This window comes from Gossypium hirsutum, chromosome D12 (genome assembly GCF_007990345.1).
Source record: "Gossypium hirsutum isolate 1008001.06 chromosome D12, Gossypium_hirsutum_v2.1, whole genome shotgun sequence".
Classification (NCBI taxonomy): domain Eukaryota; kingdom Viridiplantae; phylum Streptophyta; class Magnoliopsida; order Malvales; family Malvaceae; genus Gossypium; species Gossypium hirsutum.
In genome coordinates, this window is record NC_053448.1 from 10,384,380 (window position 1) to 10,456,468 (window position 72,089).

At 32.5% G+C, this 72,089-nt stretch overlaps 1 protein-coding gene, 1 long non-coding RNA gene and 1 pseudogene across 9 annotated transcripts; 1 reads left to right on the plus strand and 2 right to left on the minus strand.

Moving 5' to 3' along the window:
• Window positions 1-22,328: 22,328 nt before the first annotated feature.
• LOC107945786 (uncharacterized) lies at window positions 22,329-24,762 on the minus strand. 7 transcript variants are annotated; one of them, XR_005922362.1, is made up of 5 exons: window positions 24,474-24,754; window positions 23,953-24,316; window positions 23,805-23,873; window positions 23,633-23,713; window positions 23,171-23,549 (listed from the first exon to the last, which is right to left on the minus strand). It is a non-coding gene; the product is annotated as an uncharacterized lncRNA (long non-coding RNA). The 7 variants fall into 7 exon arrangements; XR_005922363.1 differs by adding an exon at window positions 22,329-23,075 and having other exon boundaries at window positions 23,185-23,549; window positions 23,805-24,736; XR_005922361.1 differs by having other exon boundaries at window positions 23,633-23,873; window positions 24,421-24,762.
• A 952-nt stretch (window positions 24,763-25,714) lies between these two features.
• LOC107945787 (protein GDAP2 homolog) lies at window positions 25,715-26,708 on the minus strand (annotated as a pseudogene).
• Window positions 26,709-45,741: 19,033 nt separating this feature from the next.
• LOC107945788 (senescence-associated protein DIN1) lies at window positions 45,742-47,263 on the plus strand. Of its 2 annotated transcripts, none has more exons than XM_016879916.2 (6): window positions 45,742-46,158; window positions 46,259-46,369; window positions 46,467-46,540; window positions 46,639-46,709; window positions 46,798-46,851; window positions 46,943-47,263. In XM_016879916.2, the coding sequence occupies exons 1-6, from the start codon at window positions 45,782-45,784 to the stop codon at window positions 47,012-47,014; spliced, it is 759 nt and encodes a 252-aa protein (XP_016735405.2). In that variant the 5' UTR covers window positions 45,742-45,781; the 3' UTR covers window positions 47,015-47,263. The 2 variants fall into 2 exon arrangements, with proteins under 2 accessions (XP_016735405.2, XP_040964368.1); XM_041108434.1 differs by having other exon boundaries at window positions 45,834-46,158; window positions 46,254-46,369.
• The last annotated feature ends 24,826 nt before the right edge of the window (window positions 47,264-72,089 follow it).

Genomic DNA, 72,089 nt, shown 5'->3' on the forward strand with positions numbered 1-72,089 from the left:
GTGAAGATTATCTCAAACGAGGAAAAGAAAAGATAGTGGAGTGAAGTGCAAAATTACGATATTTTGCACCGAGGTAAGTAAACACGTGACTTGATGTATTATTTTGACATTAATTGATATATGTTGAGATTTATTTGGAATTAAAATAAATGTTTGGCCATATCCTAAAAATGTTGTTAAATCGGGAAAGGTGGTAAAGGGTTGCAATATATGATTTATGGGTTGAACACTCGGAATAAGCCGAAGTATGTTGTACATAAAGGGGTTGCTGTGTGCTGATTCCCCGATTCATTGGTGGTGCTATGTGCGATATCCACCGTATCTTTGAAATGTGAAAGGGGGTTGCTATGTGCTGATTCCCCCGAGGGGTTGCTAAGTGCTGATTCCCCAGTTCATTGGTGGTGCTAAGTGCGATATCCACCGTATCTCTGAAATAAAAAGGGGGTTGCTATGTGCTGATTCCCCCAAGGGGTTGCTAAGTGCTGATTCCTCGATTAAGTGGTGGTGCTAAGTGCGAGATCCACTAATAACGGTTAACATTCCGAGTGCTCAACGAAAAAGTGTGGAAGGTGAATATTGCCATATGGTGGAAATTTTTATGGGGCAAATATTGAGTTGGATACTAAATCGATCCATGTATGAGATGGGAGAAAATATCAAAAACGAAAAAAAAGAACGATTTAGTTATAAACTGTGTTGAACAACAGCAGATGGGTAACTTTGAAAAATCACCATAAATGGTGGAAAATGAATGGGAAGCTGAATAATATATGAAATTGAAGCTGAATGTGTCTATTTTCATATGAAATAAATAGAATAAGCAAAAGAGTTGTATTTTTGGAGATATCTGAATTTTACTGAAACAGGGCTGGATTGATTTCGGGATCCCCTGTTCTAACTTTGGAAAATCACCAAAAATTGTACAAAAATAATTATGGTGTGAAATTTATATTCCTGGATTCCTTATTGACTCTATTTTTAATAGAAACAAGCGAAACCATTTTTAAAATTTTTTACAGAGAGTTAAGTGAATTTTTTTGAGGAAGGGTCAGAACCGTTGGGCAGTGAAACAGGGGAAGTTTTAATGAATAAAATGTACTAATTGGCTGGGTAAAAAATTCTGAAATTTTTATGGTGAAATGGTATATGAGTCTAGTTTCAGGGAAAATTTACGAAACTCAATTTGGAGCCCTGTAGCTCCAGATAAAAATAAATTAGCGACTATGACGCAGAAAAACAGTTTGCTGGAAATTGCCTAAACAATGAAGTTATTCATGAATAAGTTTATATTTTGGTGTAGTTATGTGAGTAATTACTTATTTATCATGTGTTTACTTACTAAGCTATATGCTTACTCGATTTTATTTTTTCCCTTGATTATAGTGACTTCCGACAACTCTGAAATTTGGAACGAAGTCAGACAATCATCCACACTATCCTTCACACTTGGGGTATTTTGCTACTATCGTTCTGGAAAATTATGGCATGTATAGACGACCTATGAAATATGGAATCATCATGTAAATATATGTTATGGTTTGATTTAAAATGTGGTGTTCATTAATAGTTAAATTGTGAGTATTATTATAAATGAGTTTGGTTGATATATATATATTGGATTGTGATTTAAATTTGCAGGAGGTTTAAGCAAAATTAAGCAGAAATGCTGTCGAAATTTTTTTTAAAAAAACTTAGTAATACCTCATACTCTGTTCCGAGCCGGAATACGAGTAAGGGGTGTTACATTCAAACTCTTACAAAAATGAGGTAAATTAAAACAAAAGGCAAAGAGCAAGGTTGAAGATACAAAGATGACTGAATAAAGATGGAATGGTTGAAATTTTTTTTTAAAGTGGCTGGATAAAGATTGCAGGATTTTTTATATTGTTACAACTATATAATTAGTTTAAATTTAATGTCTAGTTTAAATTTGATTTTTAAATTTTAAATTATTTAGTGATAATATTTAGAATTATTTAGTGATAATATTTATAAAAAATCTAACTAAATTTTAGCACTAAAGGTATGTATAAATACCTAGTGGCTACAGTCAATTAAACACACACTTTTACATTTGACATTTAATAAATTCTTTTTTTTTTGTCCATTCGTGCGTGATACTCTATTTTGCCATTTCAACTCTTTTTCTTTTACTTTCAACTTTTTGATTATTTGCCTACCAAGCCCTTCTCCTTCCCCTTCCCACTTTCCACAATTCCATTTAAATCATTTATTTTCAAGCGTGATACTGTTATGATTAACTAAACCATTTTAGCCTTAGCCCAGTTATCGCTTCGACAAAGTAATCGTGTGATATGAACCCACACTAAATACTTTGTAATTCGGTATGTCGAAACCATCTTTTTGAAAAATAAAAAAATTTTGGGTTGTCGACTTAAAAAATTGAAAATTGAGAGTCGCCACCAATATTTTATTAAGGTGTGATTGGGTCACCAAAAAACGACTTTAGTCTACAAATTTTAGAAAATCGGGTCCGTGAGTCAGTTACGTATAAGGAAGGATTAGCACCCTCATTACGCCCAAAAAATTGGTACCTAGTTAATTAATTAGTGTCTTAAGGTCGAGAATTTGGAAAAATGTAATCCTTAGCAAAACTTAAAAGGCTACGTATTAAGACCCTTATTATTTCAGAGAAAGAAGATACCACACCCAATGCGTTAGGGCACAGCATTCTAATTTTCCCCAAAATGAATTGGGCCAAAATACTTGTACAATAAAACTTTAAAAGAACATCCACTCATCCAAGATTTAAGAAATCACACCCAATACGTTAGGGCACGATTCCTCTAGAATCTCAAACTCGGAATATTTCCTTTACTTTAAAAGAACATCCACTTATCCAAGATTTAAGAAATCACATCCAATACGTTAGGGCACAATTCCTTTAAAATCCCAAACTCGGAATATTTCCTTTATTATTTTTTAAAAAAATCTTCATTTCGAGAAATCAATGCGTCACATCCAATACGTTAGGACACAATGTGTTGAATTCCCAATAATGAGTTTTTATTTTTTTGATTGAAGAGAAATGCTCGATTGTCGGATTTAACGAAGAAAATCGGAACCCAATACGTTAGGGCTCAATTCCCTTGAAAATCCTAAATACGAACATTATCTCAATTTAAAAAAAATTCTATCTTTAAATTTGAGTAAAAAATGATGTAATGTGATTTTATACATACAAATGCTATAATAATAACAATAATAAATACATCATCGACATAAAAATAATATAAGCAAATGAATAAAACGAAATAAAAAAAGGGTAATCCATGACATGCAAAATATTAAATGTAAACACAATTATACAATGGATGGGATAGCAAACAAATAAATCAGGATCAAAAGATGTACACATGGAAATTATGAAGATTAAAAATATACATATAATTTACAAATAAAATTTTAGGTTATAGAATTTATATATAAATACAACACATAATATACTTATGAAAATAAGGAAAAAAATAAGTATATTTTAAAAAGGAAAAAAGGTGAGTATTTAATCACTTAAAAACGTAAATATATACATATATATATATGAATATATTCATTTAAAAAAAAGGAAAATATTCGTTTTTTAAAAAATATATATGTGTACATATAAAAGGAATATATATAAATAAAAAAAATTAGAATAAAAATAATAATTACACTATTAATTAATAAAATAAATAAAAAGAACATAAAAAACTAAATTGAATTGCAATTAAAAAATCTGGGGTAAATCCATAAATAAATAAAAGTAAAAGGACTAATTTGAACGCGCGAGTTACATAGAGGGGCTGGAAGGGAAATTTTCCCTTCTCCTCTAAAACGGCGCCGTTCAAAATGATTAAATTGGAATTTAAAATAAATAAAAGGGTAAATTAAAAAAATAAAAAAAAACTTAATTACAAAAACATTAAAAGGCGGAGGGCTAAATAAAAATAGAATAAAATTAGCAGTGATATCACCTTCTCCTTTTTTTTAAAATCGTAAATAAGTAAAAAATAATCGAATGAAAAAAATAGTAAGCCACCTTTAAAAAACTGCCAATCGTTCTCTTTTTTATTATTATTTCTCCTCCTTCCCTTTTCTTTTTTTTAACTGCCAATCATTCTCTTTTTTTTTATTTCTCCTCCCTCATTTTTCTCTTTTTTTTATTGTGAAAATAGGGTCTTTTTATTGATTTCTAAAATCCGATCCTGTTACAGTGTTCTAATGGCCTTTTTATAGCCATAATAATAAAAGAAATAAAGGAACAAATCTCCTTCCGATTTGATTTGCCAATCTTTGATTCCCTTTCCATTTTTGTGTTTGCAGGTGAAGATCGGGCAGAGATTTGGAGCTTGCGGCGCTTGAGGATTTCCCTAGAATCCCTAGGGTTTCTGACTAACGTTTTGGGCCACACATAATTGGGCCACCGTGCCTTGGGCCCCTGCTGTATTTTGGATTTGGGCCATATAGGCCAATGTAATTTGAGCCCTTTTAGGCCCGGGCAAAATCTGTTATTACAGCTGCCCCTCTTTGCTTGTTGTCGGATACCGAGAACAGAGTAAAGAACAAAAATAATTTTGCCCGGTTGTACTAGACTTTGGTATTCCTTCCTACTGCATCTTCAGAGGGACTGGAACTAGTGCTTCAATCTACTTCTCTGCAACTTCAGGGAAATAAGACTTGTAGCTTCAGCTTGATCTACCAGTCTGCTCCACTGCAACTTCAGGGAGATAAGATCTGAGGTTTTAATCCGCTCCACTGCAACTTCAGGGAGATAGGATCTGAGGTTTTAATCCGCTCCACTGCGACTTCAGGGAGAAAGGATTGTCGGCTTTAATCTGCTTCACTGCAACTTCAGGAAGATAAGATTTGCCATCTTCAGTCTGCCTCACTGCAACTTCAGGAGGATAAGACTTGCTTTGCTTAGTCTGCTCCACTGCAACTTTAGGGAGATAGAATTGTCGGCTTTAATCTGCTCCACTGTAACTTCAGGGAGATAAGATTTGCCATCTTCAGTCTGTCTCACTGCAACTTCAGGAGGATAAGACTTGCTTTGCTTAGTCTGCTCCACTGCAACTTCAGGGAGATAAGACTAGATGCGATCTACTTTCTGCAACTTCAGGGAGATAAGATCTGACGTTTTAATCCACTCCACTGTAACTTCAGGGAGATAGGATTGTCAGCTTTAATCTGCTCCACTGTAACTTCAGGGAGATAAGATTTGCCATCTTCAGCCTGCCTCACTGCAACTTCAGGAGGATAAGACTCGCTTTGCTGAGTCTGCTTCACTGCAACTTCAAGAAGATAAGACTAGATGCGATCTGCTCTCTGCAACTTCAGAGAAATAAGATCTGAGGTTTTAATCCGCTCCACTGCAACTTCAAGGAGATAGGACTCAATTTAATATCTTCACTGATCTGCTCTCTGGGGAACATGACCTGTATAGTGAACCTAATTATGCCTAATGATTAGGATGGCATAAAAATGCATCAAATGCTCCTAACTAGACATGTGTGAATGACATTTGAATGAATGCAGAATGTCATTTTTCAAGAATTATCATTTTTATTAAGGTTTTGTCGCTGATGTCTTTTGCTTGGTTGTTATTTCCAAAAAACGCTTAGTCAAATTGGCCCCCGTTGTGCACCCCAAAGCTCTACTCTCTAGGACGCAGAATTCGTACTGTATTCTTTCTCCTGTGGCTTTAAGAGTAGGAAAATTTTGACTCTTCTCAGTCTTCTCCTATTGTAATTCAAGGATTTGTTCACACCACTCTCAGGGTGTCCTACCAAATATTCATGCCCAAATAAGGAACTTCCTTTCTATAGGGGATTTCTTGCGACCTGGTTCGATATTTAGACAACCAAATATGAAAAAGCAGTCTTAATTTGGACTTCTCCTTCTTAGGCTCTTTAATATTTGAACTTGGGGTGTTCTTAAACAATAGCTCTGTTTCAGATTACTAAATTATTTAGAAATTCCCAAAGCAATATACAAAACTTCTTTTTGTGAAAGATTTTTAGTCCATCAATCATTATTCTAATGCAACATACTTGCACAAGAATAAAAAATAATGAGTAAGAGATGAATTAATTCAAGAATTTATTGATAGTAAGTGTCCTGAAAAGAAAAAGTATTCGGGAACAGGAAAGAAATGAAGTTTTTTACAAGAACCAACAAACTTGGTAGAAATATTATGAAGACTAGGTGCTTTGGATATCGCTGCTTGAACTTCTCCATACAAGCCAAGAACGATTCTGAATTTAACATGTGTTTAGGGGATCTACAGTATTTCGTTAATGCCCCCAAGACATCGTACATCTCTTTATTGTTGACTTTAGCAAGGTCACCTTATGCCCCAATCTGACAATGTTTGAGCCGCCCTTTTCGGGTTTTCAACTTAAACCTCCTTTGGTCTCAAGGCGCCCTTTTCAGGTTTTTACCTTGGCCTCTCCCTTTTTTTTTTTGAAATCAGAGCGCCCTTTACGGGTTTTCACTTTGATTTCTCCCTTTCTTCAAGTGAAATATTTCTTAACGGAGTCTGAATTTACAGGATTCGGAAGATTTTTGCCATCCATTTCACTCAAAATCAAAGCACCTCCAGAAAATGCCTTCTTCACAACATAAGGTCCTTCCCAGTTTGGCATCCATTTCCCTCTGAAATCCTTTTGTAAAGGGAGAATCTTTTTCAGAACCAAATCCCCTTCATGAAATTCTCTGGGACGAACCTTCTTATTGTAAGCTCGCATCATTTTCTTTTGGCGCATTTGACCATGATGGATAACTTTGAATATTCCTCTTCAATTAGATCTTAAAACTCAAAGTGAAAGAATCTTGCCTTCAATAGGCAAAACCACGATAGGCCCAAGAGAAAGTCATTGCACCGGTAGAGTTCTCTTTTTTTTTACCATCTTTTCTTTAGGCAATATAGCATTAATCGTGAATAGACTGTAAACTTTTGATATTGTGCTGTTGTTCAAATTTAGTACATTGTCAGATATGATCATTTTGGCGTTCTATATGATTCTTCAAGAATTGACATACGAAGCAGCTTTCATACATTTAGTAAAGTAATTGACGATCACAGAGATGAATTGATGACCGTTAGACTCTTTTGGAGAGATCGACCAAATGACCTCCATGCCCCACATAAGAAGAAGTCATGTACCTTGATAATTCTTTGTAGGGTGAGATCCATTTTCTGACTTATTCTACCATCCTTAACAGGTCTAGAAATAGGCTACGATCTATGACATCTTCAAAGTTATGAGATCCCTCTAAACACATGTCTCGCTCAGAAGGAGATTCTGAGTCAGTAGCAGCGTCACTCATGTCATTGATATCTGAGGACCCATAGTAATTGCAAAATAATATACAAAAGACTGTGTGAATTTACGAATGATTATTTATACAATATAATTATGAACGAAAGAATGATGTGAAAGAAAATCCAAAAGAATAAAAGAATAATTACTCGCAAAGAATGAAAAAATATTGGCTCAAATGCAAAGATGTATGTTATTAGAATAATGATGTTCAGACATGAGCCTATTTCACAAAGGAATTCCTATCGTTTTTAGGCTAAAAGCAATAAGAATGTTCTGAACATTACTCTAAACAAGCTCTAAAGACTACAGAGATTTCTTCCGCAATCCAATTACTTAGAACACTTCCAAATTTTATAAGAGCAGACATCTAACAAGGTCCCTTTTCAATTGTGTCTCCGTATGTGAACACTTCTCAACACCTCTTCATATATTGCATTCATACCATTATCAATCATGATTGGGTAGCTAATTTCCTGCATTAGATGAGTCATCCAACTTGACAATACCCACGTTGATGAATTTTTCAACTAGCTTTTTGAAGGCAATGCAATTCTCTATTGAGTGCCCCGTAATTCCCGCATGATAATCGCATGTGCACCTGTGTCGTACCATTTGGGATATGAGGGCTGTGGAGGTTTCACATGTAAAGGAGCAACAACATGCGTATTGAATAAGCTTTAATACAACTCCTTGTACGACATTGAAATTGGTGTGAACTAGAGCTTTTCAGTACCTGGCTTCACATATGATTCTTGCTTTAAAGGAACTTGATGGCTGGTGGTTTCTGTCTTTAACCGCCCCACAGCGATTGGTCTTGAGTGGCCCTTGTTATATCTGCCTTCATTTTTCCCCTTATTCCCTTTCTTCCTTGAAGCTTTTATAGTATCTGGGTGCTTTACCTTCACCTGTTTTATTTCTGATGAATTGTCAAGAGCAACAGGATTGGATTTTGAGTTTGTCAGGCGATATACTGGTGTCGATGTACCAGTCAGATATTGTCAGGATCTAATAGTAAAGAGTGCCTCTTGTGGACATGCGTCTAGTTGGGCCTGGACACTTATCAAGGTAAAATCTGGAGAATATATAGGGTCCTCATTATCATCCCCAAAGTAAGCCTTTGGGCTTTTCCCTTTACCCAATAACTGGGTTAGCTGGCTCATATTTATTTGGAATTCTAGCATCTGATTCCTCATTTCTTGTTGAAATTCAGTCAATTGCTCTTGCATCGGTATTTGCATTTGCTCTATTCTCTCCAATCTTTGGTCCATGCCTCCTGACTTTACTCGGGTACTATAACGGTGTTTGGTTGATTGGTTGGTTTCTAGATTAACTGAGGAATGATGTAAATCAATTAGAATCTTTTAATGTTTTTAAATGCATATGAAGTAATGCAATGCATGAATGCAAAAAGACATCAATTTTGATTCAATTCCATATAAGAAAACCTTACTAGAAAGCAAATTTCTTTACATAAAGCGAATTACAAGTAAGACTTTGCCTTAGTACCTAGAACTCTGATCTTCCTAAGTAACAAAACTAATTCTTGCCCCCGATCCGATTCTAATTCATACTTCATACTCAGCATGTCAGCCTATACTGCTAAAATCTGTACGTAATCAGCTACTTCTCGAATCTAGACCACAGCTTCCTTCATAAGATGATCTCTGCTCCTAACTTGACTCTGAAAGTGGTGGAGCTGTTCATTATTACTACTTTCGTTTGCGTTCAAGTGCTTGATCTGGATCTCACAATTTTGCAGCACCGTTTCTAGCTCTTCCAAGGAATGCACTTGCTGTCCCTTTTTTGCTTAAATCGTGCAGCGACCCACTACTCACTCATCCCTGTTATACCTATCAGCTTCTTTGAAAAGGTTGGCACATTTACCGTTCTCGAGTAAACTCTATCCACTTGAAACTTTGAACATCGGAGTAAAGCCACATATTTTTCTATCGTAGGTACCAAATCGACATTCCCAAACGTGAAGCAACTGTAAGTAGGATTCCAAAACTGGGTGAGGGCTCGAAACAAATGTTTGTCTACCTTCACATCAAGCAAATAAGGCAAGTCCCTATAATTGTCGTAAAATAACTGCCTAGCCTCATTATTCCATTGATTCCAAATTTCTTTTAACTCCTGCAAATTGTTTTGAGTTATACTGATGCGAGTAAAATCTCATAATTCTGATACATACCCATCGGCCAGGCTATCACCTTTTCTTGCTGCGTTGTTTCAGACCAAGTTCGGACAGCCGCATTGTCCTCCACTTTATCAAGAAACCCTTTTTCCATGTCAAGCTTTCTATGTAGCAACCGAATTTGAACTGACGTCTTTTATAATGAAATGAAATGTCATGTCATGCAAACAAAATAAAAAACAAAAGGTCAGTGTCATATAATAATATAAAATATAATCAAGAAACAGTAAAACACCTAATCGGACGTCTACTAGGGTTCAGTATAGTTCTACCTAGGGTGGATTCCTAAGGTTCATTATATGAAGTTTGGCTTCTAGGGTAAAGGTACCCGAACCAGCAGATTCCTCCATCCTCACCCATTATAGGCTCATATGGATCGAGTTCGGTTCAGGGGAATACATTTCCCTATGGCTGCACGGAGATGAAAATCTCACGAAGACATAGGTACGGATGTATCCCGGAAACAATCCACTACCCTACACGGAGGTGAAAACCTCACGAAGGCATAGTTTCTCACTCCCACTTAAGAGGGTAAAATTGTTCAACTCATGCATAATGCAAACAATGTTTAAACAAGAAAATAATGAATGCAAAAGGATGTTATGAGTTTTTTTTAAAAATATTTTCCCGACCATAAGACAAAAGTTAATTAACTTTGTGGCTCTACTCTCTTTTTTTTTTTAAAAAATCCCCAGCGGAGTCGCCAAGCTGTCGAAACCATCTTTTTGAAAAATAAAAAATTTTGGGTTGTCGACTTAAAAAAGTGAAAATTGGGAGTCGCCACCAATCTTTTATTAAGGTGAAAAACGACTTTAGTCTACAAATTTTAGAAAATCGGGTCCGTGAGTCAGTTACGTATAAGGAAGGATTAGCACCCTCATTACGCCCAAAAAATTGGTACCTAGTTAATTAATTAGTGTCTTAAGGTCGAGAATTTGGAAAAACGTAATCCTTAGCAAAACTTAAAAAGCTACGTATTAAGACCCTTATTATTTCAGAGAAAGAAGATACCACACCCAATGCGTTAGGGCACAACATTCTAATTTTCCCCAAAATGAATTGGGCCAAAATACTTGTACAATAAAACTTTAAAAGAACATCCACTCATCCAAGATTTAAGAAATCACACCCAATACGTTAGGGCACGATTCCTCTAGAATCCCAAACTCAGAATATTTCCTTTACTTTAAAAGAACATCCACTTATCCAAGATTTAAGAAATCACACCCAATACGTTAGGGCACAATTCCTTTAAAATCCCAAACTCGGAATATTTCCTTTATTATTTTTTAAAAAAATCTTCATTTCGAGAAATCAATGCGTCACATCCAATACGTTAGGACACAACGTGTTGAATTCCCAATAATGAGTTTTTATTTTTTTTGATTGAAGAGAAATGCTCGATTGTCGGATTTAACGAAGAAAATCGGAACCCAATACGTTAGGGCTCAATTCCCTTGAAAATCCTAAATACGAACATTATCTCAATTTTTAAAAAAAATTTCTATCTTTAAATTTGAGTAAAAAATGATGTAACATGATTTTATACATACAAATGCTATAATAATAATAACAATAATAAATACATCATCGACATAAAAATAATATAAACAAATGAATAAAACGAAATAAAAAAAAAAAGGGTAATCCATGACATGCAAAATATTAAATGTAAACACAATTATACAATGGATGGGATAGCAAACAAATAAATAAGGATCAAAAGATGTACACATGGAAATTATGAAGATTAAAAAATACATATAATTTACAAATAAAATTTTAGGTTATAGAATTTATATATAAATACAGCACATAATATACTTATGAAAATAAGGAAAAAAATAAGTATATTTTAAAAAAGGAAAAAAAGGTGAGTATTTAATCACTTAAAAACGTAAATATATACATATATATATGAAAATATTCATTTAAAAAAAAAGAAAAATATTCGTTTTTAAAAAATATATATATGTGTACATATAAAAGGAATATATAAATAAAAAAAATTAGAATAAAAATAATAATTACACTATTAATTAAAAAAATAAATAAAAAGAACATAAAAAACTAAATTAAATTGCAATTAAAAAATCTGGGGTAAATCCACAAATAAATAAAAGTAAAAGGACTAATTTGAACGCGCGAGTTACATAAAGGGGCTGGAAGGGAAATTTTCCCTTCTCCTCTAAAACGGCGCCGTTCAAAAGGATTAAATTGAAATTTAAAATAAATAAAAGGGTAAATTAAAAAAATAAAAAAACTTAATTACAAAAACATTAAAAGGTGGAGGGGCTAAATAAAAATAGAATAAAATTCGCAGTGGTATCACCTTCTCCTTTTTTTTTAAATCGTAAATAAGTAAAAAATAATCGAACGAAAAAAATAGTAAGCCACCTTTAAAAAACTGCCAATCGTTCTCTTTTTTTTTTATTATTTCTCCTCCCTCCCTTTTCTTTTTTTTTTAAACTGCCAGTCGTTCTCTTTTTTTTTTTATTTCTCCTCCCTCCCTTTTCTCTTTTTTTTTATTGTGAAAATAGGGCCTTTTTATTGATTTCTAAAATTCGATCCTGTTTACAGTGTTCTAATGGCCTTTTTATAGCCATAATAATAAAAGAAATAAAGGAACAAATCCCCTTCCGATTTGATTTGCCAATCTTTGATTCCCTTTCCATTTTTGTGTTTGCAGGTGAAGATCGGGCAGTGATTTGGAGCTTGCGGCGCTTGAGGATTTCCCTAGAATCCCTAGGGTTTCTGACTAACGTTTTGGGCACTTTGGGCCACACATAATTGGGCCACCGTGCCTTGGGCCCCTGCTGTATTTTGGTTTTTGGCCATATAGGCCAATGTAATTTGAGCCCTTTTAGGCCCGGGCAAAATATGTTATTACACGGTATTCGCTATCTCTACAGTTTATGGGATAGTACAAATTTGTCCTTTAAAGTTGATTCGATTTCAATTCAAAAAACGTGTGTTGGGTTGAAATCGTTTGACGTACCGTTCGGAAGTTGAGATAATATATAAATGTTGAGGGTAATATTTTAAAAGATGTCGTGTTAGTTATGATAAAAAAAAGATAAAATTGAATAGTTAAGTAATCATTTTAATTATAGATTTTCATAATTAAGTACTAAAATAAATTTACTAATAATTGAATGACTATTTTATTACTTTTCATAATTAGGTAGTAAAAAAAAATAATCCATGAGTGAATACTGGTGTAGAATGTATTTAATTTGAGATTTTCGCATATTTATAAGCATGAGAAATTATCCATCAAATTAATTATTTTTTGTTTACCTATATAATAATAATAATAATAATAAGCATGGCGCGTACGCAATTAGAAGAAAACGAAAATTCAGGTCCAAACTTACCCAAAAGCGAGAATATATTAGAAAATATCAATGAGAAATTAAAATAGAAAAAAGTGAGGGTAATTTTATCCTAAAATTTAGATTCCACTTTGGAATTTCAAGAAAGAGGCCAATATGAAATTATAATACAAGATGATTGTAATATAATATTATATTCGACGAACCAAACGTACATTTAGTGTTATAATCTTTTTAAAACGACACTTAATTGGTGATGATATGTGCTTCTAATTTGAGTGCAAAAATATAAAAAATCAATTTCCTTTTTTATTTGTTCTTCTCATGATTTTAAGGTGAATGATTCAAAATTTAAGTGCAAAAGCATATCATACAAACTTTTGATTTCAGGCATTATTTATTTTAAATGTGTAAGAATAAATGCTTTGTTTATTTAAAAGATATTTTATTATATATTAGGAATAGTGTTTTTTTAATCGGGACCTGCACGCAGTGGGAAAATAACTATAAGAAAAAAAAAACTTATTTATATATAACATATTAATATAAGATGTGGGGTCATTATTAATAAACAATATTTTCTTCACATTTATATAATTTGATTTATTTTAGGAAGTGGTTAAATTTAAATGGTAATAATACATTTTAAAAAAATTATTTTATTTTATTTAGATAAAAGTAAGAGACAACATATCTCACACTTACATTATAAATAAGTGTTAATTTTCTAATTATTTTCATGAGCTTTCAAGAAATTCATGAGAAATTATTTGAAATTTAAAATTATTTATATACAATAGAGAAATAATAATCTTAAAAAAAGAGAGATATTGATTTAAAAATAATATAAAACAGTGTTGGTGTGAATAATAAACAAAATATTGTTTATAATAATCTTTATTCTTATTATTATTAACCCTCATCTCACATTGTTTTTTTAATAATAAAAAAATATTGTAATTAATATTATATTCCATTTAATAATTTGAAAAAAAAACTAAAGTTAGATTAAAATAAGTTTTTTTTGTAAAAGCATTGTATTTTTATATTATATTACTTAATTTATTATATTTAGATATTAAAATAAAATATCTAAATAATTTTTAATTTATTTTTTCTTCAAAAATATTTTAAATTGAAATTGAATACCAAAATTTAAACAAAAATAATTTTTTTTACCAAAATTCAATCAAATAAAAGTAAAATTCTAAAATTTAATTTAGAGTCAAAGTAAATGACAAATATCGATTAGTATGATGTTGGCCTGATTTGGTGTATGCAATCAGCTGCAGTTAAGGTTTTAATGCTTGGGTGATTAAAATGAAACTACCTTAAAAGTTTGATGACAGAATTATAAGGATTTTTTGTGACCAAAATGAAAATACCCTAAAAGTTGAGTGACCAACTGCTAAACTAAACTTTATTTAATAAATATTTTAATATAACAAAGATAATATTTTTGAATAAAACTTCATGAATTTCAAGAGGCAAATCATTTCAAAATATTTCTAAAAGACAAAATTTTAAAACTACTCTTCAAACACCTAGAAAATATTTTCAACAAGTTCAAATTGAGTAACAAATTTTTCAAACATTTTTTAACAAGTGAAAACTGCTCCCTGAACCAAAGTATCGATACTTATACTAAGTATCAATACCAATTTGAGTTTTGAAATTTAGAAAAATCGAGCAAAAATTAAAAGTATCGATACTCTAAACAAAGTATCAATACCTTGCAAAAATTATCGATACCCCTGCCTGATATTGATATTGATACGAGCTTCGATGTTTTGGAAAATTGAACAAAAATAAAAACTATCAATACCTTTAACAAAGTATCGATACCTTTCGAAATTTATCGATACCCTGCCTGGTATCGATATCGCTTTAAGGTTCAATGTTTTGGAAAATCAAAGAAAATTGCCCAAGTATCAATACCCTTCCTTTGGTGTTGATACCTTATAGCAAGTATCGATATTTCCTCTATTGTATCGATACTATAGATGTAACACCTCTAACCTGTATTCATCGCCAGAACAGGGTTACAGAACATTACCGGAGTTTACAGATCAAATAAACAAACATTTCATATTATATACATTCATGTCAAAAACCAATTGAAATTAAACATATTGTCCCTTATACGAGCCCTCGAGGCCCAAAATATGCATTAGAAACAAGTCGGGACTAGATCAGGTACTCAAAGAATTTTTCTGAAAATATTGAAAATTTTCAAAGCTGCAAGGGTCACACAACCATGTGGCCAGACCATGTGATTCACACGGCCAAGAGACACACCCGTGTCTTAGGCAGTGTGGACATTCAAAATAGAGACACACGACCGTGTCACAGCCCGTGTTTGTGCCCGTATAACTCTCTGACTTGGGTCACACGGCTAAGTCACACACCCGTGTGCTAGGCCGTGTAAGCATACTGCCTTGCATCCTTAAGAAGTTACAGGGGACACACGACCGTGTCACTTGGCCGTGTGTCACACACGACTGCGACACGCGCCCGTGTCTTTACCCGAGTGTACGAAAATAGACCATTTTTCAAGCCACATTTTTCACTCAATTTGGTACCAACCTAAACTCAACAATTTGCATATAACCAAGTCATAACAAGACATTCAAAACAAGCTAAAATCAAGTCTTAAACATGTATTATCACCACATACAACCAATATGCCTTTAAGCACCTCAAGTGACAACTTAAAAACATGTCAACTAAGTATCCAAACTTACCTAAATAATCAAATACATATATGCATAATCCCAAATGGTACCAAATATACCATTCTAACAAACATCAATATGATAAGACCACATATATATATATATCAAAATATACCAAACACAAGCCATTTAAGTGTCTAATCTCAACAAAGCACTTATATGCCAATATTGGCCAAATTAACCTATACATGTCATTATAACTAAATTTAAATATCCGAAAGTACTAAAAGAGTCGATGGATAGTGTGATATAGCTCCAACAAGCTTCCAAACCGAACGAGCTTCTGAATTACTATAAAACATGAAAAATAACACAGAGTAAGCATTTAAGCTTAGTAAGTTCATATAATAAAGAAATTAACTTATCATTTAATCACATTTAAGGTAAACATACTATCCAAACCAATTAGGCCAAAAGTCTAAACACATATCCTCAACATGTTAGCCATGTAAAACACATATAATAGCCAATAAACATGGATGAACATAACCACTACGCAAGTTTCATATACATGTATCATCCATTTCATATTTCAATATATCATGCAATATCATTTCCATGTATTTCATGTATTTACCTGTAATAGTTTGTATGGAACTTATATTGTCTCATAACAGAACATTGCCCGTTAAATCATTTAAAATATCGTTGAATACACAGGTAGTACACATAGGGTGTACTTAACTGTAATTTGTCAATTCATGTACATATATGCTCATATGAGCTATGAATCGGTATGTTCTCACGAGCTATGAATCAGTAAGCTCATACGAGCTAAGAATCAATAAGCTCTCACGAGCTACAAATTGGTAAGCTCATATGAGCTGTGGTGTGTCCGCAACACATGTAGGACCTCAACCAAATCGGTAACCCTAATAACATGTCATTTGTATCCTACGAATTCCTAAGGTTCAAACGCGACTCGGTAATTATCGGATATGCGATCGGTATTTATACATGAAAATTATACAAATCACATACATATAATTCAATTTACAATATATAAATATATAATTTAATTACATGAACTTACCTCGATAAGTGTACATAAAAACAGAGACAACTAATTCGATATTTTCTCTTTGCCTCGATCTAACTCTGTACGAGGTCTGACAGGATTTATACGAATGAATTTGACTCATTTGAATATAATTCTCATTCAATTTAATTCAACATGAAATTTTGGAAAAATTACCATTTTGCCCTATATTTTTAATTCCTTTGTAATTTAGTCTCTAGGCTAAAAAATGAATTTAATGCAATTTAATCCTTATTTAAGCCTAGCCAATTTTTATACATATTAATAGCATCACATATATTTCACAAAATTCACAAATTTTACCATAAATTTATCACCTTTTTCAATTTAGCCACTAATTGATGATTTTATAAAAAATTCTCTTTACAAAAGTTATTTATCTAATAACAACCATTCATTTTCTATCCATCAAACTTTAAAACTCAAGTATGTTCATCAACAGCAAAACCCTAATACTTTAACAGTTTTGCAAATTAATCCTCAGGCTAGCTAGATTAAGCTACAACAATCTTGGAAACATAAAAATCATCAAAAACGGAACAAAAATAAATACCTAATTGAGCAAAATAAGCTTACCTAAATTTTAAGCTTCCATGGCTAGGTTTTCTTTTCTTTTCTTTTCTTTTTTCTTTTTAATTTTGATAGAAGATGATGATAATAGTTTATTTTATTTTATTTATCATAAATTTAATCACTAATTTTCAAAATTAACTTTAATAATCCATTCAATTTTCAATGATGACTACTTATGCTTATCCACTAACAAATTTAATGACTAATTACTATACAAGGACCTCCAATTTAAAATTCTATAGCTATTTAATACCTTTAGCTATTAGAACTCAACTTTTGCACTTTACACAATTTAGTCCCTTTTGTCAAATTAAGTATGTAAACGGTAAAATTTCTTAACGAAAATTTTATACGATATTTATATCATACTGTAGACCATAAAATAATAATAAAATAAATTTTTTGACTTCAGATTTGTGGTCCCGAAACCAATATTCTAATTTCATTGAAAACGAGCTGTTACAATAGGCTTTAACGACCACTGAATTTAGGCATTAAATGGCCAAAGTATCAATACCATTTTAAAAGTATCGATACTTGTTGCAACTGACATTACTGTACTAGTTCTTACATCTTCTGCAGCTCTATTCTATTTCCTACCAATCCGATCGGTTGAAAATAAATTAAGAGATATAAATAACAACTTTCAAAGCTTCTACAATAACAAGAGAGATTACAAGAGATCATAAGTTATTAAGAAAGATCAACAATTCTTTTATCAACCTTTTGTGCTTCAATTTTTCATATTTTTCTTACAAACACTTATGAGTAACTCTTTGTATTTGTATTAGCTCAAGTGTTTTTATTGTGTGAGTGCTTAATTAGCAAACATCCTAATCTTGTAAGGATTGTTTCTTTATTTGCTCATTTGTTTACTCTTTTGAGAGGGTTTAAGTCTTAAGATTTGGGTAGAAATCATGAGGGAATTGTAAGGTTAAACCTTGTCCTCAAAAGTTGATCAAATTAGTGAATTTGGAAAAATACTTTGTTGTAGAAAGTTAAGGTAGTGGAGTAGGCAGTTGGGCTGAACCACTCTAAATTCTTGTGTTCATTGTCTTATCTTTTCATTCTTGCTTCCACAAATTTTTAAAAGGCCAATTCACCTCCCCTCTTGCCTTTTTCGATTGATTGTTTGAGCTAATAGCAACTGAGCAGTTTACCAAAATAAAAATAATTAAAGACTTAATTATAAAATTTAAAAATTATAAATAACCTTAACGTGAAAATATTAAAAAATAATCTTATTATGTATCATTAAAAAATAGATAAAAAAGACGACCTAAACAATGATTTATAAAAAAAATAGGGTGGTATAAACTTAATACGGATAGGGGAGTTGACATGCGATCTGGAAGTGCAATGGCAGGTGGGATAGTAAGATGTCACCAAGGCGACTGGGTATTTGGGTATGGCTGCAACATAGGCGTTAACTCGATCCTAGAGGCAAAACTTTGCGCAATTGTTGATGGGCTAGAAACGATTTGGGAGAAGGGGGTGTGTTAGCTGCTAATTGAGTGTGATAGTAAGACAACAGTAGACCTAATACTTGGAGCCAAAGTGGTGGGCTCGCCAAGATTGGCATTGGAGGTTTGCAACTGGATGACGAGGGATTGGCAAGTAGAGATTCAACATGTACCACAAACAGTGAATATGTTTGCTAATGCTAATACCTATACACAAGGCGGTAAGGTGTTGCCAAACAAGTTTTTATTTTTTCCCATAATTGCCTTTGGTGGTGCAAGATGCAATGTTGAGAGATAAGTGTTGAGTAACTAGTCTATTGTTATCAGTTGAGCATTATAGTTCAAATTCCTTTTGTAACTAAAAAAAAGTTATATCCTCAATACAAAAAAAAAACGTGGGCTGATTAAAAAATACAAAAAAAAGAGAAACTAATTATGACATTAGAATTTTTTAACTTTCATCGTATAAATACCATTATTATAGATTATGATTAATTGCAAATCTTAATTAACACTTTAAAATTATGATTAATGATATATTAAATAATCAAAGTTATCACTCGCTAAAATTATAACTAACTACCTAAGTTAACTTTCCTTATTCGCTACAAAACTTTACTATAATCTAAAAAATAGTTGTAGTTCTACTCTTGTTTAGGGATGGTAAAAAAATTCGAATATGACAAATTTTGATCCAATAACGGATTAGATTTTTTTTAAAAACTTGGGTTTAAGAAGGGTTATATCGGGTGAAATTAGAAAGATAGGTGGGTCGGGTTTGAGGTAAATCCGTCCCACCTACCCTAAAATATTTATAAAAATGCCCCCAATATGATACATATATTAAGTGTTTGCTTTCTATAAATAAATATATAAATAAAAAATAAATCTATTAAGTTTTAAGTCTATACCATATAAGTTAAGAGTTTGTTCTAGGTAGCATGATTTTGTCTACTAGGTGGCAAGGGTTTGTTTTGTTTGGGTTTATTTTTTTGAAATAGAGGTTGGGAGGTGGCAGGCAAGTTTGCGAATAGTTCCTTTGCAGGTTTATGCGATCTGATAGTACAAATTCAATGGAAAACGATCTAGCGGGGTTGAAGATTGACGATGGAGAGGAAGAGACTTGACAACTTCCTAGTGAATCTGAATCTTAGAAATCGACTTATTAATCATGTCTTGTGCTATATTTTTTAACGGCCAGCGTGGTTCAATTCTCTGTAATACTGAACACAATGGCAAATTTATGACATCTATTGGGGTGGGATACAAATTTCAAATCTAAGGGAAAAAAAAGTATTTGTTCAAGTTCTTCCATGAAGTTGTTGTGGAACGAGTATTGAGCGGCACTCTATGGACTTTTAACAATCATCTCTTAATGCTTCATCGGTTAAGAGAGGGGAGGATCCAAAATAAGTTCCTTTGGTGTTTCTGGATTTTAGGTTCAGGTGCATGATCTCCCATCAGATTTTTTTTAAGAATGTGGCAAAGTAGTTTGGAGACTTTATTGGGAAATTTTTGGAGTATGATGCTAAACAATTAAGCTGGGGTGTTAGAAAATATCTGCAAATTCGGGTTCAGTTGGATGTGCCAAAACATTTAAAGAGAAGGAAGAAGCTTATGATTTCTCAATCCAATTTTGTATATGCAATGTTCTGTTATGAAAGACTGATGCTGTTCTGCTTTTTGTATGGATGCTTGGGTCATGGGGACAATTTCTATCAAATTAGAATCAATCATGGTATGAAGAAGCTAGAGTTTGGATTGGATATGTTATTGAGGGCACAATTGAGGAGGGCAACCACTATAACGAGTGTTTGACTACGGGATGATGATAGTGGAGAATTTTTGGTGCAAAAATCAAAATACGAGAAAAAATTTTAGCGAGGTGATAAAGATAGACTCATGGTAGAAGATAAACCCTATCTTGGGTTTTAATATGGAAGGGATGTCAAGTTAGGATGACACGAATGGAATAGGTTCTTCAAGTGGGTTAGGCCAAGTTGGTTAGACCTTTCCTTTCCCGCGTTTATCGATCGAGTGATTCATTTCTTGATTTAAATATAATAGTTTAATTCAATTAACCAATTTAAACATATTAAAATACTTAAATTCATGCAATTAACCTTTTAATGACATTTTACACATTTACCCTAAACTTTCACCTTTTATTTAATTTTATCCCTAAAACTAAAATTTTCACAATTATCACAAATTAACCCCAAAACCCTTGTGCCGAATTCTATAAAGTACTTAAACAGACCATTTTTGCCACTTTACCACAAGAATTTCATGTCATTGTACAAATTTAACAACTTAGTCCCTAAATTTTAAAATTAACTAAAATAACTTTACAAAATAGTTTTGTTTAACTATCAAGCTTAATAATCTATCATCAAAGTTCAAGAACATCACAAATTCATGCATGACATAATTATAAATATTTAATAGTTTTACGAATTAATCCTCGAGTTCGCTAGATTAAGCTACAACGATTTCAAAAACATAAAAATCACTAAAAACGAACTCAAAATACATACCATGCAAGAGACTTAAAGCTTGGCCAAATGCTTATCTACTCAACAATGGAGTTTTGGTTATCCCCCAAAGACAAAAGAGAAAGATGGTGACTTTGTTCATCTTTGTTTAAATTATTTATTAACTTAATTACCATTTTAACCTTTTAATTTTAACTAAAATTTCATAAATCAGCACCTTTAAACCGTCGACTATAATAGAAAAGGTATATTTACCTTTTAAATCCCTTAATTCATGGTTCCATAGCCATTCAATACAATTAAACTAATAGCGATTGACTTTTGTAACTTTTAAAATTTAATCCGTTTTACTTAATGAACTATCTAAACGTTAAATTTTTCTAACCAAATTTTAATACAACACTATAATAACCCTATAAATATTAAATAAATAAATGTTACTAACTCACTAGTCGGAATAGTGGTTCCAAAACCACTATTTTTAACACTACTGAAAAACGAGCTGTTACACTTATACTGAAAATGACACATCCAACAAACCTCAAGAATTTTTGCCCAATTAGTTTGTGCATGATTCTATACAAAGTAATATCAATGGCTGCTGCAAATCGCCTCCAAAAAGTTTTAAAGGTATGTACCGATGAAGCCCAAAGTGATTTCGTCCCGAGAAGATTTATTACTGATAATGACCTTTTTGCCTATGAACTCATACATACTTTTAAGCAGAGAAGGATGGGAGAGAAAGGAAGCTTGACATTAAAGCTTGATATGAGCAATGCGTATGATAAGGTGGAACGAGTTTTCCTAGAGCAGATGATGCTAAAAATAGGTTTTGCTAGCTCATGTGTAGACTTTATAATGTATTGTATTAGCTCAGTCTTTTACTCAATATGCCTAAACAGAGAGATAGGGGAGAGGTTCAAACCAAAATGGGGATTACATCAAGGGGACCCGTTGAACCCTTATTTGTTTTTAATATGTAGCGTTTTTAATATGTAGCGAAGGTCTTTCCTCTCTTATAAGATTAGCTATTTAGGAAGGATTAATAAAGGGGACGAGGGTAAGTTGCAGAAGGCCCCTTATTTCTCATTTATTGTTTACTGACGTTTGTATTTTGTTTGGTGATGTGACAAAAAGAGGGTTGTATTTTGTTTGGTGATGCTACAAAAAGAGGGGCACATACTTTAAAGAATATATTGCGGGAGTATGAAATTTGTTTGGGGCAATGCATTAATTTTGAAAAATCATTTGCTTATTTTAGCTCAAATGTATCATAGCAAAGGAGGGAATTGATGTTTTTTTATCCTCAATGTCAGAATTTCTAGGGACCCAGAAAGATATCTGGGTTTACCTAATATGGTGGGCAAGAACAAGCGAAAGGCTTTGCAAATTCTAAAGGATCGACTGATGAGTAGGATTAATGGGTGGAATATAATTCATTTTTCACAAGGGGGAAGGAAGTCTTTATAAAATGAGTACTACAAACGATCCTGGCGTATTCAATGACGTGTTTCCTATTGTCGAATTCGCTGTCTTGAATTAGAGGGTATCATTGGAAAATTTTGGTGTTAAAAGAGCCATGGAAAGTAGGGTATCGATTGGTGCGAGTGGAGGAGATTGTGTAATTTGAAAGAGGATGGAGGATTAGGATTTAGATGCCTATCAAAATTTAATTTAGTGTTATTAGCAATGTAAGGTTGGTGTCTGATCTGTTATCCAAATTCTTTATTGGCACGATTGTTAAAAGCCAAATATTACAGAGTCAGATTTTTTAAATGCAAGATTGAGCAATTTACCTTCATATACCTGGAAGAGTGTGTGGACGGTGAAAGGGCTACTAAAGAAGGGATTATGCTGGCGAATCAGATCAGGAAATTAAGTCTTGGTTTTGGAAGATATGTGGGTGCCAAGAGCTATGGATTTCAAAATCCAAACACGAGCAAATGGTCAACATATATGTTATGTATCGTATTTAATTGATCAAACTACAAATTATTGGAGGGAAGGATAAATAAAAATTACCTTTAATGAAGAAGAGGCTGACAGGATCTTATGCATTCCTTTACCATGTCCACCACAGGAGGACAGGTTGGTATGGCGAGGTGAGGCTTCTGGGGAATACTCGATAAGGAGTGGGTACAAAATACTAATACAAGAAATACACCCGACTACTCTCAACAATGAACAACATGCTTACAACCCCTTTTATAAAAGACTTTGGCTCTTGGATCTGCCTTCTAAAATAAAAATTATGAATTGGAGGATTTTTATCAGTTATTTGCCTACTCAATACAATCTATACCAAAGGAGATAGGTGGGATCTGTGAACTGTCCCAAATGTACAGGCAAAGCAGAAAATGTTGAGCATGCTTTTCGAGATTGTTTAGCTGTAAAAGAAATTTGGGGAAAGTTAGGTATAGAATGGCCACAGGAACTAAACAAGGGTCAGTTTAAAGATTGGATGCTATACCTCTATTACAGCGTCTCAATACAAAAATGTCGAGTAATATCCTGTTCATTTTGGGCCATGTGGATAGCTAGGAACAAATACCTACATGAGGGGATACTACAAAATGGATCTGACATAGCATGTTTCATCACGAGTTAAATACAGGAATTGGAGGAACTTAACAAGAGGTTACCTGGTTGAAGAGTGGAGGGAGAGCGTTGGAGATCGCCGAAGGAGTCGTATGTGAAAATCAACTTTGATGCTGCTTTTCACAAACAAAGCAAAAGTTCATGTTCGAGGATAGTGGTCAGGGATTCAAGTGGGAGGGTTCTGAATTTTACCATGCGCCTGAATGAGCACATACCAACTGGTTTTGTTGCAGAGGCAATTGTGTGTGTCCAGGCCGTTCAGTTAGGGCCGGATTTTGGAATCATAAAGGCTGAAATTGAAGGCAATGTGTTGTCAGTAATAAAGGTGAGAATAGGGAATACAGATCAATCTGAAATTAGTGCCTATGTATTAAGCGTTAGAATGCTAAGCTCTAATTATGAAGCATGCTTGTTTAGAAACACATCGAGATAGGCAAATAAAGTGGTGCATGCATTAGCAGTGGAGGAGTTAAAAGGAACAGGGGGTACTTATCTACAAAATGGATTTCCTCGGTCGACTGCTATGGAGGTAGAGGATGATCGCCGAAGAGCATCTCTGAGAGAGTAAGTGGCGTAATAAGGATTGCATGGTGGATAGAACAAAAGAATCGATCAAGTTTGAAAAGGGTTACTGTCAGTTAGGGGTTTATTGAGTGAAACCTCAGTCAAAATGGTCTCTTGATGAACAAAGTGGATGGGTTCAGTGGGGGTACCTCGGAATCAAGCTGGTTGAAGAAGACATCGGCTTTTGTGAGGAGTTTTGGACTCTTGAGAGAGGTGCATCCGGTTTCTAGCATGAGTATCGACGAACGGACAATCAGTCGGTGAACGGGAACTGCTGGGTACTGGATGTTTCAAGAGGAGTTTCGATCGTGGAAAGGCTGGCTTCTGATTAGGGACGTTTGTTTGGTTCTTTCTTTTTGTTTTAAGAAACCGATTGGGTTCCTTCAGGGTTTGCTTTAATTTCTTGTTTTTTATTTTTATTTTTTATTCTTTTGAAATAAATGCAAGCCAATTGTCTTTTTCAAAAAAAAAATTATACTAAAAAAATTAATTTTATTTCTTCAAAATAAAAAATATAACACTTAAATTAATTTCAAGGTGAGATTGGGTCTTCTATAAAATTTTGAGTTCGAGTTCAGGACGAATTTTTTTCTTAAGAGTTAAGGTCGGAGCGAGATCAAAACAGATTAAGTTGGGGTCGAATTGGGCAAAAATTTGCCCCGCCCCACCCTATTGCCATCTCTACTTTTGTTTTTCATTTTTGAACATAAATACAAACTTTTTATATTGAGGGCCGATGGTTATTAGGGAAAGGGGTTCTTAGCCCCCAAATCATTGTACTCTACTTTTAAAAAAAATTTACTTTAAGCCCCTCAAAATTTTTAAAAGTTCTAATTTAAATCTTTTAAAATATTAAAACTTTTAATTAAAATCTTCAAAAATTTATGTAAAACCTCCAAAGTTTTTTGAAAGTTTTAATTAGATTAACCAAAATTTTTGGAAAATCTCATTAAATTATATATATAACAAAATGGTTTTTCAGTGCTCTAACACTATTATGTAGTTCCTGTTTGTTTAGTAAATTAGTGAAGGAAAATACAGCAGTAATTGACCCTCTATATTCTAATTGCTCAATTCTGAGTAGGAAGCTTCCTGACCCCCTCCATTCCCTTAGGGACTTGAAAAGAAAAAGAAAGGAACAGAGATAGGAAGCTTCCCTGCCCCTGCCCCTGCCCCTGACCCTATCCATATCCCTCCTCCTTTACTATCTGTTATGCCTCTAATTCCAAATTTCCATTTCAACCTAAACAGGATGCTTTCTATTCCATCATCTTTATGGTCCTCTTTTTTCCTATATGAATATATATATATTCACAGTTTCTTCTCAATTTAACATTGTTAGATTAATGGTATTCAAATACATGTGAAAATGCAGGGGAAGATTATTATATTAACTGTAAATTAAACTATGATTAAATTTAAAACAGACTTTCGACATTGCCTGCCTCCACAATACTAGTATATATTTACAAATCAATCTCAACCTTACAGGAAAATAAGAGAAATAGTAGCAGCAGTAGTAGTACAGGTCTATAAGATGATATATTACGTTATTAACTCTAAGATGCACCTCATAGAGTAGCTAGAGACAGATGGAGAAAGGGAAACCCTAGGGTGATCACTCTCCAATCCGTAGTCCATCATCGGACGGTACTCCAAATCTTCATCATGATCATGCACAAACTCTGGGATCTCAACCTCCTTCCTCTTCACGTGCTCCCATAGATAGTCCACCTGCTCACATATCACAGTTTCCCGTACAACCTACCACACCCACGCCCACCCCAACGTCTCTATTAACGCTAAATCAATATATGCTTAAGAGAATACGAATGAAAAGGTTTGGTTTGGTTGTTTACCCTCCGCTGAAGAGAAAGCGGCCAAAGGTGGCGAGGAAGAGACGGGCCTGGAGGCCAGGGTGCAGGAAGTATACGGCTTGGAGATTATCCCTAATGTTGATAGGGATGGCCTCGTAGATCCACCGTAGCCCTGAGATTCCAGGGAAGTTGTCGCTCCTTTGAACCCCGGTGTGCACGTACAACACCGAAAACCTCCTCTTTCCTAGCCTTGGAAATATATGCTCTTCCAAATAATTCTTCACAACCTCAACGATCAATAACCGAGCTGATCAACCCAAATCTTCTTTAAACAGAATAATAATAGCAAATCAAGAAAAAGAAAAAGGGAGATGGAGGCGTGGGGATCACTAATTATTAGGGAAGAATTTTCCGATAATACGAAGAATCTTGTGACCTTGCTTATCTTTGCCGCGGATCTTGAAAATGTCGAGTTTGTGCAGGAGGAGTTCTTGATCAGCCTCGGAAATCTGGGATGACATGATTGTTGGGATTTTTGTGATAATTTTAAAGAAAGTAGCCGAGAAAAAGTATTGAGGAATATGGAATTCAGTAGACTCATTTTTTCTTTTGATATATGTATTTTTATTTTTCAAGTTTTATTTCATTAATTAGAAATTATAATTTAATTTATTAATTTTTAATATTTATAAGTTAAATTATTTTATTAACTATTAAAAGATAATATTTGAATTTTTTATTAAATTAGGTTTTCAAATCATCGAATTTATATATTAAGGGGTGAAATTTAATTTAAAAAAAAATCAAAGTTGTTAGTAAAATTTAATAAAATTCAAAGCTTAACAGTAAAATTCAACTCATAAGAGTTGAATGCAAAATTTACCCATATTTTAAAAAGGGTAAACTACACCCATGGTCATTTTTGTTTACCTTAGGTTACGTTTTAGTCACTTATGTTTGAAATGTTACGTTTTAGTCATTTACGTTATCATGTTGTAACATTTTAGTCACTGAGCCATTAATCGTCGTTAATGGTGTAACGGTAAGCTGACGTGGCACGTTAAATCATCATTTCAATCAAAATTTTAGGTTAAATTATACAATTGATCCCCATATTTTTTTCATTTTAAGTAATTTATTTTTTTTATTTTATGTTCTTTAAACTTTCCTCTTTTTTCCATTCTCTTTTGTTTCTCCCTCTGTTTTCATATCTTTCCCATTTCTTTTAACATATTAGAAAGTCGAATTGGCAGTGAAAAAAGAAGTAGGAAATCGACTATCATCATTTGCCTATAACCAAAACCCTATAACCAAAACCCATAAACCCATACCATGCTTCTTTCTTCACTACCAATTCGACTTCCTGGTATGTTAAAATAAATAAAGAAGGTAGGAAAACAGAGGGAGAAGCAGAAGAGAATGGAAAATAAAGAAAATAAATAATGAAAGTTAAAATAACATAAAAGAATTAAATTGCTCAAAACGAAAAATTATGGGAACCAATTGTATAATTTAACCTAAAATTTTTGTTTGAAATGATAATTTAACATGCCACGTCAGCTTACCATTACACCATTAACGACAATTAACAGCTCAGTGACTAAAATGTTACAACACAATAACGTAAGTGACTAAAACGTAACATTTCAAACATAAGTGACTGAAATGTAACCTAAGGTAAACAAAAGTGACCATGGGTGTAGTTTACCCTTTTAAAAATATAATGGCAAATATCAATAAAAATTTCAATTTTTACATATAGTGTGATGGTGAATTTGCACTTTAATCCTAAAATATTTAAATAAGTTTATTTGTAAATAAATTTGATATTTGATGAATATGAATAAATCATATTTAAATCATAATTCTTGAATTAATGAAAATAATAAGTACTTGAAATTTTATCACACATACATGCATGTGAAACCATGTATTTAGAATGCATGAGTGTATTTATAGATAACATACAATAAATAATGAATTGTAAGATGTGAGACTAATAATAATATGTATGCAATATGTACAAAATTAAAATAAAAAAATTTTAAATTGTGACACTAACTCAAAGGACGACATTATCAATAAGATTATGACATACCCTCGATATGGGTGAAAATAATTAAATAATATATATTAAGAATTCACATAAGAACTTAAATGTTGTAGTTTAGAAGAGCGTATGTTGGTATTTTGGGTTCAAATTCCATTATAAACATTAATATTTTTTTTAGATTTTATCTGAAAAGATAAAAATACTCTTAAATTAATATTTATTGCTTTGTTAAAATAAGGGCATTTTGACAATTTAATGACTGAATTGGGATGTGGTTATGGGTGGCGCCAACTCAGTCAATATCTATATATATAGTAAGTACAAATATAAAATTGATGTAGGTAATAATGTATACATAATAAAATTAAAATGTATAAAGAAAATTCAAGTAAAGCTTTGGTCAAATGCCACTATAAGCATATATATTCTTATTTTTTAAATAAAAAGATTAAAGTGTCTAATTGACTTGTGACACCAACTTAATTACGAATTTAAACAATAGTATAGATATTTGTATGCAATGTAAATTAAAATTTTTATAAGGAGTATAAAAAATATATATTTGAAATTCAAAATTGTTAAGTAGATATTAAAATACAACTTACAGAAGTCGTCCTTTAAAATTTTTTATTTAATCTCTATATTTTATGAGAATTTGAATGTAGATATCACAATCGTCCCCTGATTGGTTGAGTTGGGGAAATTGAAAAAGCCAAAAGAGTTGGATGGTAGGATATTTACTTCACTTCCACTTTCGACATTCGTTTTCATCATCCCCTTTATATATTTTTTCATATACCAATATAAAATCTAAAGGATTTGCTTTCTTATTTTGGTCAGAAAAGGTGGATTACATTCCTAAATCTAGAAAAGCTTCAAACAAAGTCGAAACTGGAGTTAGCTTTAATGCACCATGGCAAAGGATTTGGATATATCAATGTTTTTAACTCCGTCAAGCTCAATCCCACCGATTTAATTAAAAAATTATTAAAATGATTCAAATAAAAAAATTTGATTTAATCGTCAGTTCAACTATCGATTCAATTAATTTTTCAATCACTTTAATTAATTTGTATCAATTTCCAGTCTAACTAGTTCAAAATCACTTTTCGAACCTATTCTCTAATTTGTTCTCAGTTCAACCCGATTCAAGCCTATAGCAAATCTTTGATATATATATATTTTTAACTATTATATACATTCTAATATTAATAGTGGGGTGATTTTATCATTCTAATATATTAAATTTATTTAATAATTTATAAAAATAGAATGATCTACTTACACTGCTTTAAAATTAGAGTGGTTTCAGATTATTTTGTAACTTTTTATACTATTAATACTTTAATATTTCAACTATTGAATTTATTAAAAATATTTATATATATTTAACTGTTGAAAGTTTTTTTTACATAAAACGAATAGTTAATTATTTTAAATTTATGTCAAATTTGACATGCATTATCTATATGAATAAAACATAAAATATAAAAGCTGAATTGTTAAAATATCATTCATATAAAAATATTACAAAATGGTGTAAAACCAATTTTTTAAGTGTTACACCCCTATAAGTGAATCACTCCCCTATTCCCTTTTTTTTGTTTCGATTAGCAAAAATCTAAGAGCATGATAGCATATTAGCTTTACGTTGCCAAGGAGTTCCTCAAACTTTCGCTGTCCATTGGTCGCCCCCCTCCCCAAAAAAAACCTTCCAAAAAATAAAAAAACCTTCTAAAAACCTTTCAATAATTGTGTTGTTTTTCCCCCAATAAACAATGGAAACAATCGAGGAAACTCAATAGGAAATAGAATAATTCTACTTGCTACATTCACAGGGGTCCACGGTATCCATTTCAGAATTATCAAGATGCAATGGCAATTTGTGGGTACTACAGATATTCTAATTTGTTCATCACATTTACCTACAATGCCAAATACTAACGATATAAGGATAGACGAGATATAATGTCAAGGGTTCTCAGACTAAAACTAGGCTCTTCATGCAAGACATTGTTGACACAATTTTTTTTGATAAAATGGGGTCGACTTAGATTTTGAAAACAAAAACAAATATGAGAGTCGCCACCATTCTTTTTTGATGAGGTGTGATCGGGTCACCTCGAAAATGGTTATTTTTAATAAACAGTTTAGATTTATTAAAACAATGCTTTTGGCCTGCGAAATTCAGAAAAACAGGTTCGGGAGTCGGTTACGTACGAAGAAGGATTAGCACCCTCGTAACACCCAAAAATTGGTACCTAGTTGATTAATTAGTGTCTTAGTGTCGAAGATTGAAAATTTTGAAGAGTTTTTTTTAAATACTATCCTTAAAAAAACTCGAATAACATGGATTGAAATTTAAGATTTTCTTGTTCTGAAGGAATATCACATCCAGCACGTTAAGACACGATACTTTAAACAGTCAAAACCAAGATCACTTTATGATTTCAAAAAACCATACTTTGAAGTTTTAAGAGGATATTTGGCTATTTGGTCAATCGAGAAATCGAAACCCAGCACGTTAGGGCACGCTTTCTCGAATTTCCAAATGCAAAATATTGCCTTTATTATTTTTTAGAGAAATCCTCATATTGAGAAAACAACATGTCATATCCAATGTGTTAGGACACAACGTATCGAATTCCCGATACGAGAATACATGCCGAAAATTTGCTTATTTAAAAGATATTTAGCTATCTAGGGTTTAAAAAAGGGTTCATGCCCAGTAAGTTAGGACACGATCTTTTCTTAATTCCCGAGATCGTTTAAAACTTGAGTTTGAAAATATTCGTGTATTTAGATTTATTGTGAAAATTGAAACCCAATAAGTTAGGGTACGACCTTCTCGAATCTAAACACGAGGTTTTGCTTATTCAAAAATCATAATTTATGCATTGAATAAAATTAATCTAACACGAAATAGTAGAAGTAAAACACGATGTTAATGCTCGTAACAAAACAATAATGAATTCGATAATGTAAGTAGGAATAATATGAACAATCATCAAAAATAAAATAAATAAATATAAGAGACAAATCAATCATATAATTGCAAGTAAATAAACGAATAGAATTAAAACAGTCTTTTAAAATAATAATGAACATGTATATAAATAAATAAATAATAATAACAATAAAGAAAATGAATCAAATAAAAAATGTAAAGATATATATATATATGTATATTTTAAAATTGTGAAATATATATGTATATATATAAATTATAATATGTGTGCATCTATGTATTATAAAATGTATATAGGTATACGTATATTTTAAGATTATAAAGTATATGTAAAAAAAAGAATACATGTATGTATATATATATAGGAGTTATAAAATGTGAAACAAATATATATTATAAGAATGCATGTATATATATATTTTAAAGTTATAGAATATAAAACACATATGTATGTATAAATATATAAATCATAAAATATATGTGCGTATGTATATTATAAAAATGTGTATATGTACGTGTATAACAAATTTTTAAACAAAGATATAAATAAGCAACAAATAATTAAATGAATAAATAAATGATTAAGATAAAAGGGCTTAATTCTAGCTCAAATTAAATTGGTAGGATAGATTAAGATAAAAATAAATGAATAACTAAAGGGAACAATTTCAAATGCGCAAAGAAAAGCGGAGATTAATTTGGAAAACATCCCATTTCGGCAAAACGGCGTCGCCCCAAAGAGGTACCCACGCATGGTCATTGGACCAAATCAAAAAAGAAACAAAATCATGTGCCCAAAATCAGGAAATGCAACAAAGACCGCGTCGAAAAAGCCGTAAAAGCGGAGGGGCCTATTGCGCAAATGGCCCCTTTGACGAAAACATGCAAATCCCCCTTCTAGAGCGGGTCGAGTAGCGAGTCAGAGACTAAAACGACGTCGTTTGGTCTCTGAACCTAAACCCCAAAACGGCGCCGTTTAAAATACTTTATTTAAACCAAAATTTTTTTTAAAACATTTCATTTTTTCAATGTTCAGAAAAAAAAGGCAGAACCACCCCCCTTTCTCTCAAAACTACGGCCAGGATCCGGCCAAGTGCTCCGGCGCACCTCCGTAGCTCTGCCGCAAGTGGTGGCCGGAGGTGCAAACTCGAGCCTTTCTGGTCCCTTTTGAACCTGGTGGCCTCTAGAGCATGGATTCAACGTCGAATCTCAAGAAAGGTGAGCCCAAACCCGAAAAAAAGAGGAGAAACCGTTCGGTCTCTCCTCCTCCGGCGCGGCGCAGGTGAGATTTTCTTCTTCTTTTTATTTTAGTTTATTTTTTAGTAAAAAGAAATATGAAAATAAAATAAAAATAAAAAGAATCGAATAAGAAAGTAAAATAAAACCTCTCAAATGCTTTGTTTTCGTTTTTTATTTAATATTCGTAAAAAAGGGAAGAAGAAATTACAGTGATGATATTTGGCCTTTTATAGCCGATTACAACTGTTAATCTCTATTTTTTTTTTTGTTTCCATTAACTATTATTATTACACGCATGCCTCTCTGCCATTGCATTCAATTTTTTTTGCAGGTGTCAGAGGCGTGGAGGGCCAGTGATAGGCGAGCGGCGCAGGTGTGCGAGGAGATCACACGTAGATTGAAGGGCAGCGGCTGCATGTGGCAAGGGATTTTTTCTTTTTGCTAAAATTTTTTAAGTTTGTAGGCTTGTTTAGTTTTGGGCTTGCTGAGTTGGGGTTTTTGTTGGGTTGTTAGGTGTTAGTTTGGTTTAAGTAGTGGGCTGGTCTAATTGAGCCATTGCAATTTTGGGTTTGGGCCACTGCTATAATGGACTGTTTTATTTTTATTATTTGGGTTTGTTTTGCTGGTATGGGCCCAGGCAAAATTTGGGCCTTACACATAACAAAAAAGAAACATTTTGGATTAGTTTTAGCTGGTAATTTGCAAAACTTATGAAACTTCATTTCTTTTTTATCAACATCTTTTTCTAGTTGTTTATAGTTATCTTCAATTTTTGACAACTACATATACTATTGAATTCCAAAAATGTGGGCTTTCACATGCACATTTATTGTTTTGGTTGTATCCAAATAATAAATGCAAGACTGCAACTGATATTGATAAAATCCTATCAGCTGAAATTCCAGATCAATATGGTGACAGAATTGGTCATCATGCAGTGAAAGAATTTATGATCCATGGACCTTATGGTGCTGCATATGCAACAACTCCTTGTATGAGTAAAGGAAAAAGTTTTAATTTTTTTTCCAAAGTCTCTTGTTGTGAATTGGCCATTCATGCAATGACAAACTTAGGTTGCGAAGTTGCGAGCTCATTTAAACTTGCAAACTCAAATGATGCAAGCTCATTGAAAGATGCGAGCTCATCGAAAGCTGCGAGCTCTCCCAAAGACGTGACCTCATCAAAAATATGAGCTCAACCTAAGTTGCTAGCTCATCAAAGTGTGAGCTATTAAGGGTTTTGACGAACCCCCAGATGAAGTGCGTGCAGGGTTTGTATGTGCTAAAATTGATGGTTTTGTTTAATCTGTTTGTTTAAGTTAACTTGTTAGAAAAAAGTAGAGTTAGTATTGATTTGATGTTTTTAGCTGTTGATTTTACTTAATTAGTTTGTGTACAAGTTTTATCTTTGCCTTCCCAAGATGTTTAGTGGGATTGATTAATTTTTTGAAAGAATTTTTCATATATTTTGTAATTTTTGGAATGAAAACTGATGATGATTATACAAGCAGTTTATTCCATCTGTTAAGTGTTCTTTTTTATTTTCTCTCTTATTATCTTTGTTCTGGTTTCTCAATTCTAAAACACCAACATCTACACAGTCTAAAACAATCATTAATGATGATGGTTTTCCAAATTATAGAAGTAGAGATAACGAACATGTGGTAATCAAGAATGGATTCGAGCTAGATAATAGATTTATTGTGCCTCATAATGTGGATTTGTTGGTCAAGCATTAATGTAGAAATTTTGTAGCTGGACTAAAACTATCAAATATTTTTTTTAAATACATTAATAAAAGACCAGACAAAGCCAAAGCTGTTTTGGAAGCAAAAAGTAGTACTGCAATACAAAACAACTTGAGTCGAGATACTGAAGTTGATGAAATCAGAACATACCTAGATTGTAGATATCTCTTGAAATATGAAGTTGTTGGAAATTGTAGATTGCACGTTCATTAGATATTATTAATGGATCACTTAGTGTGATTCATTAACACTTATTCAAATTAGAAAGTGATGATTCATTCATCCAATAAATACATTTGATTTCCATGAGACATGTTCCTTTTAAGAAGTATGTCCAATACAAGGGGTTGTGGCTTTTCAATAGTGTCCATTGAGTGCATATAAATAAAGAGACTATGGTGCTCAAAATATAATCATTACAATCAATCCAATTTCAAAAATTATACTAAAAGTTAGAGAATTCCTCGATTTTTCCAATCAAAGGAAATAAAAAAAAACTTTGTTGTATCCTAAGAGGAACTTTGTCTTAACTCTCTAACAACTTTGTGTGGGGCAAGTTGTTCTCTTTGGAAAGTGTCACCAGCGCCTCAAAGTTTACTATTTTAATTTCATATCATATCCGGATCTATCGTCTCTACTCAAATTCTCCAACAATCAAAGAAAACAAAATTAGAGATAGCGATGGAGGCTACCACCGCATTCAAAGTGATGAACCAATACTTTGTGAAACTATTAATTAGTTTTCAAAGGACTACAGTCATTGAAGAAATCCAATAGGATTTAACATCATTTCAATTTCACACCTTACAACCAACTCAATGATAAAATTTACAAACTTCAATTTCAATTATGTTTTCTTATTACAATTAATAACTTCTTTCACTTTCATTATTAACATATTTTGAATAATTAATTTTTTTATAGATGTAATCAGAATTCTGACCTTCATGACAAGAGTTCAATTAAACAATAGAATAGATGAAGTACAAAAGTGTGACATTTACATTCAAGATGTCCTGTGAGTACTTTTAAACTCAAATTCTAGCAATAAACTTTCATTATGTAATTATTCTCATCAATTTCAATTACTGAATCTTAAAAATATCATGATTGTGAACTTTAATAGTGGTCAAACTACTAAAGTTATCCTCTATGCTGACTTGGCATCAATAATAAATTAAAATCAAATCCGAAACAATATTGTGAGTCCATTGATAGTTAAATTGTATAAATGCTAATCTTTTCTATCACAAAAGTATTTTGTTTACTAATTAAAATCAATAAAAACAACAAATAAAATGGTGTTGTAGGGGTTCTCTATGTTGCCTCAGGCTCAACATAAAAAAATATACTGAGATATTGACATCCTAGAAACTGTTGAACTAAAGAACAAGTGCAAAAATAACCGGTATATTTAGCTAATATACATAATGCATTCCTAATTCGTTTACTAACAATATTACAGGTACAAAAATGAACCAATCAATGTCCAATACATTCAACAAGAGAACAATATCGAAAAACTACAAGTTAAATATACAACAATAGTTGAACTACACAATACCAATCCAACAATAACCAAGGTAGCTCAAATAATATCATATCGTTTCATTTATAAAAATAAGATAAAAAATCAAAAACATAATAACTGTTAGAATTGAGTGACCCGAATTCTCATTTAAATAAAATACAATAGTAAAATAAAATAAAAGTAAAATCCATATAGAACTACACTTCTTTTATTTTATTTTTAGAATAAGGTTTTTTAAACTTTATTAAACTCCATCTATTTGATATTAATTAGAATAAGGTATTTCAATCTTACTACACTCCTATTAGAATATCTTGTTAAACTTCATCTATTTGATATTAATTAAAATAAGGTGTTTCAATCTTACTACACTCCTATTCGAATATGGTTTTACGATCCTATAAATAGACATAGTCCACTCCTCTTGTAATCATTCGAATTCGACATAGTGAATTATCTTCTCCTCTGCCCGTGGGTTTTTCCCAAAAGGGTTTCCACATAAAAGTCTAGGTGTTCTTTATTTTTTTTTCTCTTTTTCTTTGCGATACATTGTCATTATCGACGTTCTATTTTTCACAAATTGGTATCTGAGCTTCTAGGTTGTTCATCTCGATCACGGTAATGACGCCTTTAAAGTATGAAATTTCGCTGTTGGATTGCAACACCAAATTCGTGTTGTGGCAGATAAAGATGTAGATAGTTCTTGCGCAGATGGATCTGGAGGATGCCCTGCTAGGGATAGATAAAATACCTTCGACATTGACAGAGGAAGAGAAGAAGTATAAAGATCGAAAGGCGTTAACACAGTTACATCTGCATTTGTTTAACGAAATTTTGCAGGATGTGATAAAGGAGAAGACCGCCGCTACATTATGGAAAAGGCTGGAACAAATATGTATGTCAAAAACTCTAACCAGTAAGTTGCATATGTAGCAACGTCTTTATGCTCATCGTTTGGAGGAAGGTGCGTCTGTGCACGAACTCTTAACAGTGTTCAAAGAAATTCTCTCATACTTGGAGGCCATGGAGGTTTAATATGATAAGGAAGATCTAGGGTTGATTCTACTTTGTTCGTTGCCCCCGTCTTATTCAACCTTTAGAGACACAATTTTATATAGTCGCGAGTCTCTCATAGTTAATGAGGTTTATGATTCTTTGATCTCATATGATAAGATGAAGTATCTTGTGGTTAAACCCGACTCTCAAGAAGAGGGTCTCATTGTTTGTGAGAGACAAGATCGAAATGCTAATGATGATTGTGGAATGACACAGGAACGGAATCCCCGCGATAAATCTAAGGGTAGATCGAAGTATTCAAACAGAGGTAAAACTTATAACTTCTACAAGAAGAAATGACACATTAAATTTGAGTGTTATAAATTGCAGAATAAAATCAAAAGAGGGGATACAAATAAAAAGGGAAAACAACCAGTAAAATCTAGTGAAGCTGATGTTATAGAAGACTACAGCGATGGTGAATTTCTAGTCACTTTTGTCAACAATTCTAAAGTGAGCGATGAGTGGATCCTTAATCCGAGCTGCACCTTCCATATGAGTCCCAATCGGGACTTGTTTATAACTTACGAAACAGTGTCCGAAGGTGTTGTTTTGATGGGAAATAATGCTTCGTGTAGAATCATAGTTGTTGGAACGATTAATGTTAAGATGTTTGACGAAGTTGTCAGAACACTTAGTGACGTGTGACATGTTCTAGAATTGAATAGAAATTTAATTTTGTTGAGTACTCTTGATACAAAAAGGTATAAATACACAGCTGAAAGTAGGGTTTTTGAGATTTCTAAAGGTTCCTTCGATGTGATGAAAGGGCAAAGAAAGACTATCAAGTTATATGTTTTGTAGGGTTCTACTGTTACTGGTGATGCAGCTGTCACTTCCTCTTCCTTGTTAAATGATGATATTACTAAACTTCGGCATATGCGCCTAGGACATATGAGTGAGAATATCATGGTAGAATTGACCAAGGAATTTGCAAACTAAAGTTCTGTGAGCACTGCGTTTTGGGAAGCGAAAGAGAGTTCGATTCACCAAAGGAATCCATAACACGAAGAGAACGTTAGAGTATATTCATTCTGATTTGTGGGTGCCATCTAGAGTGCCTTCGAGAGGTGGAGTGAATTCTATGCTAACTTTTATTGATGATTTTTCCAGAAAAGTTTGAGCGTTCTTCCTGAAGCAGAAAAGTGATGTATTTTCCGCATTTAAGTCTTGGAAAACTATGATTGAAAAACAGATGGGAAAACAAATAAAACACCTTCGCACAGACAATGGCTTAGAGTTTTGTTTTGATGAGCTTAATGAACTATGCAAGTCAGAAGGAAGCGTGAAACACTTGACAGTTCATCATACTCCATAACAAAACAGTGTTGTAGAACGAATGAACAAAATGATCATGAAGAAAGTTCGATGTATGTTGTTGAATACTAACTTACCAAAGTCATTTTGGGCCGAAACAGCCTTTACTGCATGTTTTTTTTATCAACTGATATCCATCCATTGCCATTGAGAAAAAGACTCCACAAGAGGTATGGCCTAGTAATCATACTAATTATTCTGATTTAAAGATCTTTGAGTGTCCTACGTGTACTCATGTTGATGATGGAAAATTGGAATCGAGATCCATTAAATGTGTTTTATTGGTTATAAAACTGGTGTAAAAGGGTATAAGTTATGGTGTCCTAAAAATAGAAAAGTTGTGATTAGCAGAGATGTTGTTTTTGATAAAATTGTTATGTTACCTAACTTATCTCTTAAAGAATATTCCAATAAAGAACATCAAAAGCAGGTGGAGCATCAGATTAATCCAAAATCTACAACAGAGTCGACTCCTTAAGCCAGTACAAAAATTCAGAATAGAGTTGCTTCTTCACCTCAATACTCTGTCACCAAAAACAGAACTAGCAGAGAAATTAAACCTCCAAAGAAGTATGCTAAGGCTGATCTAGTTGCTTATGCTTTAAATGTAGCTGAAGATATAAATACAAACTAAGAGCCATCTAAATATTCTGAGGCGGTTAGCTGTGAAGACTCAGAAAAGTGGACGTTTACTGTGCAAGAGGAGATTGAATCACTCTATAAAAACAGAACATGGGATCTTGAGAAACTTCCTAAAGGTAAAAAGGCTATTCGTTGTAAACGAATGTTTAAAAAGAAAGAAGGGACTCTAGAAGTTGAAGAACCCAGATATAAAGCAAGGCTTGTTGCAAAAGGTTACAGTCAAATTTCAAATGTGGAATTTACAGATGTGTTCTCCCTAGTTGTGAAGCATAGTTCGGTTCGAGCTTTGCTCTGTATTTTGGCCATGCTTGATTTGGAGCTTGAGCAATTAGATGTAAAAAATACATTTTTGAATGGAGAACTTGAGGATGATATTTACATGCAACAACTAGAGGGTTTTACAGTCTCAGAAAAAGAGAAATATGTTTACTTGCTGAAAAAATCCCTTTATGATTTGAAACAGTCAGCAAGACAATAATACAAGAGGTTTGATTCCTTTATGACTTTTCATGATTTCAAAAGAAGTAGCTTTGATAGTTGTGTTTACTTTAAGAAAAACAGTGATGGTTCTTTTGTGTATCTACTCCTTTATGTTGATGACATGTTGATAGCAACGAAAGATAAATGAGAGATAAGAAAGGTCAAAGCCCAACTAAGTGAAGAATTTGAGATGAAGATTTGGGACCAGCAAAGAAAATACTTGGTATGGAGATTCTCAGAGATAGAAAAGTAAGTAAGTTGTACCTAACTCAGAAGGGGTACATTGAGAAAGCTCTTTACAGGTTCAATATGCAGAGTGTTAAACCTGTTAGTACTCCTTTAGCAGCCCATTTCAAACTTTTATTAGCTTTATCTTTACAATCAGATGATGAGATTAAGTACATGTCACATGTTCCATATTCTAGTGCAGTGGGATCTCTCATGTATGCTATGGTTTATTCACGTCCAGATTTATCATATGCAGTCAGTGTAGTTAGCAGATACATGGCGAATCCAAGTAAAGAACACTGGAAAGCAGTTCAGTGGATTTTAAGATACTTACAAGGTACTACTGATGTTTGCTTACAGTTTGGAAGAACTAGAGATGGAGTCATTGGGTATGTTGATGCTGATTTTTCTAGAGGCCCTGATAGAAGAAGATCTCTCACATGTTATGTCTTTACAATTGGAGGTTGTGTAATCAGTTGCAAAGCCACATTACAAACTACAGTCACTTTGTCTACCACTGAAGTTGAGTACATGATGGTTAATGAGGCTTGTAAAGAAGCCATCTGGTTGAAGGGACTCTTTAGTGAACTCAATAAAGACCTTTAAATCAATACAGTATTTTGTGACAGTCAAAGTGTCATCTTCCTTACAAAAGACCAAATGTTTCATAAGAGAACAAAGCACATTGATGTTTAGTATCATTTTGTTCGTGATATTAGTGCTTGTGGTGATATTGTTGTGAGAAAAATTAGTATTCATGAAAATCCTGCAGATATGATGACTAAGTCACTTCCTATAACCAAGTTTGAGCATTGCTTAGACTTGGTTCGTGTTCATTGTTAAAGTTAAACCCTTAAGGGGTTTTATGGAAGAGGTGAAGAACTTGTTCATTGAGAATTCGTGTCAAGGTGGAGATTGTTAGAATTAAGTGACCCGAATCCTTATTTAAATAAAATACAGTGGGAAAATAAAATAAAAGTAAAATCCATATAGAACTACACTTCTTTTATTTTATTTTTAGAATAAGATTTTTTAAACCTTATTAAACTTCATTTATTTGATATTGATTAGAATAAGATGTTTCAATCTTACTACACTCCTATTAGAATATGGTTTTACAAGCCTATAAATAGACATAGCCTACTCCTCTTGTAATCATTCGAATTCAACATAGTGAATTATCCACGTAAAAATCTGGGTATTCTTTATTTTTCTTTCTCTTTTTCTTTGTGATACATTGTCATTATCGACGTTCTATTTTTCACAATAACCATTATGATTGTAATCTAGAATGGAAGGTTCAAATTAACTGCTTCAAAAGCAAATGTAGAAGCTTTATATGGCTAGTACTATAATGCATGCAACCAATGTGGTACCTGTTTATGCTTCTTTGCTGGAAAATTCCGGTGCCCTCAACAACATGGTAAGAAACACTACACCTTAACTAAGTTTCCCTTAATTTTACTTGAAAAAAAAAAGAAACAAAATAACTATTGACTTATTATTTTATCCTTACAATAATATAAGATTAAGAAATTTGGTTTACAGTTGTAAATTGAATTTGATGATCAAAGATGCAACTGGAAAATTTGATGTTGTTTTTGGGAAACAACTGTTCTAGAATTAATTAATGTTAGCAATGACAACAAAATGGTCTTACCTGAACCATTCTCACAACTTAAAGGAGAAACTAGAACATTTCAAGTTGGTCTAACTGGGCTAATACAATCAGCTTCAAATTGTTCGATTGTGATGATAATAGGAAAAGGAAACGTAAAGCACTGCAACCAAAATCACTACCACAATCTGAAAATACAAGCACACAATCTGAACATTTCTCCTACACATGCTACACAAACATAAGAAGTTGGTATTTACAAAAAATTCATCATCACCGATTACCAAACAAGTTTCAAGAGAACTAACCCTATAAAATGTACCATTAATATTATTACCACCAGGGGCAAGGAAACAAAATTTGATCCGGCATAAATACAAGTAGTACAGATTGAAGTGACAAATCAAGTTATTTTTACAAATTTGAAATTATTTTGAAAGCTGGGCTTATGACTAATGAATCACTTTTTTCCCTCTCTTTTGTAAAGGGAATCAAACAAACCTTTGATGGAAATAAAATTGTTTGATTCCCATCTACTATAATACATACTTGAAAGCTTCATTAATTATATAGTCTTTTGTGATGGACTACTTTTAAAATGAAAATTATTTTCTTTCGGAATCATGTAATTTTTATTTTCTCTTATATCATGGTACATATTGTTCAAAAATCTTAATACAAATTAACTACCAAATGTCGCAGCAACGCGCAGCTCATTTTCTAGTATATATAATAATTTAAAATACAATATCAATAAAAATAAACCTATAATTGTTCTCTATTTTAAATTTATCTATATAAATTTACACGTAAATTATTTAAAATATGGATATTATAACATCTTACATTAATTAATTTGATGTAATAATTTAAAAATATATAATTGTTAATTTAATTGTAAGTTAATCTTTTGGCTTAAATCTGTCAAAAGTTCATGTACTCTTTTGAAATTTAAAATTTAGTCATTGTATTTTAACCTTAAGACTTTGAATTCCTTTACTCTTTTATTTAAAAAATTTTGATCATTTCGTCCAATTTTGCAATTATAAAAAAGACTAACTTTTTTATCCCTTAATGTGTATAGTTTTTAGTCAATTTAGTCCTTATTATACAATATGATTGTCTAAAAGAACTTTTTAAAATTGAAGTGACAATTGGATCATTTTGTGTAACCAAATTATAATTTTGGTAACATTTTGACAAAAAAATTTTAAGTTTATTAGTGGGAAAAGCGCTATGGTTAGGAGGCTAATTTTTCATTTAAGCCTTCTATCAACCAAACATCAAAATTTACATTTCAACCAAATGAATCAAACAGGGTCATGTAATATAACCGACATTATACCTCGAATCTAACATTGTCATAAATTTATTACCAAAGTAGTCTTACATTCCTTGAACCAAATGCACTCTAATAGTAAACATTATACCTCAAATCTAACATTGTCATAATTTTGTTACCAAAGTAGTCTTACATTCCTTGAACCAAATGTACTCTAATAGTAAAATGGTCCCTAAGCTATACTCTGATTCCAAATTTTCGCTTAAAGTCTTTTTAGTCATAAGTAGTCCCTTAAGTTTTATTACATCACATGTTTTGGCCCAAAATATAACCACTTTAAAAAAAAATATGACACTTTTAGTAAATAAAATTTTGACACATGACATAATTTGAGCATGTCATCACTGAAGTGGCTTTTATATTATTGAGATAAAAAAAATTGATAGTAAATGGAGCTTTAAAAGTAATTTATAGAAAATTGGTAAAAACAAAATTTTCATTTATTTATTTTCATTCCTAGACACCTAAACTTTTGTTGGGATCTAGTACACTTAGTATAATAATATCGCCAAATGTACTTGTTATTTTTCGAATAAATTGTAAATTTCATCATTTTCATTAATATCTTTTATATAATGTCTTCAATAGTTTTTGCACACAAAGAAAAATGAAATCAAATATTAGTTCATTGATTATTTAACGTTTAACTAATATTAAGTTGTATTATATGGTTGGGTCATAATACGAGAAGCCAAAGAGAAGCCAGAATTGTTAATAAGGGGGGTCAGGATATTTTCATAAAATATACATGTTCACATGGGCCCGACCTACTTTTAACAAGGTATTTGTATATTCTGGATAAGCTTGATTACCAAAATTTAGGAAAAATAAAATAAGTAGATAATTTATATTAGTAGATAATCTAAATGGTTCATAGTTTAATCGAAATTGAGCAAAAATGATTAAAAGACTATGATGTTATCTATCAAGTCCGATTACATAGATACATTGTCTTGGTTATCGGAACAGATGACTCATAAAAGATAGATATATGGATGTGATTGTCAAGACTGACAGTACATCAGATAAGACCCAAGTAAAATAAATCTTAAAACTTTCTAAACCTTCTACTCGATTCTATAAGGATCCGGTCCCTTCTTCGAAGTTTTAGAGCCTTTTTGGGGGCCTGACCTGCTCGTACGTTCTAAATCTTTTCAGAACCATATGGGAACCGTTGGACACCTTCCACTCGAATTGGGCTCAATTCGGGACTTCATTACCTAAGGGGGCCGCCCTGGACCCTTGGTGATCATTCACGCCTTTAGTGGCATTTGTCCACACCTATGTGCTAACTCCTACACTTAGGTGGCCTGCTTCACACCCTTGGGTGCATTGCCCACTGATGGACTGTAATAGCTACATGTTGTTTTAAACTTAAAATTTCCCTAGAAAAAAAAATAAAGCTCTAATTCCTAGGCCAATATCTTCCCCTAACAACTCTCCTTCGACCTTCTCGCACTAAATCATCGCCTAAGTACATTACTTTTTTTTTAATGGCAAAAAGTTTCCCATTTTCATGTTAGTAAGCTTCAAGCACGACTCATCTTCATGTGTTGTTCAAGGTTCAAAAAGCAAAAAAAAGAAGAGAAAATTGAAGAAAAAAAGTTAAAGAAATTGTGGAAGAAGAGGAGTTAAAAGCCCATAAAGGATCATAGGGATCACGATTCGCAAACAAAGAAGATTGCAAAGAGTTTTTTGTCAATTGCTTCAAATTTCAACAATAAATTTGCAACAATGGAGGCAAAAAAATATGCTTAAAAAGATGAAAAATGGTGGTGGGTCAACTGGATTTCCATTGGAGAAGCCTATTGAGAGAAGATCTTATGATATAGATCCAAGTGTTTCATCTGATTATCCAAGATACTCATTTGATGAAAAAAGTTCAGAGTTTGGTAGTGAAAATTAATAAATGTATTTTTTTTTTGTTTTTACCAATTTTTTTATGAAACATTTTCTTAAAATTTGATTTTATTATCATTTGAATAATATAAAAGCCACATTATTTTATTTATCCAAAGTGTCAGATTTTTTAATGGTGTTATATTTTGAGTTAAAACATACTATAAAATAAAAATTTTAAGAACTACTTAAGATAAAAAAAACTTCTCAAATTAAGTATAGATCAAGGTCTATTTTCTGTTAAAATCTTGTTTATATGCCCGAAAAGTATAAAATTTATTTATATAAATTGATAAAATTTAAAAACTTTTTAATCTTATAAAAAGAAAATAATTTTTTTGATGATTTTAACTCTTGGGTGGTGTTGGAAAAAGAGAAAATGATTAACATCAATTTCTTTTGTTTCCTTGTGCATTTGGGGTGTTTGTGCTTGAATTGAGCATTTGATGGTAATAGATATATTTATGGGTTAAGGTTGATAAAATTTTAAGCTCGTTTAATAAGTTTGGATCCAGTTCAAAAAAAGAGCCTAAAATTTTATTAAGTTCGGTTAGATAAAAATGTTAACATTCGGGTTCAGTTTGGCTTGCCCATCTTAAGTTTTTTTGTATAATTTTAAAAAAATAATACATCAAAAACACTAAAAATATTAAAATAAATATTTCTCAATAAATTAAAAATAAATTTAAAAATGTATACTTAAATAACACCAGTATAGGTGTAACTTGACAAACAAATGCCTTTAACATAATAACCAAATTAATAATAAAATAAAAAATATACAATATCTAAATAATAACAACAAATTAGTAGCAACATGACAATAAAATGACGGTAAAACAATGAGAAAAAAACAAGAAAGCAACATTTTTTTTTTCCTTTTGTAAATTCGAATCGAGCTAAAAAAATTTTACTTAAAGCCCGACATTTTTTTAAATAAACTTCATTTTTTTTTGTCCCAATCCCATTTTTTGAATATACATTCTTATGTAAACCTTCCTAATTTTCGGAAAAGCTTTGATTTCTTGGGGGTGGGTGGGATTGGTAAATCGGTCTTATTTTGATTTGTATACGAGTGGCACTCTTTTGTCTTTTGATAATTTCATTTCCTCCAAAAGAAAGCAAAGTTTTGGTACAACAAAGCATATAATGATCCAGTATTCTTATGTGGGCCTACTACATATTTAAGGTGACTAACTCATTCAACATGGAGGCCGATTGTCCCTTTAGCATTAAGATTTTTGAATAAAATGATTTTATTTTTTTAAAACGAAATTTTCAAGATTTTATTTCTTAGTAATATTTTTTCATAATTTAGGGTTTAGCTAGTGGCCTCCTTTGGATGGCTTGTATTGTGAACCAATGAGAGAAGGATCTGTATTGGAGTTTGCCACGTGTACAAGGCGTCTGCCAGACATTGAGATATGTGCAAAGGGATAAAATATATGAAAATGAAAGAAACCACCACTTCTTTTTGGTGACGGTTTCAAACTTATCCATGCAATTGCAAATGTCGGTATATGTCATCGCCACCATGTCAATCCCTTTGTATTTATCTAAGAACCCTTCCAACCGATTACTCAACCGCCAAACCTTTCGTGGCATCCATTCCCCTCTCTTTTCACCTCATATTTCATCAATTACCCAATCACCCTTTCACCTTTAAAACCAATCCCCCATTTTACATCCCAATGCAACTTCCCCTTGTACACATACCAACCATGGAAGCAACCTCACTTCTTTCTTCATCTTCTTCCTTCACCCTCTCTTTCCTTCCTTCACCTCTTTCTTCTCCACATCTCCACCACAGGTCTCTTTTCTTCAGGGGCATGTTTCCAGTTACTGTAAACCCGCAGACATGTTCAACAGCTGTTGTCCGCAAAAAGTTGAGCTTCTGGTAAGGACGACACCCTATGAAACTTTTTGTTCTTCTTCTTTCCTTTGCTATTTTGGAAACTACTTGAATTTGATTAGTGTTTTTTTTTCTGCAAGTGAAGCACAAAGGCAGTTCTTGGAGGAAATGTGCATGTAACAGGAGTTCCTACTTCTGTCCCTGTAAGAGTAGCACACGAGCTTCATCAAGCTGGGCATCGATATTTGGATGTTAGGTACTTCTTTCTGTTTTAATCGAATCTTAAAAACTCCCAATTGTTACAGAGCAAAGGGCTTCAATTATTATTAGCACATGATGAGATATTTTTGTAGGACTCCTGAAGAGTTCAGTGCAGGGCATGTCCCTGGGGCCATTAACATCCCTTACATGTACAAAGTTGGACCAGGTTGGTTGGTTGCTAATACGGTGGCAAGCGTGGCTTGATGAGATTTTCTTTTGCCTTTCAACTGATTTAGCTCCTGAAATTTTGTTGTTTGCTTGCAGGAATGGCAAAAAACCCCAGTTTTGTAGCTGAAGTATCATCACATTTAGGAAAATATGATGAAATTATTGTTGTGGGTTCCTGTTTCTAATTTAACTCAAACCCTTTTTTTTTGTTTTTCTATGTCCATTTTGATGTTAAAAATGGGGTGGTTATGGCAGGGGTGTCAACTTGGGAAACGGTCTCTGATGGCAGCCACCGAGCTTCTAGCTGCTGTGAGAACATAAAATTTATAATCTTTCAATCTACATGTAGAAGACGGATAAAAGCTAATTACAACTTGTGTACCATTAATTCCTTTTGCAGGGCTTTACTGCAGTTACTGACATTGCCGGAGGGTACGCGGCGTGGACTCAGAATGGGCTTCCAACGGAATGATGATGATGATGTTGGAGGCAGGGAATAAAGTTGGTGATACAATAATAAAGCTTGGAAGACAAAAAACTAGAAAGATCTCAAGTGTAAAGAAAAAAAAATGTCGCATATTAGTGTAGTTGGCAGCCACAGAATGACCAGAAAGTATGTGAATATGAATGTGACTGTTTGGTTGTTGTTCTGTATGGAAAAGGAAACAAAGAAACAAACAAATAATAGATGAATGGAACCAGTGAATTTTGTACATAAAAATCTCTTCTTTGTTATCGATACAAATCTCACTTGTCATGTTATTAAAATTTTCTTGTGTGATGGAGAACCAAAGCTAAAAGAAAATTTTGTATTAAAATGATTTTTTTTTAAATGTTGTTGAAAAAATTAATATTTAAGAGGGATTGAAGTTGTAGTTAAGGGTAAGTCTCTGCCTGAACCTGTAAAGAAGCCAGAACTCGTAAATTCAGGTTTTGATAGTTGAAAATTTAAAAGTTTTAAAATGGTGACAATTTAAACAAGCAACATAGAGCATAGAGAAGCCTGGTTAAGATGCAAGCAATGGGGCTCCTCCTGGCGTTTGTAATTGAACAAGCACAAATAGGACTCGTCTGGCTACAGATCAGGGAATCGTGGTTGATGCCAGGAATTCCTTAGCAATGGCGGGTATTGCTTCATCGTCATTTTCCTCTAACCATCGAGCAAAATGAGGAGACGTGGAGACATGACGAAGAGGAAAATCAGAGTAGATTCTAGAAAATGTTGGTGCGTGGTGATAAAAATAAGCTTATTAGAAATTAACGAAGGTTTCAAGGTGTGTATCAATATTGCTTTCTTTAGGGATCTATTCACCCCCCATCTATATTATGGTGTGCAAGAGTTATCGGCAAATGAACCTCGAGGATACAATGAAGTTCAATGATTGTATACATTTTGCACTGACGAAAATAATCCACTGAGCACTGAGCGGAGTCTAGTAAGGATATCAATTTCTATAAATAATTTCTACAATATTTTTTTATAAAACAATTTAGGAATAAAAAATATGGTGGGAGATCATAAAGAAACTTTTTTTCTGGGTTGTCATGCAAATGAAACTTCACTCCTATTTATAGGTCTCATGTATTTTCATAGGAACATAACTACCCAAATTGATATTCGTATCTTTAGCAATAAATATCATTATTCAATTGATATCTACTTGAATAATTATGACCATTTGTTAATAACCAAGTGACATAACTTTTGGTTACTCATAACTTTTCAATTGCAACTATTGGGAACACTATATATATTTTGAAAATGTTCTAACAATCTCTCATCATTTTCAAAATATTTTATATTTTGATCATCTTGGAAATCAATTGCATAAATGAAGATGCCTTACGGTTGAACTTTCACTTAGTGAAAACATGTTAAAGTTAATCGAAATTGCATGGTAGACTATGCTTTGAACTAGTTATTCCATTTGATTAACCGAACACATCTACACAATGATTTCAACATCAGTCAATGCACAGCATCTAGGGTGTAACACCCTTAACCCACATTCGTCGCCAGAATAGGATTTTGGAGCATTACCGAAGCTTATCGATCAAACAAACATAAATTTAAACATTGACATCATATAATATTCAGGTAAAAAACCAATTAAATTTATACATAATGTCCCTTAATTGAGCCATCGAGGCCCAAAATACGTGTTAGAAACAAATCAGGACTAATTTGGAAACTCAGAGAATTTTTTGAAAAATAATAAAAATTTTCAAAGTTGCAGGGTTCTCACGGCTATGTGGTCAGACCGTGTGACTCACATGGTCAGGAGACACGCTCGTGTCTTAGACTGTGTGGGCATTCGAAATAGGGACACACGACCATGTCCCAGCCCGTGTCTATACCCGTGTAACTCTCTGACTTGGGTCACACGACCAAGCCACACACCCGTGTCTAGCCGTGTGGACTCAAAATTTACCTTAAATAACAAGTTTACCATTCCCTGCAAGCTTGGACAATAAGCAACTGAAAAATCATTCATTTAACCAATTCAAAACACAATCAAACACATCCAAATCATATCAAACAAACATCCTAGGAGTCTAACCAATGTACCATCATAGGTACCACAATTATATCATTATTTCATATCATTAAAGCGTCATACAAATCCAATTTATAAACATGCCAAAATTCATCAATTTGGCCTATCTCATATATATACTTAGCCAACATTATACTTATAACCTCTTATACATTTCATCCACAAAATAACTAACATTTAGACACCCTAGGTACATGCCGACATAAAGGGAAAAACATCACCACGTTTGAGTTCGGGACCGTTGTTGGATGTTGAATCGGTAATCAAAATTAAGTACCTAACTTGAGCACGGAAAACAAAACCGTACGCTGAGTAAAACTCAGTGGTATTTCTATAATCTGAATATTTAAAGACAAAAGATAATATAATATGTACGTTTTAATTATAAGTACAATTGAATATTAAAAACCACATTAATTCATACAATAACATTAGTCAATCAATTTTCACTTCATAAATACATCATTCATACCTTAATTCTCATCATTTGCTATATAATAGCTTTTCACAATATAATACACATATCATTGAAACAACAATATTGTTCATTCCATATGCAATTCAAGTGTCTCAATCCATATTTCAATTCACTGTCCCATTTTCATTCCCATACCATGTCATTTCAATATCAATTATAAAACTGTATTATTTATTTACCCCGATTAACACGACTCGAACTCAGACGGATACACGGATCCAACCAAAACACACTAGTTTGGCACCCAGTGCCTCATCAGATAATTCGAAGTAATAAATTGACACCCAGTGTCTTATCGGCTAAACCGAAGTAAATTGACACCTAGTGCCTCATCGAATTAATCCGAAGTAATAAATTGACACCCAGTGTCTCATCGACTCGAAGCTGAAGAAATCCCTTAACTCTTCCAATCCTATGACATGCCATCTATATCCGACTCAGCCCGATATAGTTAATAGGGTTCCAATTCACTTTTCAAATACAACCAATATTCATTTCAAATCAAATAATCAATATATATATACCAATTCAATCAATATAAATTCAATAAATTCATCACATGCTAAATCAATCCATTTCGATTGCAAAACACAATAATTCTCACCTCAACAATTACCATATACATTAAATTGAATTATAACAATTAACTACTAAATTCAGATTATAGAAATACAAACCAAAAATTTCGAGCCATTCCTCGTCAACTTTATCTTTTCCCTTTTTAGTCGAGAATTCCGATACGATGTTAGCTACGGAATTAAAACAATTAAAATTCATCAATACAATACAACACAATTTGATTTCATATTGAAATTTTTAATTTTTACTCAATATTTACCTAAATTCCAATTTAGTCCCTAAATCGAGACTAATTTTATTTCTTCACAATTAATATTATATTTTCATACAAATTCCACTTTAAACTAAATTTGACTCCCTAATTTCACTTAAATTCCTAAATTTAATTTTTTTTTAAAATTTAGTCCCTATTACTCAAAATTTACAATTCAATCCTTTTTATTTCTAACTAAAAAATCTATCAATTTAGTCCATAATACTAAAATTATTCAACATAGAGAACACTTAAAAACTCAATAATTTCTAAAATTTTGACATAGGTCGAGTAATATTTAATACCGGGATTCCAAAAACATAAAAATTACAAGAAAAAGGAACTAAATTAACTATAACCAATTGAGCTTGAAACTTTGAAACCCCTAAAGCCCTTCGTCTTTCTCCTTTCTCCCTTTTCTTTTTCTTTCTTTCTTTCTTTTCTAATTCGTTTGGCTTTCTCTGTTTCTTTCTTTCTTTCTTTTCTATTATAATATATATACTTAAACATTAAGAATTTTATATTATAATATATATAATAAACTTAAAAATGTTTATTTTATGCCGCCTCTTTTATAAGCAATGGCATAATTACTTCTTTAGTCCCTTTAATTTTTCTTTAATCTATAATTTAACTTTCACCTTTTATGCAATTTAGTCATTTTACCTAATTACTCTTAATTCATGTAAATTCACTTAACCAAAACCTAATTAACTACACAACTAACTTCGTAAATATTTATTATAATAAATATTTACGAGTTTGATTTTCAAAAACGGAGTCTTAGAAATGCATTTTCTGACACCCGTGACTATCGAGTCGTTACATAGGGTCATTATTATGGTCATGTGTCTGTAACCTCTTTTCATGAGTATTGTCAGAGCCAAGCCCTTGAGCTCCTAGAAGACTTCTACTCACATAACTAGATCCCATCAAGAGTATCCCTACAATTATAACACTCTAACATATTTATGATATGAGTCTATTAAGAGTATAATACACATCCTTCCTCTTATCATTACGGGTACTTAACACTTATTACCTTGGGATGATATATTATATATTATTTTATAGTGCTAGCGGTCACATACTAATTATGTAATTTGTCTCATTGAACTCAAGACTTGACATTATATCAAGCGTTGAGTTGAGTTTCCATCATGGGTAACTCAAATATTATAGGCTTGTACCTCATTCCTAAATTTCTAAATTTTCAACATAGTTGTGTTAATTATCCATACCACATGGTGAAACTTTATATTTATTTGTGTCTTGAAAATTCACAAGACCAACATCCTCACCATGGTCAATTACATTTTCTTTCGCCAAAGAATGCTATCAAGGATATCCTTTCTACTATTTCCAAATTACAGTGATCACTTTATCTTTTATTATCATGATGATTTCATATTTGACTACTTTAATTATTTCTTAATATCCAAGAAATTAATTTCACAATCATCAAATATATGAAACCATACATCATGTCTTTTTCACAGAGTAAGTTGTTGTAAAAAAGCCTTAAATTTCTTAGTCAAACTAGACAACATATTTACTACTTGTCATAGCTTCTTTTCAAATTCAGTGCGTAACTTTAATTTTTTTTTCATTCATAGACAAATAACATTATTTTTCTCAACACACCTTATATATACAAGGGTGTAACATATATAAAGGACCATCAATTATTTTCTGACTATGATTAAAATCATGTCCATCACCTAAACGGGTTAAATAACATTCATATTGTTATTTCATACTCACAAGATTTTTGATTCATGACTTCCAAAATAAATTTCAAAATTTACTACATCTCAAAACTTCATAAAATAATGAGTTTATAGATCATATCTAAGTCATATAAAAACCACTTACACCATCATAAATATGCATAGTATGATCTCGATTTCAAATATATGACTATCACGTTATATATATTCACTAGAAGATTTCATGCCAGAATAGTGACTTATTATACAAGCCAATGCTTTCCACTAGTCCACATTGACTAGAAAAATTAACCATACATATGCATATGACTTATTTCATTTCTAGTCAAAACTACTTCTAATCCAAATTTTATAACATAGAAAAACAAATGTGCAGTCATATATAAAACTCATTTAGCTTAAGGTTATTTAACAAAAACAATAACCAAAATTATTTATATTATATAATCATCTACAAACTTTCATTTTTAGCAATGAAAACAATATCTCATCAATATCATCCAAATACTAGTTACTAATATCATGATTTGAATAAACAAATAATTTCATATCTCAAGTTAAATATATATATCAAGAAGAAGAAAGAATGAGAGTTTCACTCACAAATTAGATGGAATGAGTTATATTTCTATTTATAAAGCATTGATAGGTGTCTAAGTGATTCTTTAAAAAGATATCACTTTTTAAGTTACACTTTTTGGTTTCAAGAAACCATTTATCCAACCTTTTAAATGTATTCGTTGGACCTAGTAATGAAACTTTTAGATTTGGGAAGGCTCACCCGAATGGTCATAATGCTTCTGTTGAATAGAAGCATGCTCAACTAATTTTTGAATAATGTCATCACCATTCAAAATGAAAGTAACTTTTCGATCTATTAATAGACCCTTTCCCAAACGTACATTTTCATTTTATCTTGTTCATTCATTCTTTCTTTTTTGCATGTTATATAATATATATTATATAATTTTATACCAATTAGAATTATGCAAAAAATCATGCATAAAATGAACTAGCATTTGATTTTTTTTTGTCAAGTAATTAATGCATGAGACACACACATATTTTTGCATAATGTAATCCAATAAACACATAACAATTAAAATCTAAATCATGCAATAATAGTAAAAAAATAAATTTGGCATATCCTTTACTGTGATAAAGATTTATTTTAAATCAAAATTTGACAAGATCTCTGGCCTTGATGCAACCATATTTGTCGATATCCATCCTCATAGTATCATGCTTGTAGTGGCATGTAAATGTATGGTGAACGACAAGCCTTCTTTAATTTATCATAAATTGCGAAAAAAAACCTTAAAATTTTTTGTGTGTGGGAATAAAAATAAACTTATAAGAAATTAACAAAAGGCTTCAAGGCGTGTATCAATATTACTTTCTTTAAGGTTCTATTCGCCCCTGCCTATATTATGGTGTGCAAAAGAGTTACTAGCAAATGAACCTCGAGGATACAATGAAACTCAATGACTGTCTACGTTTTGCACTGATGAAAGCAATCAACTGAGCACTGACCGAAGCATAGCAAGGATATCAATTTCAATAAAAAAATTCTACAGTAATTCTTTATAGAACAATCTAGGAATATAAAAGATGGTAAGAGATCAAAAAGAAACTTTTTTCTATATTTTTGGGTTATCATGCAAATGAAACTTCACTCATATTTATAGGAGGCCTTATGTCTCTTCATAGGGGCATAACTACTCAAATGGATAGTCATATCTTTAGCAATAAACATAATTATTCAATAGATATTTACTTGAATAATAATGACAATTTGTTAATAATCAAGTAACATAACATTTGGTTACTTATAATTTTCATTTGCAACTATTGGAACACTATATATATTTTGAAAATGTTCCAATAGAAAACAAGTGCGATGGCATGCGATAATGGTGGGCACAAAAAGAGGCTCAGAAGGGCGAGAGTTATTGTGGTTGTTGTGATTATAGAAAGAAAGTCGCAAGAGAGAATTTTAGAGAGTTAAATTTGTCAAAACATCAAAAAAAGTCCCCCAATGAAACTTTGAATCTTTTATTTATAGCCTTTCCAAATAGTTATCACCAAAGAACGATTATAAAACAAGTATCATATTTTATAGGACGTAAGAGAGATTTTGGGTTAATTCACGATATCTGGATATGAGCGTGAATGAAATCAGTTCATGTTACTTGTAGTGAGTAATGGAAGAAAAGCTATGAAGATAATGGAAGTAATAGTAGTTTCAGAGAAGTTATGCTCATGTAAGTCATTGTGGCAAAAAGAGTGCTTGCAAACTTAAGTGGAAATGTCATGCGGCTAGAACTTAAGTTTGGCAAACCGCGCAACCTTAGACTTTTTTTTAGGTTTAAATTTGCCTGAGTCATCATAACACTCGAAATATGAGAATTCTAGGCAGATGAGCAATGGCAATGGCAGATATTGCTTCATTTGTCATTTTTCTCTAACCAAAAAGCATTTGCCATTGTTTTTTTGCTATAACTTTTAATGCAAAGTTTGTTTATACATAAAAATCCCTACACTAACACCAATCCTAGTAACCAACTCAATTGTAGCACCAGCATGCTTCCATGCTTGGAATAATTTGGAACACAGATCTTCATTCACCATGCAAATATTAAAACTATACTTAAAAAATATACCAGATTCGAGTGAAAGGTTGTTAGTTTAACAGAGAACTAACAGAAGCATAGAAAATAAGAACGGAAAGGATGATTGAATTCATTAACCAAGTAGTCATTATATATATGTCCCAAGTAACAAACTCAACCAAATTTTAGTTTCCTACTCCTACTAACAAGCTAACAACACCTAGCTTCCTACTTCTACTAACAAGCTAACAACTCCCACTAACAAGCTAACAATTCTCCCTAAGACTTAGTCATAATAAAAAACTTTGCAGCCTTTGAGACATTAACATTTTCCTCCTGACTCAAGTATTGTAGGCACAGAGTTTATTCCTAAAAAACTCTAATCGACTAACATGAAAAGATTTAGTAAAAATATCTATCATCTGATCTTCTGATCTGCAATAAAACCAGTTTCTTTAACTTTTTCAGTATTTGTCTTCTATGAATTCCTTCTCAATTAGTGCAGCTTCAAGAGTTGCCTCTAATTGTTTCCTAGCCTGCAATTCCATCTTTAGATCATCTAAATCAAAATTCCACAATTCAAAATCATCACTAGCTGTTCCAGAAAAGTCATAAAAGTGGCCAGAGTGTCGTCCCTTCCTCCAAGGTCTTGTGTTGTCACTATACTTGTGATTAACACCATTTACGGTTTGATTAACAGATCTTCTCGCAGCCAATAATTCTTTTTTCAATTTTGCATTTTGTACTAAAAGCCCGATCACCATACCAACTAAATTCTTAAACTCAAAAGCAACTATTGTCAATTCTTTCGCATATGAAGCTTCTTCAATCAACTTTTGATTTAGGAAACATAACTCATTGTTCTCTTCTAAAAGTTGCACTTGTTTCAGTTTTAGTTTTTCACTCTCGGTCTACTGAGGTTGAATCTTTTTTCGTAGCTTATCAGCATGTTCTTTAGATATTTCATGTGCAGAAGATGATAACTTATCATCAGAGAGAGATGCCAATTGTTGATCCAAGAGAGTTACCTTTGCATGCAATTCCTCATCCTTAGAACACTTGTTTTGTAGTTGTTCTTACAGGATACGATTATTTGCTAGTTTTTTCTCAAGATCAAAACTCTTTTCATTACATTGTTTCATCAATTTCATAATTGTTTGTTGCATTTCGATAAATGATACATTAGAAATTGAAGCTTCCCCATCTCAATTATGTGTTTCCCTAAAGCCCTTATTTGATTCTTTTTTTTCTTGAATCTCTCTTTTTAAATTTTGAAGTTGAGATTTTGAGATATTAGGATCATTTGCAAACTGGTCCAATAGGTATTTCAGGGTACTGGAGCTAAATGCAATCTCTCTAACAAGCACCTTAACTTACTCAACAAGAAGGTCCATTTGATCTAATGTCATTCCTTCTTGACACTTGGATGCCACTTGCTCCTCCTCGAGTGGATTCAATGAGAAACTCTTCTTCTGCATCTTGATCCTAAACAATCCATTGCCACTAGAGTCAATGATCATACACTTTCCTTCTTCAAACATCACCTTGAATCCCTTCTCTACCAATTGCCCCACACTCAGCAAGTTTTGATCAATCGCAGGTGCAAACAAAACATCTGAAATCAACTTAGTTCCAGCACAACTCTCTATTGCTACTATGCCTTTTTCCCTTCACTTCTAGGTAGGGGTGAGCAAAATTCAATTCGAGTCTAAAAAATAAAAAAAATTAAATTTTAAGTTAAACGAATCCAGTTATTCGAATTAATTAAATTATTCAAGTCAACTCGAATCTTTTTTTCAAATTTTAAGTTCAAATCGAGTTTGTTTTTCGAATTCGAATAACTCAAATAATTCAAATAAATCGAATACCAAACTATAATATTTTACATTTTTGCCCCAAACTCCCAAACCTCTTTACTTTCTCCAAAAACTTTTACTCCTTCTCACTTTCCCTCCAAACCTTTTACTCCTCTTTCATCCCACCCCCTTCTACCCCAAACCCATCCCTCCCCCAAATTTTACTTTCTCCATTTACTTTTCCCCCTAAAATTTTACTCATTTAACCCCAACTTTTTTTTATTTCCCCCTAAACTTTTACTTCTCACATTTTACCCCCAAATCAAAAATTAAAATCATCATAAAAAATTCCTAAACCTAAATAGTAATAATTTTGTTTATATATACTATTTATATTATTAAATTAAATTTCACATTTTTTTACCATTTATATTATTGAATTGTTTAATCATATTGAATCTTTATAATTTTTTATTAAAATTAATTTATTGATGATGCTATAAAATATTCGTGTTAAAATTTTATGTTGGTATCAAATTCACATTTTTTATTAAAAAATCAATTTTTTTACATTTAATATAGTTTTTTAATTTCAAAATACATAGCAACTTGTATATAAAAGATTAATAACTAAATTATGAGGGGATGAAAGTTAATAACATTTTTTTATTACGGTAGACATATTTGATTACGGCGGGTGATAGTGATTATAAGGACCCAAAATCATTTTTTAATTTAACTCGAACAAATATACTCGATTCGATTCGATTCGAACTCCATCTCACTCGACTCGATTCAAGAAAATTTCAAATCGAGTTAGGATGATCAAATAAGATTCCTTGACTAGATTAACTCGAAATTTTTTCATTCGATTCGACTCGATCTAACGCTCACCCCTACTTCTAGGTACTTTCCATTTCTTATCCTTACTCTCGACTTCAATGACTTGTAACAGCCCATTTTGAGTTAAATGGGAACAGTGGTTTCGGGACCACAAATTCGATATCAAAAAATTTAATTTAGTATTATTTTAATATCCACAACATGATAATATGATAGTATAAAAAATTTCGTTAAGAAAATTTACCGTTTGGATACTCAATTTGTGAAAAAGGACTAAATCGCATAAAGTGCGAAAGTTGTGTTCTATTAGCTAAATGTATTAAATAGCTATATAAATTTAAATTGGAGGTATTTATATGATAATTATACCATTATTTGAGTTAGTGGATGTGCATGACTTAGTAATTATGAAAATTTTAAAGTTAGGTAAGGGTAAAATGGTTAAATTAATAAAAGAAAAGCTATCATCTTTCCCATTTTTCTTCACCATAGCGGAATTTGTCTAGGAGAAGAAGATAAATTTTTTTCTTCCCTTGCATGTAAGTGCTATCTCATCTCATTTTTGTTGATTTTTATGTTTTCGGGACCGTTGTTGCTTAATCTAGCTAATTAAGGGACTAAATTGTAATATGGTTGAAAGTATAGGGTTTTTATGTCAGAGAAATTTAGTTTCTTTTGAAGTTTAATGGAATAATATGAGTCTTTTTTGTTAACTAAACAACTTTTGCTAAGTGAGTTTTGTTGAAATTGTCAAATAGGGATTAAATTGAGAAATGTGAAAATTATGTGGTAAATGTATGAAATTGTGGAATATATGGGATGCCATAAGAACATATAAAATCCAACTAGGCTTGGGTGTGGTGAAATTTCATGAATTTCATTTTTACGAGCTTAGGGACTAAATTGTAAAGAAGTTAAATGTTTAGGGGCAAAATGATAATTTTTCCATAACATGAAATTGGATTGAATTGAATGGAATAAATATTAAATAATTTAAATTTGATTATATATAGATCAAGAAAATCCAAGTTCAGATTTAGATCGGGGGAAAGATAAAGTAGTGGATTGATCGGGTGATTTCTCCGTATAAATTCGAGGTAAGTTCGTATGTTAATAAGCATTAAATTATACGTGTTTTAAATGATATATTATTATAATTGTAATGGTATGACTCTACGTGAATACTCGAAGAAGATTCGACGACTTATGGATTGGATCTCGGTTGAACCTTAGGAATAGATAGGATACAAATGACATATCATTGGGGGTTACCATGTTTTGGGTGCTGGTCTAAAACGTCCTATCGGTGGTAGAGTCTCCAGCATGTGTTGCGGTTACTTTATAGCTTGTGTGAGTAGCACCGTGTAGCTACGGCTATTCGCATCGATTTGAGATTTCGTGTAAGACCATAGCTAAGCTATTGGCATCGATTTCAAATTTCGTGTAAGACCATAGTTGGGCTATTGGCATCGATACGAGATTCCCATGTAAGACCATGTCTGGGATATGACATTGGTACGATATATTATGTATGAGTTTTCCCAACTATCCTTAGTGTTCCAAGTGGTTCAATGGGTAATCCAAAGATTATGTCAAAGAAAAGACAAGGTATGATCATGTTGAAAGGATACAAGTATGCATGAAAAATTCATAAGTAATGAACTCGATGTATATTGGACATTTTGGCAAGAATGTAAATGAGTAAGTCATACTTATGAGAATGATCTTGTGATGACCTTGTGATTATCTGTCTATACTTATGAGGTATAAATATGAGGTAAATTTGATTGATGAATGTGTGATGCTTTTAGGCCAAATTAAATTGAGACATGATATGTTTAAGTCCTTGTTGTTGATGTACAGGTGAAATTGGCCAATGAATGGCATGTGAATATATGATAATGATTAGCTATTGGGATGCCTAGTTTTGGATATGCTTTGGTGTTATATGTGTTGAAATAAATGTTAATACAAAGAAATCATGAAAGAGTAAAATTTGCAATAAAACAGTTTTGGACAGTAGTAGTTGTATAAATTTGAAAAATTACCAAACATTTTGGGAATCACATTAGAGGTTGAATAAGACATGAAATTAAAGCTTATTGAGTCTAGTTTCACATATAAGACACGGTGTAAGCAAAAGAATCTCATATTATGAGATATTTGAATTTTTGTGAGATAAGGTCAGAATGATTTCGGAATCCCCTATTCTGATTTTCAAAAATCCTTAACAATTGTATAAAAAGAATTATAGGATATAATTTATATGATTAAAACTCTTAATGAGTCTATTTTTAAGAGAAACAAATAAGAACATCATCTGAATCCTGTACTAAGAGATAATTAATTTTTAAAGAAGAAAGGTCGGAACTGTTAGACAGCAAAATAGGGACAACTTTGAAGAATTAACTGTACTTATTGGTTAAACCAAAAATTCTTAAAATTTTATGGTAAGAATATATGTGAGTCTAGTTTAGATAAAATCAAACAGATCTTAATTTGGAGTTCCGTAATGCAAGATATAAATAATTTAGTGACTATGACTCGAGTAGATAGCTTGATGTGAATATAAGTAAATAGTGGAACTATGTGCAATTATGATTGTATTATCTTGAGAACATATTGTGAGGATTGGTAAAAGCATGTTAACATATTTCTTATTATTTACATACCAACTTACTAAGCTATATAGCTTACTCCTTTTCTTTCTTTTTTGCTATAGTGTCACAGATGCTAACTCGGGTTGGAGATCGTCGGAGATTATATCACATTATCAAGCTATTGATCTGTATCAACGTATTCAAGCATTTTAAGTTTATGACATGTATAGGGACTCAGTCATTTTATGTATGAGCTATTATGTTTTGGCCAAATGTTTTGGTTTGTAATGGTTAAAGGTTTGATTTATGTGTAACCACGTAACTTGGCTTATATTGGCTAATTGGTTGTAAGCCTATATATATTAATTATATGTCAAATTCTTGTGATGTGAGTTGTGGTACCCTCATTTGTTGATGATGTCATAAGTAGAGTTATACGGGCTGAGGACACAGGTGTGTCCCAAGCCACATGGGCGTGTGACCCTCTCAAACATGAAAATTTTCTTAGTGTTCCAAAGTTTTCGATTTAGTTTAGAACAACTTCCAATGTATGTTTAGGGCCACGTAGGCCCTTATAAGGGACGGTATGCATGTGCATAAATAGTTTTAAATTGATCAAAATTTTATGACCCGGTTTTGTATGGTTTCTTGTGTTTAAGACCAGTAATGTCTTGTATCTTGTCCCGGCGTTGGACACGGGTAAGGAGTGTTACATTTAGTGGTATCAGAGCTACATTTTAGTCGGTTCTCGGACTAACGTAGCGTATGTAAGTCTAGTTATACATGCCGTATTATTATTTGTGATAGTGTGATATCTCCCGACTCTGATGAAATTGTTTTGTTTAGACAGAGATGCTTTCCAACCGAGTTATCTTTGAAAGCACTGAAAATGATACTAAGATATTTGAAAATGTGTTTGTGATGAGTCAAAAACTTGGAAAGGTATGAATAAGAGTTCATGATTTGCATGTGACGATGTACAAAATGAAATACTTATAAGTTGAGGAATATGGGAAAGTGAAATGAAATGAAAGTTTCTATTTTGATAGGCTCATCTATGTTTGCTTGGTAATTATATGATGTTATGTGTGTAAAGTATCCTCAGGTATGATAATGAATTTTGTGTATTCACGAGTGTGTAAACGGACAGTCTGAATAAAGAATTGATATTCTTGAAGGCATGATGCAGACACATATCTATCAAATTTGTTCTAATTGAATGATGTTATTATTATGGGTTAAAGTAATTCTGATTGATAAAGTTATCACAATTGTGAAAGCTTGAATGGTCAGTTGCATGTTAGCAAAGTTGAATCAGTTAAAGGTATTATTAACCGAAGCTTTAGTTCTGGGTTCAGTTTGAATTGAATAAAGAATTCGTGATTTTTTTCAATAATGTACTAATGAACGGATTAGAATATGTGTAGTTATCAATTTACCTTTGAGAAAGCAGATATAGTTGCGGATAATTGAATGAAAAATCCTTATTTATTTTATAAGTGTTGATTACTTGAGTCACCCTATCCAATGTTGGTCTGATTCCAACTGAATTAAAATGGCAAAGTGATGTTTCCTCTGCGAGTTTGAGAAGCTTATAAATGTGTTAAGGAATGGTAGTTTGAATGAGTTCAGAGTGAATCGACTTCGATTTTGAATTTCAGAATGGACCCGATATTTCTGATTTCGTGTTTAGATGTTAATTTGTCAACGGGTAAAAGCCGAATATCAAAAGTATTCAGGACTATTACAGTCAGTGATGGCACTGGAGTGAGAATGAAATAGAGTTACTATAGATTTCATATCTAGATTTCCTTTATCCCCGAAAAGGAAGATGTTGTCTGGAATGTGGTTGATCGTTTGAAAAAAAATCTGTATAGTCATTTCGGTATGTACAGGTTTCTTATTTAACAGATCAGCTGAGTTATATGTTTCTCGGGTTGTTAGCTCTCATAGAGTGTTAGTCCCCATTATTCGGATTAAGATCCGAGGGTTATATCGAAATTATAGAGAAAACTACAGAAAACTCTGAGTACGCAGTTGCATTTTGACACTGTAATTCATCTTTAGATCGATGGTAAGTCTGAGAGAGTACTTTGGATCTTTGATGATACGCTCCGACATTATGTTATGAGTTCAAAGATAACTGGGAAAAAGGGATATATAAAGTTGAACTGATTTGTGATTCTGGAAAATAGTGAAAGTGATTCATGAAAGTTGAAAGCAACTTCAAACCGACTTATGTGGTATACCGACTCGAAACTTAAGAGTATTGAATTTTAGATCGGCGATAGAGTGTTTTCGAAAGTATCGCCTCGAAGAGGGTTCTTCGATAAGGTATAAGAAATTTCGAGTAAACGATATCCAAACCTAAATTATGGTAAGATTTTCGGGGACGAAAATCCCTAAGGGGGGAGAGTTGTAATAGCCCGATTTTAGTTAAATCGGAACAGTGGTTTTGGAACCACAAATCTGAGGTTAAAAAATTATTTTAATATTATTTTTGGTATTTACAGTATGTGATTATATATGTGTGAAAGTTTCGTAAAGTAATTTTACTATTTGATTGCTTAATTCGATAAAAATGACTAAATCGCGTAAAGTGCAAAACTTGAGTTCTATTACTTAAAAGTATCAAATGATAATGTGATTAAATGGTTGAGGGTTTTATGTTGCAGTTAGACCATGTAAATTGCTAGTGGACTTTTAGGGTCATTACAATGAAATTATAAAGGTTATATGTTAAGGTTAAACTAGTAAATGAAGTGAGAGTAAATTAAATAGAAAATGAAAAGAAAGACTTCAATTTTTTTTTATCTTGCTTCCTTGTCTCTTTGAAATTAAGCAAAAGAAGAGAGGTCGGCTGCATGTAATGGAAAACCATGAAATTTGTTTGCTTAGAAGTTAAAATTTTCAAGTAGAAGGGTAACTCTTCTAAACTCTCCCTTGCCCATAGCTTTTCGTTGACAAATTATGGTTGCATTGTTGATTTGAGCTTGACCGAATGTGTGGGAGAAGAGAAGAGTTTCTTTTCTAGTTGTAAATGTTGCATGTCTAGTAGATGAAGAGTTTCCATTTCTGTAACTTTGGAGTTGATTGTATTTAACTAAAAAGGTGGGAGAAGGTTGTAGTGGAAGAAGGGGAGGAGCAAATTGAATAGGTAGTATAGGTGTTGGGAACCTTCGTGAGTTTTCCTTGAATTTTTATTTTCTTGTGTTTGATAGTTGTTGAAACTGTTAAATTGCTGTCTGAATTTTACCTTGTTGTTATTGTTAATTGTTGCCTTGTTTATGTTGTCCGATTGTGGTATTGATGCTGTTCGAATATTGCGTTGTTAATGATGTCAGAGAGTGGTGTATTTATGTTGTTTTAAGGACTGTTGTTTGGTGTATTAATGCCGCAGAAAAATTGTTGTTCAGACATCAATTAATGTTGTCTGAATGACTGTAAATTTATGTTAATAATGGTTGAAGTTGTTAATGAACAAATGATATATAAATTATATATAAATGAGCTATTAGATGTTAAAGAATGTTGTCTAAATGGATGAAGACTATGTTGTCCAAAACTGCTATTTAACTATTTTACAAGCTGAAATTTAAGGGGATTGAATGCCGAAATTAATTGTACATGAAGGCTAAAGTTTTTGTACCCGATGCTTCAATCCAAGCTGAGTGATGGTGTCCGAAAGTGATCTACGATGCTGCACTAAAAACATTTATTTTAGTCTAAAATGAGATAGATTTAATGTATCCAAAAACTAGTCAAGACCATGTACGAACGTACAGTAGGTTGATTTAAATTCCTGTTGTGATGATGTGTTATCACCATTCATATGGGGTTAATTAAATACCGAAATTGAATTGGATAAATGGTTGTGTTTGTGTTGATGTTAATGATTTTGTGATGAATAAAGATGTTTTACTAGTTGAAATTAATTAATTTTGATGCATGCTTGCTGTTCGAAACATTCTTAGAATAAATGTGTAAATCTTAACTAAATTGCTAAAGCTTCCCGAAGGTCAATAATTGTTGGTGATTGACCTGTTTAAACAACGAGATAGTAAAAGTGGAGAAAAATGAACCTTGTGGAATAATTGGTTGAAATGAGACTTCCTTGATTTTAATTAAATAATATGATTTATAATTGGGGATTAAATTGTATTGAGGGTAAATGTTGATTGTAAATAAGTAAAAATGTAACTAAATGGTAGAATGGTTTGAATTTGAACTTGATATGGTATTTGAATTAGTTAATAAATTGATTTATTATGTTTTGATCATGAAACTAGTAGATCGATTGTAAATTAGGGAAAAGAGAAGGTTGCAGAATAATCATCTGTGGTTTTTGATCTAGAAAAGAGGAATCCATAATTAGATCGGGGGAAAGGCAAAATTATCGAGTAATCGATCCGATTCGTCAATTTCGAGTACGAGATAAGTTCATAAGTAAATAAATGTTTTTGAATTTAAATGTATATGTTTTATACATTGCCGAATTTGATTTGTATATAAATATACATTGGCGAATTTGAATTGTTTATGGATATATATTGTCGAATTAATTTGAGCATTGGATGACTGGTTTCGTGCATGAATTAATTTAATTACGAAGTCGAAAGCTCTGAATGAACCTTAGTAAATGTATTAGATATTGATGTCATGATATTAGGACTTTCGAGGTGAGATTTCGTGTAAGACCATAGCCGGGCTATTGGCATCGATTTGAGATTTCATGTAAGACCATAACAGGGTTATTGGCATCGATTTGAGATTTCATGTAAGACCATAGCTAGGCTATTGGCATCAATTTAAGATTTCGTGTAAGACCAAATATGGGCTATTGGCATCGATTTGAGATTTCGTGTAAGACCATAGCTGAGCTATTGGCATCGATTTTAGATTTTGTGTAAGACCATAACTGGGCTATTGGCATTGATACGATATTCCCATGTAAGACCATGTCTGGGACATAACATTGCTACGATATATTATGTATGAGTTTTCCCAAGTGTCCTTAGTGTTCCAAGTGGTTCAATGGGTAATCCAAAGATTATGTCAAAGAAAAGATAAGGTATGATCATGTTGAAAGGATACAGGTATGTACAAAAAATTCATGAGTAATGAACTCGATGTATATTGGACATTTTGACAAGAATGTAAATGAGTAAGTCATACTTATGAGAATGATCTTATGATGACCTTGTGATTATAGGTCTATACTTCTGAGGTATAAATATGTGGTAAAGTTGATTGATGAATGTGTGAGGCTTTTAGGCCAAATTAAATTGAGACATGATATGTTTAAGTCATTGTTGTTGATGTATAGGTGAAATTGGCCAATGAATGGTATGTGAATATATGATAATTATTAGCTATTGGAATGCCTAGTTTTGGATATGCTTTGGTGTTATATGTGTCGAAATAAATGTTAATACAAAGAAATCATGAAAGAGTAAAATTTGCAATAAAACAATTTTGGACAGAAGCAGTTGCATAACTTTGAAAAATCACCAAACATTTTGGGAATCACATTAGAGGTTGAATAAGACATGCACTTAAAGCTTATTGAGTGTAGTTTCACATATAAGAAACGGTGTAAACAAAAGAATATTATATTATGAGATATTTGAATTTTTGTGAGATAAGGTCAAAATGATTTTGGAATCCCTTGTTCTTACTTTGAAAAATCCTTAAAAATTGTATAAAAAGAATTATGGGATAGAATTTATATTATTAAAACTCGTAATGAATCTATTTTCAAGAGAAACAAACGGGAACATCATCCAAATCTTGTACTAAGAGATAATTAATTTTTAGAGAAGAAAGGTCAGAACTGTTAGACAGCAGAATCGGGATGACTTTGAAGAATTAACAGTACTTATTGGTTAAACCAAAAATTCTTAAAATTTTATGGTAAGAATATATATGAGTCTAGTTTTGGGAAAATCAAGTGGATCTTAATTTGAAGTTCCTTAACGCATGATATAAATAATTTAGTGACTATGACTCGAGTAGACAGCTTGATGTGAATATGAGTAAATAGTGGAACAATGTGCAATTATGATTTTATTATCTTGAGAACATATTGTGAGGATTGGTAAAAGCATGTTAACAGATCGCTTATTATTTACATATCAACTTACTAAGCTATATAGCTTACCCCCTTTCTTTCTTTTTCCTATAGTGTCACAGATACTAGCTCAGGTTGGAAATCATCGGAGATTCTATCACACTATCAAGCTATTGATCTGTATCAACGTATTCAAACATTTTAAGTTTATGGCATGTATAGGGACTTAGTCATTTGTGTATGAGTTATTATGTTTTGGCCAAATGTTTTGGCTTGTAATGGTTAAAGGTTTGATTTATGTTTAGTCACGTAACTTGGCTTATATTAGCTAATTGGTTGTAAGTCTATATATATATATTAATTATATTCAAAGTCTTGTGATGTGAGTTGTGAGACCCTCATTTGCTGATGATGTCATAAGCAGAGAGTTATACGGGCTGAGGACACGGGCGTGTCCCGAGCCACATGAGCGTGTGACCCTCCAAACATGAAAAGTTTCTTAGTGTTCCAAAGTTTTCGGTTGAGTTCTGAACCACTTCCAACGTATGTTTAGGGCCACATAGGCCCTTATAAGGGACGGTATGTATGTGTATAAATAGTTTAAATTGAATGAAATTTTATGAACCGATTTTGTATGGTTGCTTGTGTTTAAGACTAGTAATGCCTCGTATCCTGTCCCGACGTTGGACACGGGTAAGGGGTGTAACAGAATACAATCTGATTTTTCGATGAATTATCTTGTACAACGTCACAATGTGCTAAATGTGCTATGTCTCTTCTGAAAGATGTCATATATCAGTGGTGGAACACGTTAATATCCGTAGTTCCAAGAGAACGGGTGACGTGGGAATTCTTTTGGACAGAGTTGAAAAAATATATATAACTGAACGGTTTCTTGATCAAAAGCGCAAGGAATTTCTAGAGTTGAAACAAGGCCGTATGAGCATAGCTGAGTATGAAAGAGAGTTTGTTAGACTGAGCAAGTATGCTCGAGAGTGCATTCTAACCGAAGTGGTTATGAGCAAACGTTTTGGAGATGGATTGAATGAAGATATTAAGGTTTTAGTCGAAATACTTTAACTGAAAAAATTTATGGTTTTAGTTGATAGAGCTCACAAAGTCGATTCTGAGGCTAAAGATTTAAGAAAGAGGTCAACGGGTAAATCATATCATTCATCGTTAAAGAAATCAAAGGATTTTCATAACCGTTCGACCGCTTCAGTGGGGTGTTCCAACAGAGATCGTGGTAAACAACACTTAGGTTCAAAAACTCAAGCCACTTCAGTAGCAAGCGTTGGTAGTGTTAAGGCCAACAAACCTTAGTGTCAACGGTGTGGTAGACAACATTTTGGAGAATGTTGGAGGAATGACAAAGCCTGTTTTAGATGTGGCTCGTAGGAGCATTTTATCCGTGATTGTCCTGAGTTACTCGAGAAAGACAAATTTCTAACTGCTCGACCGAGCAATACAGCTGCAAGAGGGAGACAACCCCAAAATATTGGAAATATAAGTGGTAGCCGAGGTGCAACGAAGGACTCTTCTGTGAGATCCGAGGCATGAGGGCCAGCTAGAGCTTACGCTATTTGTGCTCACGAAGATGCATCGGCGCCAGATATTATCACCGGTACTTTTTCTCTTTATAACACTGATGTAACTGCTTTAATTGATCCCGGATCAACCCATTCATATATATGTACAAATTTAGTATCTAACAAGAGTTTACCTGTTGAGTCCACTGAATTTGTGGTTAAGGTATCGAACCCCTTAGGTCAGTATGTTCTAATTGATAAAGTACGCAAGAATTGTCCTTTAATAACTCGGGGTTACAATTTTCCAGCCAATTTGATGCTTTTACCGTTTGATGAATTTGATTTAATTTTGGGTATGGATTGGCTGACTCTACATGATGCGGTTGTAAACTGTAAACGAAAGCTTGTTGTATTAAAATGTCAAAATGGTGAGACTTTTCGTATTGAATCCGATGATTCGAGTGGGTTGCCTATTGTAATATCGACTATGTTAGCTCAAAAATATATGAGAAAGGGTTGCAAAACTTACCTTGCGTACGTACTTGATACAAAGGCATTTGAATCGAAGATTGAATCAGTGTGAGTGGTTTGTTAATATCTAGATGTGTTTCCAGAAGAGTTACATAGATTACCACCGATCAGAGAGGTAGAGTTTGATATTGAGTTAGTACCGAGAACATCACCGATATCGATAACTCCGTACTGAATGGCTCCGACAGAGTTGAAAAAAATTAAAAGCTCAGTTGCAAGAGTTAACAGATAGAGGTTTTGCACGACCAAGTTTCTCGCCCTGGGGTGCACCAGTTTTATTTGTAAAGAAGAAATATGGATCAATGAGACTGTGTATCGATTATCGACAACTTAACAAGGTTACAATTAAGAATAAGTATCCTTTGCCGAGAATTGATGATTTATTTGATCAGTTGAAAGGAGCAACATTATTTTCAAAGATTTATTTGTGATCTAGTTATTATCAATTGCGGGTTACAGATTTGGATGTGCCAAAAACTACGTTCAGAACTAGGTTTGGGCATTATGAATTTCTTGTTATGTCGTTTGGGTTAATGAACGCTCCTGCATGTTTTATGGATTTGATGAATGGAATTTTTAGGCCGTATTTAGACAGATTCGTTGTTGTATTCATTAATGATATTCTGATCTATTCCCGAGATGAGTCTAAACACGCCAAGCATTTAAAAATTGTGTTACAAACTTTGCGAGATAAACAATTGTTTGCTAAATTTAGCAAGTGCGAGTTTTGGCTCCGAGAAGTTGGATTTTTGGGACACATTGTTTCAGCAGAAGGCATCAGAGTTGATCCGAGCAAGATTTCAGCGATTATTGACTGGAAACGACCAAGAAATATATTCGAGGTCAGAAGTTTCCTGGGATTAGCGGGTTATTATCAGAGATTTGTAAAAGGTTTTTCAATGATAGCTACATTGGTGACTCGGTTATTGTAGAAAGATGTAAAGTTTGAGTGGTCTGAGAAATGTCAATAAAGTTTTAATTAGTTGAAAGCATTGTTAACTGAAGCACCAATTTTGGTTCAGCCTGAATCGGGTAAAGAATTCGTGATTTTTAGTGTCACCTTGGAAGAGGATTATCTGTTTTGGTCGCAAAGGAAAATTGAGTCCGCGATTTATCGGACCGTATGAGATTATCAAGAGAATAGGGCCAGTGGCATATCTACTTGATTTACCGCCAGAACTTGAAAAGATTCTAGTGTGTTCCATGTATCTATGTTGAAACGGTACTGATCGAATCCTTCGCATATAATTTCTCCAACAGAAGTTGAGATTCAGCCCGACATGTCGTATAACGAAGAACCGATTAGAATTTTGGCACGAGAGATCAAAGAGTTGAGAAATAAAAGAATAGCCTTAGTGAAAGTTCTTTGGCATCGTCACGGGATTGAGCAGACTATTTGGGAACCTGAAGAAACCCTGAGAAAATAATACCCTAACCTATTTTCTAGTAAGATCTTCGGGGACGTAAATTCCTAAGAGGGGAGTTGTAACGACCCGTTTTTAGTGAAATGGGAACAATAGTTTCGGGATCACAAATTTGATGTCAAAAAATTTATTTTAATATTATTTTAATATCCACAGTGTGATAATATGATAGTATAAAAAATTTCGTTAAAAAATTTTACCGTTTGGATGCTCAATTTGTGAAAAATGACTAAATCGCGTAAAGTGCAAAAGTTGTGTTCTATTAGCTAAATGTGTTAAATAGCTATAGAAATTTAAATTGGAGGTCCTTATATGGTAATTAAACCATTATTTGAGTTAGTGGATGTGCATGGCTTGGTAATTATGAAAATTTTAAAGTTAGGTAAAGGTAAAATGGTAATTAAGTAATTAAAGGTTAAATTAATAAAAGAAAAGCTATCATCTTCCCATTTTTCTTCACCATATCCGAATTTTTCTAAGAGAAGAAGAGAAATTTTTGTTCAAGCTCTTCCCTTACATATAAGTGCTATCTCATCCCGTTTTTGTTGATTTTTATGTTTTTAGGACCATTGTAGCTTAATCTAACTAATTAAGGGGACTAAATTGCAATATGATTGAAAGTCTAGGGTTTTTACATGAGAGAAATTTATTTGATTTTGAATTTTAATGGAAGAATATGATTCTTTGTTGTTAACTAAACAACTTTTGTTAAGTGAGTTTTGTTGAAATTGTCAAATAAGGATTAAATTAAGAAATGTGAAAATTGTGTGCTAAATGTGTGAAATTGTGGAATATATGGGCTTCCATAAGCACATATAAAATTCAGCTAGGCTTGGGTGTAGTGAAATTTCATGAATTTTATTTTTACGAGCTTAGGGAGTAAATTGTAAAAAAGTCAAATGTTTAGAGGTAAAATGGTAATTTTCCATAACATGAAATTGGATTGAATTGAATGAAATAAATATTAAATTAGTTAAATTTGATTATATATAGATCAAGAAAATCCACGTTCAGATTTAGATCGGAGGAAAGATAAAGTACTGGATTGATCGGGTGATTTCTCCGTATAAATTTGAGGTAAGTTCGTATGTTAGTAATCATTAAATTATATGTGTTTTAAATGCTTTATTATTATAATTGTAATGATATGACTCTACAGAAAAACTCGAAGAAGATTCAATGACTTATGGATTGGATCCTGATTGAACCTTAGGAATAGATAGGATACAAATGACATGTCATTAGGGGTTACCATATTTTGGGTGCTGGTCTCGTACGTCCTACCAGAGGCTGAGCTTCCGGCATGTGTTGCGGTTACTTTACAGCTTGTGTAAGCAGCATCGTGTAGCTACGTCTTGACTGACAGCTTGTGTGAGCAGACCCAGTGATGACTCGAGAGTGAGCCCCTATATGAGATATGAGATATGAGATAGAGGTGGTTTCAACCATGTATTGGCACTTAGCGTGCGAGATACCCGAGTATTCGATAGTATTCCAAATGGTTCAACGGGCATAGTAATGATTTGAGGTTACATGAGTTCAATTCAAACTAGTACAGGTATTTATGTGGAATACGAGAAGTGATTTATATTTGATAAATAAATACATAGTTAACATGATTATGATTGTGTGATAGGCTTTGGGCCAAATTAAGTTGCATCCATACTTTTATTTTTTTTACCTAAATTGTGTATGATTTGGTAAATTGTATTTATTAGTCATACGAACTTACTAAGCTTAATTGCTTACTCCATTTTAATTTTTGTGTTTTATAATGATTCGAAAGCTCGCTCGGTTTGGAAGTTATCAAAGATCGCGTCACACTATCAAATACTCATTTTGGTACTTCAAACTTTATATTTTGGGTAAATGGCATGTATAGTTGTTTTGGCTAATGTGGCCTATATGTCTTGTTGTGTTTTGGCCATTTGGAATTGGGTTGTAAGGTGGTCATATATTTTGATATGTATATATGTATAAATGGCCTTATGATGTGGTGCTTAGTTGCTATATGAATGCCTTGCTTGTGAAATTGTGTTTTGGCACTAAATGGTTGGAATTGAGATGTGTAAGCATGCAAAGTTAGGCACAATGTCTCACATATGAGTTTGACCATTTAGGTATATTTTGGAAGTGTGATTGGTATGTTTTAAAGTGGTTAATAGATGTGTTGATGGATATCATGTTGTATGTGTGGATATTACATGTAATAAACTTGATATTGGTTGGTTTCAAATGCTTATTTATGCCATGGTTGTATGAACATTATTGATCTTAGGTTGGCATCACATTGGGTGAGAGATATGGCTTGGAAAATGACCTATTTTCCTCCACACGGTCAGAGACACGGGCGTGTCTCTCAGCCGTGTGTGACACACGGCCAGGTGACACGGCCATGTGTCCCCTGATACTTCTTTAGAAATCAAGTCAGTAGCTTTACACGGCTTAGCACACGGGTGTGTGGCTTGGTCGTGTGGCAGAAGTCAGTATACCCTCCAATTTTTACACAAACTAGTACACGACCTGGCGCACGGACGTGTGAGG

Excerpts from the sequence above, each read along its gene's own strand:
- LOC107945788 (XM_016879916.2), top strand. The coding sequence starts at position 45,782 with ATGTCATCGCCACCATGTCAATCCCTTTGTATTTATCTAAGAACCCTT. Across the intron at positions 46,159-46,258 it reads CGCAAAAAGTTGAGCTTCTG|CACAAAGGCAGTTCTTGGAG; the intron begins GTAAGGACGACA and ends CTGCAAGTGAAG. Across the intron at positions 46,852-46,942 it reads CCACCGAGCTTCTAGCTGCT|GGCTTTACTGCAGTTACTGA; the intron begins GTGAGAACATAA and ends TTCCTTTTGCAG.